The sequence below is a fragment of the Monodelphis domestica genome, chromosome 8 (genome assembly GCF_027887165.1).
Source record: "Monodelphis domestica isolate mMonDom1 chromosome 8, mMonDom1.pri, whole genome shotgun sequence".
Lineage (NCBI taxonomy): Eukaryota > Metazoa > Chordata > Mammalia > Didelphimorphia > Didelphidae > Monodelphis > Monodelphis domestica.
Genome location: NC_077234.1, coordinates 46,277,463 through 46,349,551, shown reverse-complemented (window position 1 = coordinate 46,349,551; position 72,089 = coordinate 46,277,463). Strand labels below are relative to the sequence as shown.

General features: G+C 37.2%; 1 protein-coding gene across 1 annotated transcript; it reads left to right on the top strand.

Moving 5' to 3' along the window:
* The first annotated feature begins 13,956 nt into the window (after positions 1-13,956).
* LOC100011527 (arylacetamide deacetylase-like) lies at positions 13,957-31,980 on the top strand. Its single transcript, XM_001363034.4, has 5 exons — positions 13,957-14,263; positions 16,750-16,972; positions 21,638-21,707; positions 25,756-25,927; positions 31,372-31,980. Exons 1-5 carry the CDS (start codon positions 14,126-14,128, stop codon positions 31,978-31,980), a joined length of 1,212 nt encoding a protein of 403 aa, XP_001363071.2. The 5' UTR covers positions 13,957-14,125.
* The last annotated feature ends 40,109 nt before the right edge of the window (positions 31,981-72,089 follow it).

The following is a 72,089-nucleotide window of genomic DNA, read 5'->3' as shown; positions in this document are numbered from 1 at the left end:
TGATAATAGCATCTACTTCCCCAGAGTTGTCTCTCAAGATGATATGAGTTGATCAAATCTCATATCAATCTCAAGATCAAATTAAATGATACTTAGCATTTAGCACAGTACCCGGCACATAGTAGGCACTTTAAAAATGTAGACTCAGGGTTGCTAATGGAGATCATGGATGCCACAGCAACAATGCCTAAAAGTTGATGTATAATAGAAGAGGAAGGAAAAACATGTAGGATGTTAAAAAAAAAAGCAATAAATTAATCTAACAAGACAAATTGCAAAGGGCATTTAATCATCTAATCTTTGTGAGCCACATCTGGGAGGTCAAATTCAGGATCATAAGACTATAATAGATTTTGAAGTATATGTGGTTTAAGAGAAATGAACATGTCATGAGTTTTTAAATTTTTTAACTTATTTTAATTTCTTTTTTCAAAATGAAAATCTGCTTTCTTTTCCCCCCACTATCCCCTGCCCTTTGGCCTCTCCCATTGGGAAAGCAAGAAAAACAAAACTATGATTACAAATATATAATGCTTGATCCAGAACAATTTGGAGGGACTTATGAGAAAGAACACTATCCACATTCAGAGGAAGAACTGTGGGAGCAGAAACACAGAAGAAAAACAACTGCTTGATCACATGGGTCGATGGGGTTATGACTGGGGATGTAGACTCTAAGTCATTACCCTAGTGCAAATATTAATAATATGGAAATAGGTCTTGATCAATAATACATGTAAAACCCAGTGAAATTGCACTTCAGCTACGGGAGAGGGTGCAGGGAAGGGAAGGGAAAGAACATGAATCTTGTAACCATGGGAAAATATTCTAAATTAACTAATTAAATAAAATTTTCAAAAAAAATTAAAAAACAAATATATATTGCTGCTATATTCATGTCCAAGTAATATGCACATACATGTCTCTGGTAATCCAGACTCCGAGTTGCTCATCTTTCTATCAGGAAATAGATAGCATATTTAATCATGATTCCTCTGAGACTGATTGGTCATTGGATCAATCATTTCTTAAGTCTTTCAAGAGTTATATTTACATTATTGTTACTAAAGAAGTTGTTCCTCTGGATCTGCTCACTTTACTCTGCATCAGTTCATATGCAAGTCTTCGTAGGTACCCCTGAAACTATCCCCTTGACCATTTCTTAAAGTCCATCATATTCATGTATCATAATTTTTTTCAATAATTTCCTAATTAATGGGCTTCCCCTCCATTTCCAATTCTTTGCTTACCACAAGAAGAGCTGCTATAAAATGTTTCTTGGACCCTTTTCCTCTTTCTTTGATTTCTTTGGTGGAGAAAAACAGCCAGTGTTATTGCTGGGTCAAAGTTTATGCAGAATTTTACAACTCTTTGGACATAGCTTTTTGGGACTGGATCCAAACTGTTTTCTAGACGAGCAGGACTAGTGGAGCAGGTTCAGGGTGGCAGTATTGCAATCTCCCTTTTGATTTGGAATTCTTTCCCTGGTTATTCCTCTGTAGGCTTCAAATGAGGTCAGAGCCATATAGCTATTATTTGTTCTTGAACTTGCTCAGCACACAACCAATGGCCCACAGCTGCTCCTCCCCCTGCAATGCTACCCCCAGGCTCAGGTCCTCTCCTCTCTCCACCCTGAATCTATAACTTGGAACTAGGTAGTGAATGCCAAAGCAATTATACACTTGCATGAGGTCAGGCACTGCCTTGCCTCTCAAACCATACATAGTTCCTAGGACCTCTTACTGGCTTGATACTCAGCCTCTATACTCTGCTGGCTCTTCTATTCTGGAATGCTCCATTACTGCTAGTTAGATCTCATCCCCAGCATCTACAGACCTCACAGTCTGCCTCCCTATGCTGATCTTGGTTGGAAATATGATTCCTGGTGATTTTTTCCCCTTAATTTGCCCAAGGTTGCAATGAGGTCTTTTAATTTTCAACATTTCAATTACATGTAAGGAATCCACTTACATTGTTCAAATGTTACATCTGAGCTTTGCCAAGTGGCATCTTGACAAAGTATAATCAGTGTAGTCCTATGTAATCATTGTTCTTTTTATATTTATCGAGCTTTTGTCCAAATCTAAACATTTTATTAACAAACTTTCTGTTTATTGAGTTTGAAAAGCTTGGAGAAGAAGGACTAAAACGTTCTTATATAGAAAGAATCCAGGAATATATGTTTTTTTTAATTATATTTCATGATCATTCAAAGATTTTGGCTTTACATTTTAAAAACGAGGCCAAAATATCCTGTTTTTGCTTTGTTTTTCCTTTGGGACTACATGAATTATTTTAAGGGAATAGGGGTGAAGGTGGAGGAAATCAGCTAATGAAAAGTACACTTCTAGCCAAAAACCCTGTAATTGCATGACATAAGTGTAAGTGAATCTGCTACATATGGCCTGGATTTCCTTGAATTTTCATGTGATTTTAAAAGGAGAATGATGAGTAGAATAATATACTTTTAAGTTTCAATTTTCCTATTAGAAACAATACTTTCAAAATGATAACCAAAGCCCTGTTTGGACTTATATTTTTAACAGCTATGTCAGAAGGGGAAATTGTTCAGATTTCATCCATCAACAAAGCCAGCACCTCCTGAGCACCTCTGTTTTGTATGGTTCCGTGATAGATGCTTATTTAAGTAGTGGTGTATATGTGTGGTTTTGGTTTGGGTTTTTTTAATTTTTCTTTCTAGGAAAAATATTTCTGGAAATCTAGTACTATCTCTTCAGTCTTAACTAAGCTCTCTGAGTTTGAGGATAAGGGTGGGAGAGGAAGGGAGGAATTGTGAATAAACATGCATCATAATAATATAGCGCAAGGTTTGTTTTTTGGTTTAACACTATTGTTTTGCTTTGTTTTGTTTGGGGTTAAGTAAATAAGTCAGATGGAAGAACCAGTAGAGTTCTTAGGAACTCATGAATTTGAGGAAGGAGGAGCCAGCCAATGTAGGAAGCCTCTTTTTTATCAATGGTAAACTTACCAAGTAAGGAGATGGAAGGGTCTGGAAAGTCCTAGGTCAAATCAGCAGCTAAAATAGGATAAGGCTAATGAAGTACTTACTCCATTAGAATGTTGGCAGTAATCATCATACAGCCTCTCCTGCTTGCTTGAAGAAATATGCCTTTCTAGATTTCTTTTGACCTAGTTTCCAGGTCAACTCTTTGTGATTTTAGATGTCTTCCATTTTCTTCCACTTTTTCATTCTTTTTATTTTGTTGTATCATTTCTTACTATCTCATGGAGCTACTAATTTTTGTTTGTTCCAATCTTGTTTTTAGAGAGAAGATTACTTGAGTGAGGCTTACTAAAATAACCAACTTTTACTTCTAATTTATTCATTCTCCTCTCAATTCTTTTGGCACCAATGATCTAGTCCACCTTCTTCTGTCTACAGATAAGAAAATTGAGATTACAAGATATAACATGACTTATTGAGGCTATAGAGAAGAAGTATAAGAGGAGGGTCTTAGAACTGGGTATTCTTGGCTTCAGGCAACTAGGTGACACAGTGGATAGACTACTGCCTGGGCTTAGAGTTAGGAAGACTAATCTTCAAGAGTTTCCAACCTGGCCTCAAGTTTATACTACCTGTGTGACCCTGGGCAAATCATTAACCCTGTTTGCTTCACTTTCCTCATCTGCAAAATGAGATGGAAAAGGAAATAGAAAATTGCTCCAGTATTTTTGCCAAGAAAACTTCAAAATGGAATGACAAAAAGTTAGCATACTAATTTTTCTTGATTCCCAAAATGACTGATCTAATGAATCTTACTTTGTAATTATATCTTGGCCAAATTTTTCTCATAGGAACCCCCTTACCAATTCTTCCCATCAAAGGAGAGATAAAATATAACAAACTACACTAAGATACCTTAAAACAGATAGTCTCATCCACTACTGTAAAAAACTATCTGCAGTCTTTGAATAGAAGACATTTGGAACTTTTTTTGGGACAACTTCAAACCTATATTCTTAGATCAAACCAACTTCTTAAACAATTGTTCAAATGTCAGGTCTGGTCCTTGAGTGGACAATGTTTTCCCACCATGAAAACAAATCCTGCCAGTTGCATAGCAAGTGTTCCCCAGAAGACTTCTTTCTTCTTCCTTTCTGATTACCCTTTCCTCTGCCTGTCCTTTTCCCATGAAAGGTACTACTTGTCTATGCCAGATTGCCAAAGATTGATCATGTATGCTAAGCAGAATCCAAAAGTTATAAAAACCAAATCTGTGCCCTCAGCACTTAAGCAGCAACCAGCATTTTTCCTTAGCACACTGATACAGCATTTCCTTTTTAGTTTTAGCTTTGGTAATTCAAGTTATTTGACCTTTGGTCAGCAGATCTCAGTGGTGGACAAGATTCTTCCTGGGCAACCCAGGAACTCAGGCTGAGAAATTCCCTCAGAGTCTACTTTTGTCATTATTGCAGTTATCCACTCTTATGTTTCTCTATCATTTAGAGTCTAGAGGCCCTCGAAATATCATTGAACTACATTCAATCTTTACAGCCTAATTTCAAGTTGCTTCCTTTTTATCCACTGTATTTCAGTCAAACTGATATACTCTCCTCCTACCTCTGTCTATTTGCCTTAAGTGAACTGCTTTTTCATCTATTATTTCAAGACTGAGACACTGCTTTAGGAAACTGGGGGGTGTGGGGGATACTCCATTTGGAGCCAGAATAGCTGGCTTTTCCCACTACCATAACCTTGGAGAAGCCATCTCTCATCTGTAGAACAAAAGTGTTGAAATTATTTCATTTTTCATGTTCCTCTCCAGCTCTAAATCTATGATACCACTATTGCTAGGACTGCCCCCCACATGTAGCATGGGATTGTCATTGGGTATCTTGAAGCAGGACAAAATAGATAGCTCTATCCTCTTCTCCTAAACTTCTCCAAGGGGAGGCTTTAATTTCTGCCAGGAGGGGAAGCAGGAGATTAAGATGAAACACTTGGCCACTCTTCTGGCCTCTATCTGCTCCCTTAAATAATTGTTAGTCTGGGGGATGTGATTTTTCAGGTTCAACCTAATTTATGATCTCTGGATTGTTAGTGGAAGAAGCCAAGACCCAAAGTTTGACTGTTGAAGACTTGACTCCTTTTCCCACCAAATGCCAGTTCCATGATGAATATACAATTATTCATAATCCACAATTATGAATATACAATTGGCAATTAGCCAAGAAATTCTTTTTTTTTTTCAAATAGCAAAACAGAAATCAGATAAAGTATATATAGGAGAATATACACTAGACAGTACAAAGTGAAAGCACTCTCCCATTAGTAGCAAAGTAACTCTGTTCAACCAAGAAAGAGGGTCCTGGATTGCACCAAAGAGGAACATGTACAGAATTGCTAGTATAGCAAACTGGGATAAGAATATGACATAGTCTGCCTCTTCCTCTCATGTCAGCTTCTTCCCAGCATCTATTTCTTCAGCAACCTAAAATCAAATTGCCCTTTTTCATCTTCTCTCTCAAAACCAGAAGCCATAAGTACCCAAAGCCCAAAGAGTCTCAAGAGCCCTGTGCTCTCTTCCAGCCTCATCACCTCCACCTCACCCCTCACTGAGGCTTAGGGCATTGATCTCCACCAAAAGGTGAGTTCCATTCTAATGAGTTTTAGGGCTAGTATTAAGCTATAATACTCACAACTGATAGGGTTCTCTCATCAAATTTCCAACTTAAAGAGTATGTTATAGAACAGGATAAAGAAAAAAAAACCCTTAGATCCCCAGGGTGAAATACCACCATACTACTGTGGACATCGTAGGTGATTCATCAAAGTATATTGAATCAAGTTTGTGGAACATTTTGTGTTTTGGTGAATTAAAATTCTCATGTTAGGCATTTTGTTTCAATTCTATTAATGACTATTTTTTATTAAGTACCTACTGTGTAATTCAAATCTGTTACCCTAAAAACTATGATTCCCAACAAAACCATGATTCCCAGCACCCTACTCACTTCTTGTCGTTAGGTAATGACATAGACAGGATATAAATTGGGTGGGCTTCCGTGTCTCACTTTTTTCCTTCCTGTCACAGCTTTGGTTGAGCAGGGATTTTGAGCAGGTAGAAAACTTAGTCATGTGGTTCTATTTTGTCAGATAATGATCTTGATAAAAAATAATCCTTGAAGTAGTGCACATTTAATTTAAATCTTACACTACCGTGCGCAAAGCATGGAATTACAAAAATGCTAAAAAGTCCTTGTTGTCAAGGACCTGAAAGTCTAAAAGAGAGTCCAGGATGTGTGTACCAATAAGTATGATAGAAATCTTGTGCCAGAAGTTAATTTCTGTGAATATGAATCAAAGCTCAGATTTTCTAAGTTGAATCTGGCTTGGGAATATTTTCATTGGCACAATTAAAAATGTCAGTATATCAAGTCTTTTTCAGCATTCGCTTTCTCAGGCTCCCCATTGGCCTCACCTAAAGTCCTGACCACATATGGCAGCATGTTTGGAGGAGGTTTGGACATTTGGGTAAGATTCCACACTGCTTATTTGGATTGGAGTCTAAAACCAATATTAATAGTTGCCACAACTTTTCTCCCAGAAGACAAAACTTCTGCTCAATTTTAATTTAAGTACTTGAAGTGGTCTTTTAAAGGAAACATCCTTCACAGGCTCTCAGTGTGGGAAGGGGATGTCAGAAGACAGCTAAATTAATCCATAACTGAACAGAAAGTTCCTCTTAACAAACCTGACAAGTGAGCACCCATTTAGAGATTTCTAGCAAAGGGGAAATTCTGACCACCCTCGGCAGCCCCTGCAACTTTTATATGACTTTAGTTGCTGGGAAATGTTTTCTTGTAAACAAGTCAAATTCTATCTCTTTACCATTTGTGCTCAGTGTTACTAGTTCTACCCACTGAGACAAGGCAGAATAAGATGAATCCTGCTTGGACCCTCTAACTAGAGATGAAAGGAGTTGGAGGACCAAATGTGGTCAGTCAACAAGTGTTTTAAAAAATTTAAACACCTAAATTTCTGCCTTAGAATTCATACTAGGTATCTTTTCTATGGCAGAAGAGGGACAAGAACTAGGCAATTGGGGGTTACAAAGCTAGAGTCACAAGGTTAAGAACTGTGAGTCCAAATTTGAACCCAGGACCTCCTGACTTCAGGCCTGCCACTCTATTCACTGTGTTACCTAGCTGCCCCTTGAACAATTATTTGTTAAGTATTTACTATGTGCCAGGTATTGTGCTAAGTGCTAAGGATACAGATGAAAACAAAATAAAAAAAAATGTAGTCCCTGCTCTCAAGGAGCTTACATTCGAATACAGGAAGACGACATATTTACAACTAGGTATATACAAGAGATATGCCATATAAATGGGAGATGATTTCTTAGGTGAGGAACTAGCAGAAAGGAAGAGGAAAGGATCTTACTGAAGATGGATGTGAACTGAGGCTTAAAGGAAGCCAGGAAGCAGAGGTCAGTAAAGGGCATCCCAGGTATGGAGAGAGTCAAGGGAAAAGCATGTACTCTGTGTTCCAATCAAACTAGCTTGGATTGCTTCCTAAAATCTGTGTTTCATCACCTGGCTAAGCACAATCTGTCCCCATGCCTGGAATATAATCTCCCTTATCTCTGCCTTGGAAACCTTGACTTATCTGGCAGTCCAGCTTTAAGGGTTACCACTTCCTGGAAGATTTCCCTGAAGGAATCATAACTCTGAACCTGGAAGGACTTCAGAAGCCATTAAGCCCAACTCCTTCATTTTACAGATAGGGAAACTGAGGTGTAGAAAGGGGACATGACTTGCCAGGGTCACATGGACAGTAAGAGTCTGAGATGGGATTTGAACTCCTGTCTTCCTGACTCCAAGTGCCAGTTCACATATACTAGATGTTTGTTGAATTGAATTCCATGTAACTTCCTTTCAGGAAGTTAAAGATATTTATTGCATTCTCCCTATATTCTCCCAGTTCCCTACCTAGTTATGTCAATTACTCCCAACATGATATGACCTCTATTCTCCTTTGTCATCCTGGTCCAACTACACTGTACTACTTTCTTCACATTTTCTTATGGATAACTCTTTACTGTATTCAAGGATAACCTGGAGGGTTTGTGATAGCAGTTCAGGATAAATTCACTGCCAAGATAATTCTTATGGAGTTTGGACATATGGATCAATGCAAATTGAGCAAGGAATTTATTCAAACCCTTCATTGCAGATTACAAAAATTGGGTACCTATCAAAGATCCAGTAAGACTAGAACTGTATCTCACTGACTTCCATTAGCTAAGATATGGCAATTCCCTGTTCTACACATCTAAACCCAACATGTCTCTGAGAATCCAACAAAGGATCTTAAAATTTTTAGAATATTTTCAGTAGATGTCAAGTCAATAAACAATAAAGTGCATATTCTATGCCAAGCAGAGTGTCAAGTTCTAGGGATACATATAAGGGGAAATTATATTTCCTGCTCTCAAGGAGTTTGCAGCCTAATGTGGGAAACAACATGCAAACAATTATGTAAAAGCAAGGTCTATACAGAATAAATTGGAGATAACCACCAAGAAGAAGGCACTGTTATTTAAGGGAGATGATGAAAGTTTTCTCATTGAAGGTGGAATTTTAACTGAGACTTGAAGGTAGCCAAGACGTGGAGCTGAGAAAGGAAAAAATCCCAGGCATAGAGGACAGCCAGTGAAAATACCAAGAAGTGAAGAGATGGGGTGTTATAGGTGGAACAGCAAGGAAACCAGTTTCATTAGAGTGTAGAGTATGCTCAGGAGAGTATGGTCTGAAAAGATTCCAAAGAGAAGGGGCTGCATTAGAAAGAATTTTAAGAACCAAATTTAGGATTTTATGTTTGATCCTGGATGTGACTAAAATTTGTTTAATAGGGAGGGGGCTGTGATGTGATTAGACTAGATGTGCTTTAAGAAGATGTAATTGAATGGAACCTAGTTCAGAGTATGGAGGGACTTGAGGAAGGGAGACTGTATCTGCATTAGACATAATCAATCAAGTATTTTTAAACCCTTTCCTTCTATCTTTGATTTGATACTAAGTATTGGTTCCAAGGCAGAAGAGTGACAAGTGCAAGGCAACTGGGGTTAAGGGATTTGCTCAGGGTCACATAGGTAGGAAGTGTCTGAGGCCAGACTTAAACCCAGGATCTCCTGGATCCATGCCTGGCTCTCTGTTGACTGAGACACCTAGCTGCCCCCCCCCCAACAAGTATTTCTTAAACACCTACCATGTAACAAGCAATCTAATAGGTAGTAGGATACAGGCATCCTTAATGAAGAAAAGTACACCTTGATCCAGGTAAGCCTGAAAAATGGGTCCCCTTAAAGCATTTGTAGAATTCAAATTCAAATTTCCATTGGGTTGGGACCAAGTACCATATTTTGCTCAATTATAACTTTTAATAGTGTAAATTCAAATACTTATCCAATTTTTCCAGGACTGTTTCTACCTAAATTCCATTGAAAAATATAAAAAAAGGATAATAATAAAAAGCATTTATAAATATAAAAATATTTTCTTTTTATATTTATATTATCATTCCCATTTTACTGATGAAGAAACTGATATTCAGAAACATGGAGTGGCTAGATCCTACAACTACAACTAGTAAGTGGCAAAGCCAGATTTCAAACCTGAATCCATCTGGTCCAGCAGGTGGTCTACTCCACTACCCTCAAAGCATCTTTTTTGCAGTGCTTTCTGCTTAACACATGTTGGGTAAGAATACCAAGTAAATCAAACTGAGCTCTTACCTATGAGGTCCCTGCAATATAATAGCTTTGTGTCCATCTTATAAATTATTTCATTACATATCTTTACAACATTTTCCCAGTCTTTCTAACAGAGCTTTATTAGTAGTCAGTAACATAAGCTTGCAAAGACAGAAGTAATATAAAGAAACTACAAAGCAGGGATCCTCTTGTGAGCCTGAGAGAGCATCTCCACCCATCTAACTGTACTTCACCCTTTTGTTTGTGAAGCTAAATCTTTGGGTAAATAGTATCCAGTCATATACTACAAACTCCTTAATTGGCACATAACTGTAAAATATTCAGTTTGGTTTTATTTTCCTTTTATGTGTTTATTTCAATAGATGGCTTATTTAATACAGGCCATTTGTTTCCATTTTTGCCAGTCCTAATTCAATAATTAGCAACAGATGAAAAAGGAAATCCATTGTTTTATTTTATATCAAACAAGTCCCATTACAGTCACATTACACACACTAGCTTCAGACCAGCACTTTGGACTGGGAGGCACCTTCTAAAGCATCTCCATTAGTACATTATGCACTACCCCAAGGAACTAAGTCAGAGCATTTAGAGGGAATTCTTTATGAGAAGAATAAATATCCTCAGAAAACAAGTTAAAAAAATAGAGCTAAGTCTAATATGCTGGTATTCAAAATACTCTAATTTCTGACTCAACTGATAATACCCACCGTATTCAGATGAAATTGACAACTTTTTTCTATAAAATATAGTTTTTCTGGTGAGAGGAAAGGCAGGGATATGCGCATAAGAAATCCCTTTCTTGGATAGTTGATGTAAGTCAGTGTTCTGACATTGATAAATTTAGTAGGAATAATCTATTTTTTTAAAAACATCTTTTTATTGTTGTCTTTTGTTGCTGTTTATTTTTTTACATTACCACAATTTCCTCTGGCCTTCTCCTTCCCAGAGAGTCATCTGGTAAAACAAATAATATTTTTAAAAAACCCTCCCTTCTGTCTTAGAATCAATACTAAGAATCAATTCTAAGGCATAAGAGTAGTAAGAGGTAGGCAATGGGGGTTAAGTGATTTATACAGAATCACAAAAATTGTGTTTTTAAGAAAGAAAAAGAAGAGTAAGAGGATAAAAAACCAAGATCATTAGGAAGTCTATTGTAATACTCTAGGTGAAAAAGGCCACCAGAGTGGTGGCAATGTCAGTAAAGGGGAGGGAACATATAAGAGATATTATCAAAGGCAAAATTGACAAGACTCAGCTACAGACTGAATGGGTGCAGAGAGTAAGGAGTCAAGGATGATACAACCTTGGATGACTGGGAAGATGACAGTGCTGGTACATAGAAAGCACTGAATAAATGCATATTGACTTACTGACTAAATGGCAGGACAAGAATAAATTCTAAGTAAGCTGAAAATCAAAGGACTTTTTTTCTAACCTCATTAAAGAAATTTTACAAAAATGTGAATCAATCAATCAATCAATAAACACTTATTAACTACCTACTATGTACCAGTAATTGTGCTAATCAGTGGGAATACAAAAAGATGTAAAAAAAATTGGTCTTTACCTCCAAGAGCTCACAGTCTCATGAAGAAGACAACAAGCAAACACATTTTTCAAAAAATATAATATAAGCAATTTATATTTTATAATATAATATATGGGTATAATGTAATATATAATATAAATAGGAAATAACTAACAGAGAGAAGGCACCATAACTAAAAGGGGTTAAGAAAGGCTTCCTGTAAAAGATGAGGTTTTAGTTAAGACTTAAAGAAAATCAGTAGGCAGAGATGAGGAGGGAAAGCATTTCGGAGATGGGGGACAAAGCTGAGTAGTACTTGTATAGAATTTTTGTACAGATACATAGAATTACTTGTCCTGTGAAATTATTTGTGAACCAGCTTTTAAAAGAATTGCTTGTTCAGCCCTCCCACCAAAATATCAGATAATTTGGGTGCCTAGAATTCTTCATAATGGAATTCTTTGTACACATTGAAGTACCTTAGTGGGTGATATCTATTCTTAGATAAGCTGACCATTGGTTTTTATCTTATTTCTCTCCATCTCTCACTGAGTTAAGCAAAGGACTAGTGGATGCTAGAAAAATAGCTGTAGTAGAGTAGAAAGAATACTGGACTTGAAGACAGTAAACCTGGGGTTGAATCCTAATTTTATTTATTAACCTGGAGACCATGAAATTAACACCAAACTTCTCTAAGACTCAGTTTTCCTCAGCTGTAAAATGGAGATAATAATAATAAAGCTATCTATTTCACTAGGTTGTTGTGGGAGAAAGTTCTATGTAAATCATAATGTTACTTACTTGCTTTTTTCTTCAATCAACACTCACTTGTTAGGTATCCTTAGGATACTGGGGAAACAAAAGCAACAGTAACAGTGTAAGCATACTTTGTAAGCTAAAAAGCACTAGATAATTTTGCAGTTGACATATTCAGGAAATATAGTACTTCTTGAACTCATTTTCTCCAAGGATTGACCACAGGTACTTTAAGAACTCAGGTCAGGCAGGTGGCAAAATGGATAAAGCACCAAGTCTAGTCAGGAAGCCTCATCTGCCTGAATTCAAATCCGGCTCATACACTCACTAGAGGTGTGATCCTGGGCAGATCACTCGGCCCTTTTGTTTCAGTTCCTCATCTGTAAAATGAGCTGAAGGGAATGGCAAACCACTCCAGTGTCTTTGCTATGAAACCCCTAAATGGAGACACAAAGAATCAGAAATAACTGAACAGCAACTCTGAGAACTCAGAGTACTAGCTGGAATAATACTCTAGTCCACACCCACAGGTTAGGCAATTGTTCATCTCAGTGAAGCATGGCATAACCTAAATAAGTATTGTCCAGTTGTAATTGGTTTATATGACCTTCCCCATTTGGATCCCACATGTTACTTTATTTCAATCTCTTGCATAAATTCATGATGTATTACTTTGTACTTATTACATGTATGGTGGTGTGGCAAGAGGAAAAAGTAAACAATATACACACTGTGTGTCCCATTGCTTATTCCATCAATGGAAGGAGAAACAGACCCCTAGACCTTTAGGTGGACCCCCATAGGAAATCTGAGAGTCTGTGGAGAAGAGGATCAGTCAATGAGCAGTTATTAAGCTCCAACTCTGGTCCAGGTATTGTACCAAGAAAAGTGAAAGACATCCTTTGCCCTCAAGGAGCTTACAATCTAATGGGAGAGGGCTCCTTGAGTATTATAAGATGAAAGGACTCAGAGGAGGTGTAACCTGTGTTAGAAGAAGTATTTACATTAGTGAGGTCATGGAAAAAGAAGATGCTTTTGTTTCTATCACATCCCTCTTCATCCCCTAAATCCTGGATAAGAAGTCAAGATGACTTGAGTTCAAATCTTCACCCTGTATAACCCTGGATAAGTCATTGTATTTTCTTAATCTTAGTTCCTTCTTTAAAATGGAATTAATAATAATACCCCCTTCAGAGGTTTGAAGGAATTGGTGAATGAAATAATATTTGCAAAGTCTTTTGCAAAGTTTTTAAATGTTGTATAAATATAAACTGCTGCTCCTAATATCTCCAGGACCACCAGAAGCATCAGAAGAGGATGTATGCTAGACAAAGGCCTGACCCATATCTTTATTAAACTTTTTCATTGAGTTGATTTTAGTTTCCCTAACACCAAAAAGTTAGTTGCTCTGCAAACTGCCAAAACCTATTAGATGTTTACTGAGTTCAACTAAATTGAATTATACCTGATAGTCTCCTCTACTTCATTCCCCACATCTCTCACCATACCCATCATTATGTCTTCAAACTCACATGCCTGTGGGGAACTCAGACAGACAGACAGAGACAAAGATAGAAGAAAACACCCAAGACAGTAAGACAAGACAGAGCAGCTGTATAGGCATCATCAGAAACAAGATAGAGAAATAGAAATCTGGGTCAAACTGCCCAAAGTGAGACATCAGTTAAGAGGTATCAGTGAAATGAATTATCCTGGTTGTATTCATGCTAATAGTGTCTTCCATTAACTAAGAATTGTTTATCTGTTTTGTTCCAAGGTTCTATTTTTGTACTTCAAACTTGAAGTCGACAATACCTTGGACAGTACCTGGCATACTACAGGACTTTAATAAATAATTGTGAATTGAATAAGATAAGGAAGAACCATCTCTTTTGTCTTTGAGTGTTGACTTTTTTGGCAGGAAAGAAGAACCAGTGATTAATCTTCTAACTAAAAAAAAAAAAATTTTCCATTACAGGTAGTCATACTATTTGAAGGTGATCCAAATTCAAAACTTTCACCCTGTTGCTTATGTTCAGAACAAAAAGACAATGAACTTGCCTCAACCAGTTTCAGGAAGGAGTTCAGCTGAGACAACATGGGCTACAAAGCTCTGGGCACTGTGGTTGCTTTTCTTCTCCTAGCTTATTATGTATATTCACCGGTCCCAGAGAATATGGAAGAACCATGGAAAATCATATTCTTTAATTCATGCTGCAAAATCTTTGTAAAACTGGTAAGAGAAACATTCTCATTTGGAATATTTATGTATTTGTGGATTTCCAAAGATACATGCTTTCTTTTTATTACTGGCACTTGAAATAGGAATTAATTTTAATTTTTTGTTAAATCAATGAAATGATATTAATCATTTGCTTTCATGTAGTACTGCACGGAGTGATACAGTACTTGCCTAATAGACACATAGATGAGAAGTCAGACTGCTGAAATATAGAAGAATTTTGATGGTGGTGGTTATTGTTGTCAAATGTAAAAGATTCCTCTCCTCTAACCCCCATATATTTTATAATTCTTTCAGACTCGCTTTAATGTTTTCAATAACTGAAGTAACAATGACTCTCTCCATATCCCTATTTATATTTTATTTCTATCAAATGTAAAAGTTTACTCCTGTTCCTGTATTTATTTAGTGTTTGTTTAATTTTTATCTATTTAAATTCCCCTTATTACCCTATAAAAGAATTTCCTATAGAAAACACTGATTTGACATAGGAAAAGGGAGCTGACCCAAGATGTTTTAGTCTAAGGGATAAGAGTTCAAGTTGGCCCCATCCTACAGGAACTTGTGCAAATAGGCACCTAATGCTTTTTCAAGGTGAGATTACATGGAAAAGAAAGATCAAAAAGTAACTGAAGCTGCTGTGGGAGATCAAAGAACCAGTGCTAGGATCATAGATTTAAAACTAAAAGGGATCTTAAAGGCCACCGAGTTCAACTTTCTAATTTAATGATGAGGCAAGAGGGGGCAAACAGAGATCAAAGATCCAGGAAGACTAGACATTTTGTCTCACCTAAGATTCTATCATAAATCAGAGGCCACCTTGATAAAAACCAGGTGACCGCAGTCTTCACTCTCTCTTTGGGGTTTACTTACAAATCTCTCTCCATTCCAGTCAGTTTACCTTCCATTTAAGTACCAACAATTTTCCTAATATCCAGGTCTGATGTCATACACTGCCCCTTTCACTCAATTAACTCCAGTGGCTCCCTATCACTTCTAGGATGAAATAGAAAATCCTCTTTTTGGCATCCATAGCCTTTTATAGATAACCTCTCCCTAAGCTTTCCAGTCTTCTCAAATCTTATTCCCAACTCTACCCTCCCAACTTACTCTTTGATCCAGGGATGATGGCCTCTCAGCTCTTCCAAGAACAAGTCACTGCATCCCTCTGCTCAGGGCATTTTCTTTGGCTAACCCCAATATATGGCATTCTTTCCCTTCTCTTCTCTTCCTTCTGGCCTCCCTGGCTTTCTTTAAGTTCCAACTAAAATCCCACCTTTTTTTCTTTAATAAAATTCTTACCTTCTGCCTTAAAATCAATACTATGTATTGGATTGATTCTAAGGCAGAAGAATGGTAAGGACTAGGCAATGGGGGGTAAGTGACTTGCCCAAGGTCATACAGCTAAGAAGTGTCTGAGGTCACATTTGAACCTAAGACCTCCAGTCTCTGGACCTGGCTCTCAATCCACTGAGCTATCCAGCTGCCTCTAAAATCTTACCTTTTAGAGGAAGCCTTTACCAATACCTCTTCATTCTACTGCCTTCCCTCTGTTATTTCCTATGCATCCTGTATATAGCTTGATTATATGTATTTGTTTGAATATTATCTCTTCCAATATACTGTCATTAATTAATAAATATTAAGCTCCTACTATGTACATGATGCCTGAACATAGAAGGTGCTTAATGTTTATTGATTAATTGATTGATTGTTCCTTTGATCTCCCTGCTTCAAGACTCTAATCCACAAAAGTGATTTTCCCAAAATGCAAGTTTGATCATATTACCCCACATGTATTAAAATCTGATGGCTCTGATTAACTACAGAATCAAATAGGAAATCCTCTCACCTTTAAAGTCCTTCACAATTGGGTCATTATATAGAGGTGGAAAAATAGATATCTGAGAAAGAACTCTTATTTTTGTCTGTTTCTCCGGTGCTTAGCGCAACACCTCACACATAGTGCTTTGCAAAATTCTCATTGAATTACACTGAAATAAATCCGAGTCTATAACCACTGTGGTCCTTTGACATCTTTTTTTTTTTGAGAGGGGACAGTGATTCTCCAGTCATGATGTTTTCCAATCTTTTGCCCTTTAATATTTCTTAAAGATTGATCCCTGTCTTTGAAATTGTCTAAATGGAATTCATAAAATAGCATGTATGCAAATCCCCCAGGATGAAAAGGCCTGAGAGTATTGCAACCTGCATCTGTGAAGGGAGTAGTTGTATAATAATGGTCCAGTTCTTAAACTGAATTCTTCCCAGACCTGGGTGGGAGAAAGTTTTGAAATGAGAGTGAAAATCTCCTTGTTCTTATATTTCTCAATTACTTAGTAATCAAATTGGGGAGTTAGAGAAATGGAAGAATTAGTTCATGATGCCAAATTAATTTGGGTAGGAGACTTATCCTAGGTCTACATATGTCATGGTCTTACCTAAAATATTAATTCCTCTAACTTTTTGCACTCTAATAGGGTCTTCTTGTTGAAAAGCTAGGGCTGATGCACCATGGTGAATTTTTTTTAATGACAACAAATCTGCTGTATACAGCAGCAATTTCAGATGAAAATCTTACAGTGACTGATACAACATTTGTGGGTATTCCCGTACGTTTATATGTGCCAACAAAGAAGGTGAATGGGCTAAAGAGAGCTGTGATTTATATCCATGGTGGTGCTATTTCCTTTGGAAGCCCTGGTAAGTATACAATCTCCTTGGGATTATGTCTTTGGCAAGACTTATATAAATTTCTATTTTGAAATTCCTTGATCTCTGCAGAGAGAAGTCCTATAAAGAAGAGCCTGATATTTATCTGTGCCTTAAATCATTCCTTTGGAGCAAAGGTGTTTTTTTTTTTTAATTCAACTTTTTATTTGTTATTGTATTGATCTCTTTTATTTAACCACATTTATCTCTAAATATGGGGCTTTCTTTACAACCAAGCTAGAAAAACAAAAACACAAACATTTGCAAAACTAACCATCCCTCTAAAGACTTCTGTTAACAATATATTCATCATTCTATGCCTAAAGCTCCCCACCACTGAAATGGTGAATAATGAATCAATGAAAATAAGCTTTTACCATATGCTAGCTCCTGTAGGAAGAAAGTGAACATTCTCAATCCTTTTTTTTTTTCTTAAACCCTGACTTTCTGTCTTAGAAGAGATATTGATTTTAAGAGAAGAATAGTAAGGGCTAATCAATGGGGGTTAAGTGTCTTAGTCACAAGATTCAGAAGTGGGGGTGGGGGCAGCTGGGTAGCTCAGTGGATTAAGAGTCAGGCCTAGAGACAGGAGGTCCTAGGTTCAAATCTGACCTCAGACACTTCCCAGCTGTGTGACCCTGGGCAAGTCACTTGACCCCCATTGCCTAGCCCTTACCACCACTCTTCTGCCTTGGAGCCAATACAGTATTGACTCCAAGATGGAAGGTAAGGGTAAAAAAAAAAAAGACGTGTCTGGGGTCATGTTTGAACCCAGGACCTCCCATCTCCAGGCCTGGCTCTCTATCCACTAAGCCACTTAATTGTCCCTCTTGACCCTTTTCCAGCTGAAATATTGTCATAATAATTATACAGCCTCATAATAGGTATTGCTTCTACTGCTGCAGTATTTCTTCTGTTCCTCCTTTTCCTCTTCTCTTCCTCCTGCTTTTTCTTTCCCTTATCCATCTTTTCTTCCTTCTCTTTTTCCTCCTCCTTTTTGCATTTATTCCTAGTTCTTAACATTGAAGTTCAGCTTAATATAAGTCAACAAACATTTATTAAACATTTGTTAAGTGCTTACTGTTGAATGTCAGGAAACAAGTGAAACTGGGGAGGTGTGCGTTCACCCTACACCCCCACACACAAAACCAAGAAGCCATGGAGCAGACCTGTGGCAGTTGGAGTTAACTTTGCCCCAAGACAGATTGGACTGGGACCCACACACATGTGGACCCTTTGAATCAAGAAGACCTAAAAACAAGTTTAGGATTTGGGCAGGGAGAGCTCCTAGATATCAGGGAAATTCAGTGCCAAATTCCTTTAAGCAGCTGTCCATGCTTTTTTTTTCCTCAACCTTTCTCTTACCTTAGGAATGACTTTATGCTGGTATTTTTCGATTTTTAAAAATTAAATAAGTTGTGTGTCTAGCTGAGTGCTTGGGTACTAAGTAATGCACCTTAGCTGATGTGAAGTCTCAGTCAGACACCCACAATTTCAGGGGCCATTGTATTAGGAAATTAGGATACAAAGATTAAAACAAGACTCTCCTTGATGAGCTTGGTTGATAATCAGTTTATTCTGGTTGAATTTAGGTAATAATAACTTTAAGTAACAAAAGAGTAATTTTAATTTGTCTTCTTTAAAAGACTGAAAAACTGGTATCTTATGGAGTTGATATATTATTATATTGGCAGTCGAGTCCTACATTCTCTTCTCATTGCTACTACTATGTGATGAGAAACAATATACTCGACTTTTCTGTCTTTTTTCCCCTCGTCTGTAAAATAGGAATTATACTAGGTAGACATTTTGGTACCTTAAGCTATCTGATTTCATCCAAAATTTAATTTCTGTCAGGTACCAGTAGAGTACAATATCAGTGCTCCTAAACGGGAAGAAATAATACCTACTCTTAGTATCCTTAACTCGCCCAAGAAGCTAACGTCAGTGAATTCCAAACACACCCCAAATCCATTTAAATCTTTATGCTACACAAAGTCCATGCTTTCATTAACTGAAACAATTACAAATGCCATAGGAAGAAATGGATCCTCTCCAATTTTTAGTGTGTTTCTGATTGAATCGAGGCACATTTCGGAGAGCAGAAGAGATGATTTCAATAGCATCCATCAATTCCAAACATACTCTCAAACAAGTCTGTGAGCCAAGTTTTAGTCAGCTATAATCTTTGGCCACCAATCTGGACTAATTGTTGATCTAATATGTCTATCATTCATACACCAGTCAGTAAGTCAACAAATATTTACTGAACCCTTACCAGGTGCTAAGGACTGAGCTAAGAATAGGAAATACAAAGAAATGATAAACACAGACCCTGGCTTCAAGGAGCTTGGATTTTAATGGGGAGGACAACATTTAAAAAACTATAAATATATGAGACATATTTGGTGTTGCTAGGGATAAGGGCTAGTGGGGTGGGGAACTCCTACAGAAAGTAGGATTAGGGGGGCAGCTGGGTAGCTCAGTGGATTGAGAGCCAGGCCTAGAGACAGGAGGTCCTAGGTTCAAATCTGACCTCAGACACTTCCCAGCTATGTGACCCTGGGCAAGTCACTTGACCCCCATTGCCTAGCCCTTACCACTCTTCTGCCTTGGAGCCAATACACAGTATTGACTCCAAGATGGAAGATAAGGTTAAAAAAAAAAAGGAAGTAGGATTAGAACTGAGTATTTGAGAGAGTAAGAGCCAGAAGTAAAGAAGTAAAACTAGGTGGCTTGATGGATAGACATCCAGACCTGGAGATGTGATGTCCTGGATTCAAATGTGGTCTCAGACACTTCCTAGCTGTGTGACAAGCTACTTAATCCCAACTGCTTCGCACTTACTGCTCTTCTACCTTGGAACTGATAGTATTGCTTCTAAGACAGAAGGTAAGATTTTTTTTTTATTGGAGGAAGTGAATTTGAGGCAAAGAAGGCATCCAGAACAAAGGAATAGAATCAGAAGACAGAATATCATATGTGTGCAGGTATGACATGGGGGCCAAATTTGGATCATAACTCAATTGTTATATAATATCTCAGAGCTTCTTCTCATTCATTTCAAAGACTACAAAATAAAAGCATTATGACATTGTCAAGAATAGGTATCTGGCACTGTGATTAGGGGAGAGATCATTTGGATATGATATTCTGCCCTCTGATTCTGTACAGGGCCAATGTAGCTGGATCCCAAAGCCAATTCAGGTCATGTCAACAAATATTTATTAAATACTGACTATGTGCCAGGCACTGGGTTAAACATTGGAAATAAAAAAACATGAAAGACAGTCCTTACCCTCAAGACACTTATATCCTAGTGCAAGTGAGATAGCAAAGAGGGAGAAGAAAGAATGATAGAACTTTGGGAAACATTCAAATGGATTTAATCTGGGTATAGTTCCATCAAAAGGGAATAAGGCGAAATAGCTAGTTGGCTCTAAGAGTGGGGAGGGAAGAGGGAAGGGAAAGAAAATGAATCATGTAAACTTGGAAAAATATTTTATAAAGAAAATTTTAAAGGAATGAGGAATAGTCATATACATAAGAGTCAAAGCAGTAAAGAATAGTAATTTCAAAAATTAGTAAGAAATAATATCTAAAAGGAAAAACACATCAACAAATAGAGACCTGGGAAATGCTTTATCATCCCAGAGGCCAGAAAAGTCCAGATTACTTACCTTGGATCAGAATCCGAGTTCTGATATACACTAAAGGGAAAAAGAATTAGCCAACAGACATCTTAAGATGGAGTCTAATAATTTTATTAGCATTTTTAATTATCAGAGATAGCAATCTGTAATTCTGTCCTATGGTTGCAGAGATATTTTCATGCCATTATTCCTTATACAATTGCTATAGCCCTTCTCTACTTTCCCATGGAAGAAATTCCCTTCCTACTATTCTGACTTTTTCTCCAGTATGTCAGTTTCATGGCCGGACACTGCTTGACTGATGTCCTTGCAGCTAAAACTACCTCTCTGAAACACTTTTCTCCATCTGTACTCCTACTGCCAATATCCTGGTTGCTAGATCTCTTTTTCCAACGTGTGACAGTCACAAATACAATTATAATTTTTAACCATACTTTTCCCTTAAAAGAATTGGAAAGCTTTAGATTCTTGTACCCAGGATGACAACCTACCTGGATGGAATCTTGGATATTAAATTTCTAGGGCATTTACAGAGGTTTCAGAAAAATCTAAAATTCCAACCAACTTTCCAAGATATCTGAGGAAAAAAATGGTGGCAAATGACACACCACTGGATGCTGTCAAAATGATTGACATCAAAAAAAATTTAAAGGATTTTTAAGTACTTTGTTCCAAGCATTGTGCTAAGCTCTTCTATTGAGCATAACATCCTCTAAGCTACCCACTGATGAAAGGTCTGGAAGTTGGGGTGTGAGATGAGCCAGGAAGTGGTCCACACAAAACTTTGGCAAATCCCAATGGCCTCTCCCCTAATTCCAGTGCCAGGCTCCTATTCTGGAGAATTTGTCATAATGCTTTCATTTTGTAGTCTTTGATTCAAATGAGAAAAAGCTCTGGGCTAATGTATAACAATTGAGTTACAATCCACATTTGGTCCTCATGTCACAACTGTACATTCTATCTTTGTTGGCCAATGTCATTAATTTGATACCTTTCCTTTTAGCAATGCTGCCTTATGATGTGCTGGCAAGAAATTTAGCAGGCAGACTGGATGCAGTCGTTGCATCATCTGAGTAAGAGAAAAAAATTTCTTTTAAAATGCTGGGGTTTGTTTTGTTTTGGCCAAGGGGGCAGAGAGGAACTCATTCTTTACCTATGTACCAAATTATAGCCATGCCCCATTATTTTCACTAAGGTTTCTTTTGTGCTTCAAAAGCTATTATGCATCTTCCAGGGAAAATTATTTATGCTACCATTTTCCTTCTGTGAAATGGGACATAGAGGGATAATTGTTAGCATGTAACCCTCCACTATGAATATGCTTATCATTTCCAAGATATGGGAACCTCCCAATTCAAAGGAACGCAGAGCTGGAAGAGACTTTAGAATCTCTTTAGCCTAGAGCAGCTAATTGGCTTAGTGGATATAGAATGCCAAGCCTGAAGAGGGGAGATCTTGGGTTCAAATTTGACCTCAGATACTTCCTAGCTGTGTGACCCTGACACTTGAAACCAAGTACTGAGCATTGATTCTAAGGCAGAAGTTGAGGGGTGTATGTGTGTATATATGTGTGTGTGTGTGTGTTTTAAAAGAAGTTATCTAGTTCAACTCATCCCCCTCATTTTAGATTTGGGAAACCTGAAATCCAAAGAGACTAAGTGATTTGGCAAGATCAGACAGATAATAAGTGACAGAGACAGGATTTGAACTAGAATGGGTGAATCCAAACCCAGTGGCATTACCACATTATCTTCGATTCTGGGAAACTCCAAGAGCTTATAAGCATTAGCCATTTTGGTGAGTAAACAATAAAAAGGGGGAAAAAACTTAGCTAATTCCTGGTGTAAGGACCCCTTCTAGAGAAAAATGGAATTTTATGGGGTCTTCAACACCAGACAAGAAAGGGATCTTGTGGAATAAGAGGGGTGGCCCAAGAGGCCCTACAGCCATGACCAGAGTAGCTCAGAATCTTTGATAAATCTTGCAACTATCCAACTCATCCCAAGTTTCTTCCAATATCATAAGTAAATTTTTCTTGGTTTCTTCCTCTGTCGTGGTGGCTCTGGCATGGTTTTGTATCAGTTAAAATTAATATCCAATTTGTCACAAAGGTCCTTCCTTATTATCCTGAACTGCCAAATTAGACCTTGAGAGCAACAAGTTGGGTTACTGAGAATGGATGATTTGCCTGTTGTCTGTGGCTTTTCATTAGAATATAATTCATGTGTGTTTTAATACTTAGAACCCCAACCCTAACTACCCCTTATAACAATTCCTATCAAAAAGAGAAAGAGTAAAGCTGCCACTATTTAAGCATTATAAGATGGAAAGAGCTCCATTTCATCACTAAATTTCTAAATATTTCACTAAAACAAAATCTAAAGTTGCCTTTGAATCTTTGAACATTTTCCCCATGGATGAAGGTGTCTAGAGAAGAAAGATCTTAGAGATCTTGTAGTCCAACCCTTTCACTTTATAGATGAGGAACCTGAGACTCAGAGAGGTCACCCTGGTCACATGTGGCAGGGCCTCGAACAGATAATTGAAGATTTGCTCTGTCCTGGCCCTATGAATACATCTCTTTGAGGGTGACAATAATCATTGAGGAAGCAGGAAGAATCCTGCTCCAAGTGCTGTCCAAAGAATCATCAGGATGCAGCAGCCAGATGGCACAGTGGATGGAGTATGGGACCTGGAGTAAGACTCGACCTCCTGAGTTCAAATCTGCTCTCATAGTACTAGTTCTGTGATTGGGGACAAGTCACTTAACCCTGTTTGCCTCAGTTCTTCTCTAAGACAAGCTGGAGAAGGAAATGGCCAACCACTCCAGTACCTTTGCCAAGAAAACCCCAAATGGGGTCAACAAAGTCGGACACAACTGAACCAACTGAACAACCACAAAAGAATCTTATAAGATTCCAATTTTTCTGTGTTTTCAACCTCCCATTTATGCTCTAAATGTGTGTTATATGTATGTTGTTTGCATGTTGTCTCTCCCCATTCAACTGTGAGTACCTTGAAGGCAGGGATCCTTTTTGCCTCTCTTTTTAGCCCTAGAGCTTGGCACAGTGCTTGGCACATAATTAAAGATTAATAAATACTTTTGATTAACTTACTGACTTCCTATCCAAAGGCTTTTCTATAGTGACTTTAGGACTTCTTGTTTCCAGATTCAGACTTCAGGCTCCTAGATGAAAGGATTATTTAGGAAATAATAGCCATTTGCTATTTCCACCACACATTTTGTTTAAAAGAGTAAACAAATTTTCACGTTTATGGTGGAAAATATCTCAGAATAAAATAATTTTAGGTGCCCAAGACATTTTAAAAGTAGAAGCTTAAAGGGATATGGCAAGAGCCAATGGAAATACTATCAACTAATCCTTAAGGAGCTACAGATGGGTCCTGATGATCTCTTACTTCTTTGAAAAGCATATGAAGAGGGGACAGCTAGGTGATTCAGTGGATTGAAAGTCAAGTCTAGAGAGAGGAGGTCCTGAGTAAGAGTTAAAAAAAAAGCATATAAAGAGAGACCTTGAAGAGCTAGGAGTCCAGGAAGGAGGAGCTGGGCATTGAAAGAGGATTCAAGGCATTTAATATATGTTAGAGAAAGTATTATTGGCTTTTCTAGCCATTATAGACAATTGCCTTAAAGGAATGAGGCAAATCATTTAAGCCATTAAATTTAATCCTACTATGCAGTAATTTAATTCAAGAGTTTCATTATTAATGATATTTATCACTACTATTCCTACTTTTTGTAATAAATGATCCTCTGCAAACCTGAGAATGCTATAAAATGTTGGCCATTATTATTTATTTTAAAGTTCTTACTTTCCATCTTAGAATCAATGCTGTGTATTGGTCACAAGGTTGGTAAGAACTAGGTTAATTTACTTGCCACAGGTCACACAGCTAGAAAATATCTGAGGCCAGATTTGAACCCAGGATCTCCCATCTCCACATATGGCTTTCAATCCACTGGGCCATCTAACTACTCCCATTAGTCATTATTTTTGGGGGGTTTTTTAATTTTTATTCATTTAATTAATTAATTTAGAATATTTTTCCATGGTTACATGACTTACATTCTTTCCCTCCCTTCTTCCTTCCCCACCTTCCATATCCAATGCACAATTCCACTGGGTTTTACATGTGTCCCTGATCAAGGCCTATTTCCATATTATTGATAAGAGTCTACATCTCCAATAATAGCCCCATTGACCCATGTGATCAATGCAGTTGTTTTTCTTCTGTGTTTCTACTCCCATAGTTATTGATGTGGATAGCATTAGTCACTACTATTGACCTAAGATTTGGGAGATTTTCTGGTCTAAAGTCTTTAGAAATCTGCCTGAGGCACAGAGTAAATGACTTTCCCAAATTATGAACCAGTATGTGTCAAAGATTAGATCTTCCCCTACATTTTCCTTAAGTTGTGGTCAACTTTCTAGCCATTATATAGTTGGTGGCCTCTAAGACATGTTGTCATTATGTGTATAATGTATGTAATTTAATTTATACCTATTTGAGTAAGAAGCAATTTGGGAGGAATCTACCTATAAGAAGACATATTTGATTGTGGAATTGTGACTTGAAGAAACTTTTAAAATGGAATTTATATGCTATTTCTTCCCTGCAGACAAACATAATAATAAAAACTGATAGGTTTTTAAGGTTTGCAAAGCATTTTGCCAATGTTATTTCATTTCACAAAAGCCCTGGGAGTTAGGCCCTTTTAACATAGTCATTTTATAGGCAAGAAAACTGAGGCAGACCAATGTTAAGAGATTTGTCTAGGACTAAATAGCTAGGAAGTATCTGAAGCTAGATTTGAACTCAAGTCTTCCTAATTTCAGGTGCCCTGCTTTATCCACTGCACCCCGAGGTGCCTCACAAGTGCCATTTTGCTGATTTAGAAGTATTTAGGTCCCCAGGCTCAGCTTTCTATAGGGTTCTTCCCCGACACACTTTCCATTTTAAAATGGAAGCCAGTGGAAAATAGTTTAACATGAATTTCACCATGGGACACTGGTATTCCCCCAACTGATGATCTTTTATGAAGAGATGCTTACATAATCAAAATGACAATCATGTAATCAATGTTTTGTTATCTTATAGCTACAGACTTACACCTAAATATCGCTATCCAGCTCAGTTGGAAGATATCCTCAGCATGACCAAGTTCTTTCTACAGGATGAAATTCTGGCAAAATATGGTGTCGATCCCAGCAGAGTATGCATTTCAGGAGACAGCGTCGGGGCAACCGCAGCAGCAATAGTAACTCAAATTGTAAGATGTTTTGAATTTTTAACTATTCCAGTTAGAATCACTTTTTTATGTTCTGTATTTTAAATGATAATGATATAGTAGAAAGAATGCTGGTCTTTGGAATCAGAAGACTTGGATTCAAACTTCAATTCTTTTACATTTGTGTGGCTCTCTTTGGAAAAATCAGTGGATTTCTGGGTCTCATTGTCCACGTCTGCAAAACAAGAGAAGATTGGAATAGATCAGTGGACTTCAAAATGTAGTTCTAGAACCCCTGCAGATCTCTGAGACTTTTTTCAGGGACTCTATAAGGCCCAAACTATTTTTATAATAATAATTTTCTTATTTCTAATATGGCAAGTATTAATAAATGACATGCACTTATGCAAAAATTCTTTAGATGTTGATGGTTCTTCAATAATTTTTAAGAGTATAAAGAAGTTCTAGGATAAAAGAAAAAGTTTGAGAACTGCTGAACTAGGTGAATATTCAATTTCTTCACATCTAAAATCTTAAATTCCCAAATTTCCCTCTCATGTTGATTCTTTTTTTTACCCTAGCACAGTCTACAAATGTTTCTATTATTTCCCATTTTCTTAAATTTGCCCCCCTTTACTCATAAGCCATGTATATGAAAATTAACTGAATCACTCATTATATATGGAGCTCTGAAAGTCTCCAAAAAGTCATCAGTCTCTTTGGTGCTCTTGAAACTATCTTTCTTCATACTCACATTTCTCTAACTATTAATTAATATAAGATCTGTCTCTGTCTCTTAACATGAAACTGTTCCCAATCAAAGAAGACATAGTTGACAATGAAGTCTGAGTTCTCAAATGTGTACTTGAAATCTAGAAATCATTTTCTCTCCTAAAATGTCCAAATCCCAGCTGAAGGAAGGGTGTCTTCATAGTTTATATTCCAACAAAGGATTTATGTCTACTGGCATTAGGCACCAGAACATCAGTATCTTGCATCCTTTGATAATTAAAATCTCTTCCTTTTCACAAAAAGATGTTTTCTTCTCTTTTGGGAATAGGTTCTAAATGTATGAATGCTCTAAAAGAAGATGGTATTTCTTACATTCTGATGCTGTCAGGGCTTCAGCTGTAATAAAAAAGTCCATCACCTAGTATCTTGTGAAACTTATATCACGACAGATTTTTCCTTCTTTCTTTCTTCCATCTGTCCTTCCTCCCTTCCTTTCTTTTTCTTTCTTCTTTTTTCTCTTTTTCTTTCTCTTCCTATCTCTTTTTTCTTTTTCCTTTCTTTTCTTTTTCTTTCTATCTTTCTTCCTTTTTCTTTCTCTATTTTTCTTTATTTTTTCTTTCTTTTTTATCATGAAACTTCATTAATGATCCCTTCATTCTTAAGTTTCTGTCTTCTCTAACTCAGTTTAGCTTACAGGCTGTAAATAGTCATTGATATACCTCTGTTTAGCTGAGTGAGGTTGACCCTCACCCTCCTGAATAATGATACTTGCCTTTCATTCTCTTTGTCTCCCAAAGGTTTCCAGATGTTTTTTCTAAAAAGTGCATTTCTTGGAAAAGAACAATTTCAACCACAAGTTAAATGAGGTTTTTAAACAAATCTCAAATTTAATTTAATGATCATAGACTAATTATATTTAATGAGTTACAATGGTTTGAATTAAATTTCAAAAGTTTACTTTTTAAGTTTATTTAATTTTTAAAAGAAGAAATGTACATACTAAATATTAGATTTAGTCTAGTCTTTTTGCATTCTTTAAGAAGACATTCTCAATACTGGCATTACCATCTCCCTGCAATTCTTTGGGTCTGCTTTTGAGAGTGTTTTAAGTCAAAATGAACTTTTTCTCTCTTAGAAGTAGGAAAACATTCTGAACAGACAGTTGAGAAGTGCCTGATGCGTTGACTGATGAATAAATGTATATTATAATATTTACAGGTGATGGGGTGATCCTGAAGTCAAAAATAAACCCAAGATGCAAGTTTTAATCTACTCAATTTTACAAATGCTTCATACAGACTTGGCATCCTAAAGGGAAAATGAACATGGTCTAATATTCTTAAAGATGCTGTTATTGAAATTAATAGTTGATTACAATTGACTAATCTTTTGAGCAGGCCTTGGCAGCCTTCCAAATTTAGCCATCTCAAATTGTCAAGTGGAGTATTCTGCTTCCTGAGAGGTTTAAAAATATATATGTCTATACCAAACCAATTTATGGAAGTTCCAAGATAGTAGAAAGGTTTCCAGAAATTGTGGATCATAGAGCAGCCCCCTCATAGACAGATGATTCAACAATGGACCAACTACCATTAATTTACATCCTCACCTATGAACAAGATATCCTAAGAGATGATGGGCTTATTTATGTTTCTTGCCTACGCAGCAATGGCGCCCAAGTTGTCCATGACCATGTTGAAGCTGCATTCCATGGATCTCTCTTCTTTAATAAGACTCCCTTTACTTACATGTTAGTTTTAATGTAGTAAATCTATATCTTAGTGGGCTAAATGAGAATTTATAAAGAACATGTGTATATATGCAATCTGCTCATTATGAATGATTTGTTTTAAGACTTCATTTGTAAACAGTTTAAAACTCAGAACATTCTTTCTAATGGAAACAGTATTGTACAATGGGGATTTGGAGGTAGGTGGATGTGTAAGTTTCTCTATCCAGTTCAGAAAAGCCCAATCAATGGTTAGTGCTCCTTGCTCTATAGAAACTAATAAGTGCATGCAATTGAGCTTTTCTAGGGAAAAGTGTATAAATGGAGATTTTGAACCTTTGACATCATTCCCCAGAAGCCCGTAGTATTTCCCCAAATTCCCTATTATCTTGCCAACATGGAGGAGCAGGAGAGATTATAGGGAATTTGGGGAAATACTACGGGCTTCTGGGGAATGAAGTCAAAGTTCAAAATCTCCATTTACAAAAAAAGAATTAAAAATTTCCCAGCAGGGTTTGTAAGAATATGTTTCATTTCAGTGCTGTGCTATTTAGCCTTGCTTTCCTACCTGGTACTCCAGGTACCAGCCAGGAGACAGCTCATATCTTGAGATCCTAGACTTCAGAGCCAGACCTAATTTCTCTACTCCTTGGCCATCCTCATACCATGCTACTGGCAGGGATGAAAAAGAGGAAAGTTTAACATTATTTGCTCCTATTTCTCCCCCAGGAACTGCCTCATTCCTTGCTTTCATCTCTCCTGGGCTGGCAACCCTAAGCCTCATAAGCAATGAGTGTTCCACAGGGACCTGTATCTGCCTGGGAACAGAGAATATCTGCTAAAGGCTTCCTCCTTTAAGTCATTGGAGAAGCCACGAGATCAGAGAACTGGGACTACAGCAGCTGCCTGGCCTCTCTTGCCATGCACCAATGGCGCTTAATCATAGATCTCTATGCTGAAGCAAAACAAATCCTAAAAGCCAGCTTCCACTTTCCTTTTGGAAATACCCTCTCAACTAACAACTCCCTCTCTCCCTTTCTCACAAACGTACTGGCAGATACAGACTGAATCTTGGGATGGAGTGGAGTGACGCCTCCATTGGGAATCCATTGCCCTGGATGTGACTGTCCGTCCTGCAATGAGTACATCCATGAGCTTCATTGACATTTCACCTCTTCAGATCTGCTTCTTTATCTAGAGAATGAGGGGTTGGACTAAGTGACCTCTAAGGCACGGATTCTTATCCACTGTGTGTTCATGGAACCCTTTGGGCAGCCTGATGAAGCACATGAAGCTCTTCTCAGAATCAGGTTTTCAAAGGCAGAAAACAAAATGTAAAGAATTACAAGGAAGCCAATTAGAGTGAACCACAGTTAGCAATTTTTTGAAGTTCATGGAGCCCATGTTCAGAACCCATGTATTAATATACTTAGGGTTGAACTAGTCTGACCACAAAGCCTTACGAGCAATTTCTTCTACGACAAATCCAATAATGGTCATCCAGGCTCTCTGCCTTTAGGCTTCCTTCTGGTGATAGAGATCTGGTGACCAGGACAGGATGCCCATTCCACTTTGGAATAGTTTAGAGAGCTTTTCCTGGCAAAACTGGCCAGGTGTTATATGAAATGGACGATGGGTAGCATCACCCAATTTGCTTTGCTAAGTGTTTGGGAAGAATGCTTTGTACTGATTCTGTTAAGTCTTTCTTAGACTTAGTGCCACCACTTCTCCTTTGATCAGAAACTCCCTCCTTTGAGGCTGTGTCCCCATTTGGTATTCTTCAAAGCTCAGGGCCCTGGGTGGATGTCCTAAATCATTGTGTAACAACTAGAGAAAGGCTAGTGTACCTGAGGTCTGCTTTATACTTCTAGCAGTGTATTCCATTCACTCAGTGGATGTTCAAGGACTCCTTAGTACACCAGACCTCAGAGAGTCTTGAAATTTCAGAATTGGAAGAGACTTCCAAGGTCATTGAGATAAGATTATATTTGAAAGGTATATGGCATCTTCCTCACACACCCATAACAATATGAGTTCCTGAAGGGCAAGAACCAGGTTTGTTTGGGACTTTTTAAAAAATATTCTTTGGATCCCCAGCATTAACACCGTGCCTAGCTAATAGTGACTTTTTGATATATTGTTGTAGTTTCATAGCTAGTATTTTATTTAGAATTTTTGCATCCATATTCATTAATAAAATTAGTCTATAATTTGTTTTCTCTATTTTTGTTCTTCCTGATTTAGGCATCAGAACCATATCTGTTTTATGAAAGGAGTTTGCTAAAATACCTTTACCTATTATTTAAAATTTATTTATTTAATATCAGAATGAGTTGATCTTTTCATGTCTAATAGAATTCATTTGTGAATCCATCTGGTCCTGATGCCTTTTTTTAGGAAATTAATTTATAACCTGTTCAATTTCTTTTCCTAAAATAGTTATTAAGATATTTTATTTCCTCTTCTGGTAGTCTAGAGGGTTTGTTTTCTTTAAGTAAAGTAAGAAATCCATTCTAATCTTTTGGGTTTCACTAGATCACTGGAGTTTGTTGCCTCCAAACAGCCATGATCCTGGTCTTTCTGAGAGAGGTTGCCAATAACCCTCCTGAGTAGTGATTTCTGCCTTTCACTCTCCTCTTCTCCCAGAGGCTTCCAGATAATTTCTTTTCTAAAAATTTCCTTTCACAGAAAAGAATAATTTCTGCCACAAGTTTAAACAAGGTTCTTAAATAAATCTCAAATTGTATTGCACTGGTTTAAAATAAATTTTAAAGCTTTTACATTTAATTTTAAATATATATATATAATGACTATTGAAGTTAGTCTAGTCTTTTTGCATTCTTTAAGAAGACATTCTCAGTACTGACATTACCATCTCCCTGCATTTCCTTAGGCCTGGTTTTGAGGATGTGTTAAGTCAAAATGAACTCTTTCTCTCTTAGAAGTAGAAAAACATTCTGAATAGGAAGTTGCAAAATGCTTGATTCATTGACTGATTGATTAATGTATATTCTAATATTTACAGATAATGGCTGATCCTGAAGTCAAAAATAAACTCAAGATGCAAGCTTTAATTTACCCATTTTTACAAATGTTTCATACAGACTCGCCATCCTATAGGGAAAATGAACATGGTCTTTTTTTAACAAAGCCACTGTTAATGAAACTGATGACTGAAGGCTTTGCCACTGATGAATCTCTTGAGCAGGCCTTTGCAGCCAACCAACACATACCTGCCAAATTTAGCCATCTCTTCAAGTTTGTCAACTGGAGTGCCCTGCTTCCTGAGAAGTTTAAAAAAAATCATCTTTATACCAACCCAACTTATGGAAATTCCAAAATGCTAGAAAGGTTTCCAAATATTGTGGATCACAGAGTCTCGCCTTTATTGGCAAATGATTCAATATTGAGCCAACTACCATTAACTTACATCCTCACCTGTGAGCATGATATCTTAAGAGATGATGGTCTCATGTATGCTGCTCGCCTGCGCAACAATGGAGTCCAAGTTGTCCATGACCACGTTGAGGATGGATTCCATGCAAGTATCTTCTTCATTACGGCTCCTTTTGATTTACGTGTTAGCTTTAAGATAGTAAATCTATACCTTAATGGGATAAATGAGAATCTGTAAAGAATTTGCAAACATGCAATCTGCTCATTAGGAATGATTTCCTTTAAGAATTCATTTGCAAATCATTTGAAACTCAGAAAGAACATGCCATCCAATGGAAAGGGTTGGGGAGAGGAGGGTGAGTTTCTCAGTCCAAACTAGAGAAGTCCATCTGATAGATAGTATTAGAAACCTTATGGAAACTAATTTGAGTATAAGTATGCATTTCTGGGGGAAAGCATTCAAAATTCCAAAGTGTGGTTGTAAGGAACACATCTCCCAGTACTTTCTTGTCTCAGCTTCCTTCTCCTAACTTAAGAAGTCCTGCCCTGGGATGGCGGCTTCAGACCCAGACCTAATTTCACTACTCCCTGGCCAATTTCATGCCATGCTATTAGCTGAGATGCAAAAGGGAAAATTTTAACATCACCTGCTCCTATCCCTCCTGTGGGGTTGACTCATTCCTTGCTTCTACCTCTCCTTTGCTCCATAAACAGTGAGTGGCCATGGTACCTTCCAGGAAACAGAAAACATTTGCTAAATGTTCACTCCAACTATTCCTGGGACAAGTCATAATATCAGAGAGCAGCTGCCTGGCCTCTCTTGCCTTGCACCAAGGATGCTCATCCCAAATCTTTATTTTGAAATAAAACAATCCTAAAAGCCAACTTCCACATTCACTTTGGAAATTTTCATCTTATCTAATAACTCCTCTGTCCCTTCCTCACCAACACATTGATAGATATAAATTAAATCCTAGAAAATAAAGGTCAGAACACACCATGATCAATGGATTGGATCAACTCGATTGGACATCCATTGCCCTGGATGTGCATGTCAATCCTACACTGAGTACCTCTGTGAGTTGGTCAGTATTTTACTTCTCCAGATTTCAGGTTTTTTTCACCTATAAATGAGAGTTTAGACTAGATTATCTGTAAGGCAAGAATTCTTAACTTCTTTGTGTTCATAATCCTCTTTGGGCAGTCTGAGGAAGTCCATGAACCCATTCCCAGAATCAGATTTTCAAATGTAGAAAACAAATGCAAAGGATTACAAGGAAGCCAATTATAATGATCTGTAGTTACCATTTTTTTTTGAAGTTCATAGAGCCCACATCCAAAATATGTATGCCAATGTCCTCATAGTTGAACCAGTCCAATAACTCACCAAACTAGGAATGTCCTCTACAGCATATCCAATAATGGTCATCCAGTCTCTGCATTAAGACTTCTGATAATATATATAACCCAGATTGAATTGCTTGTCAACAAGAAAGAAAAAGGGATGGAGACAATATGGATCATATAACTTCAGAAAATGTATATAGAAATTTGTCATTAAAAAAATCCAAATTAAAAAAAAAGATTTCTGATGATAAGAGCAGCTAGATAGCAAAATGAATAAAGTACCAGACCTGGAGTCAGGATGATCTGGGTTCAAATCTAACCTCAGACACTTCCTAACTGGATGACCTTAGCAAGTCACTTAATCCTGTTTACTTATCTTTTGCCCTTCTATGTTAGAGTTGCTACCTAGGCAAAAAGTGAGAGGTTTTTTTTAAGGATAGTGATAGAGGGGGCAGCTGGATAGCTCAGTGGACTGAGATCCAGACCTAGAGATGGGAGGTCCTGGGTTCAAATCTGGCCTCAGACACTTCCCAGCTGTGTGACCCTGGGCAAGTCACTTGACCCCATTGCCTAGTCCTTACCAGTCATCTGCCTTGGAGCCAATACACAGTATTGACTCCAAGATGGAAGGTAAGGGTTTAAAAAAAAGATAGTGATAGAGACCTAGTTCTCAGGAGAAGATACTCATTCAACTTTGGAAGAGTTCTACTTGTTGGAGAGCTTTTTCTGACAAAATTGTCCAGGTGTTATGTGAAATGAATGAAGGTTAGCTGGCATCAAACAATTTACCTGGCTAAATGTTTGGAGAGATAAGATGAAAGGATGTTCCATCCCAAAATAATGTAGAAGGATAGTAGGAAAGATCCATTTCTTTGGGACAAGACGAGAGAGCAATCCAGCCCACTTGGCACTCAGGGGAACCAGCAGTGGCAGAAGCAGTCTAGGACCTTCTGCACCTGAAGTGGGGCAGGGAATGTAATCCAGCTCTATCCAGCACAGGTGGCATCTGGACAACAAGTTGCCAGTCTCTCCATGGCAAGGCAGCCAGGTCATCCTCTCAAAGAACACACTGCAGGATCCAAAGGCAGTCAGGCCATCTCCAAGCGCACACGAAGACAACTAACTACACAAGTTTGAGGCCGTACTCCCTCGACCTTAGAAATCGAAGTCAACTGCAACATAGAGTGATGATCACAAAAAAGACTGGAAAAAATGAGCAAACAAACAAACAAACAAAAAACAAAGAAAGAAAAACACCAACGTTAGAAAGTTACTATAGTAACAGGGAAGATCAAAATACAGACTCAGAAGAATACAGCCATGTGAAAATAGAAACATTTGAAGCCTTGAAGGAAAGTGTATGTTTCCTAATTAACAGAATCTCTTCTGTCTATCCCCTTCTCTCCTCCTCAGACAGCCACTATCTTAGTTGACTCAGCATCTTTTTCTGGAACTATTATAATAGCATCCTTAGGGGACACAAACAGTAAGTGAGAGTGACTTGAATGAGGATACAGCAAGGGAGACACAGAAGGAATGGTCAAAGAGATAGGAGAAGAATCAAGAGAGTGGTGTCTCAAAAGCCTAAAGAAAGGCTCGGAAGTGGAAGTATTAATTATAGGTGATCTTTTCAAGGAGTTTTGTCACAAAGGGTAGAAGAGATGTAAGATGATAATTAGTGGAAATGGAGGATCAAGTAAGGGCTTTTTGAGGATGGAAAAAATAAATATATATGTACATATATGTTTATACATATACTCATAACTAGTTATATATAGATATACACAAAAGAGATACATGATAATTTAGGGAGAGGGGCTAATAACTGGTGGGCATCTTGAAAGATTTCATGTAGATGTGTAGTACTTGAACTGAGTCTTGAAGAAAAGGAGGGTTCTTGAAAGATAGGAGCAAGGAAAAAAGTATAGTCCAAGCCAAAGGATCGGTCAGTTCAAAAGTAGAGACTGGGCATAGAGAGTTGTTCATAAGGAATAGTAAAATCAGTTCAGTTGGACTCTTAAGTAGTGTGTAGCTTATCACTAGCCTCGCTGTCTTCTTAAACACTTATAATCTGGCTTCTAACTTCACCCTTCTGCCAAAATCATTGTCTTCAGAATTACCAATGATCTCCAAATTGCAAAATCCTCTGCTCAGTCTTTAACACTGACTATCACCCTCTTGTCCTCCATATTTTCTTTAGGACTTTGGGACACTACTGTCTCTCGATTCTCCTTTCTCTCTGACCACTTCTTCTGTGTCTTCCTTGCTGTATTCAAGTCTCACTCACCATTAGTGTCCCCCAGGGCTCTGTTTTTGGCTCTCTTCTCTTTTCCATGTATGCTTTTTCATGTGGTGATCTCATCAACTTCTATAGATTTAATTATTATGTCTAGCCTGATGTTTCTAAAATCTACCTATCCTACCCTAATCTCTGTGTTGTGTAATAAATTATAATAAATATGCTTATCCAACAGAAACACATTTTCACATTAGCTATGTTCAAAAATCTGTCTTAGTCTTTTGTTTTCTCTCCCTCCAACTCCTCTCTAAGAAAGCAGGTGATATTATATAGGTTATACATGTATTATCATACAATATACATTTCTCTGTATGTCATGTTGTGAAACAAGAGACACAATGCTTATAGTAGAGAAAAACTCAGGAAGGAAAACGGTGTATATCTCAATCTGCATTTGGACTTCATCTCTTACTTTGATGGCAATGAATATCCTTTTCCTCTTGGAGTCTCTTGGAGTTGTCCTGGATTCTTGCCTTATTGAAAATAGCTAAGGCATTCACAGTTGATCATCATACATTATTGTTGTTAGTGTGTACAATGTTCTCCCGGTTCTATTTATTCCACTTAGTATCACTTCATATAAGTCTTTCCAGGGTTTTTTTGTGATCATCTTGTTAGTCATTTCTTATGGCATAAAAATATTCCATTACAATTATATTCCACAACTTGTTCAGTTATTCCCCACCATTAGGATATCCCTTCAGTTTCTAGTTCTTTGCCACCACAAAAAAGAGGTGCTATAAATATTTTAGAACTTAAAGAGTTTTTTCCCTTTTCTTTATCACCTTAGGAAACAAACCTAATAGTATTATTATTGGATCAAAAAGTATATACAGTTTTATAACTTTTTGAGTATAAGTCCAGATTCTCCAGAATTGTTGGATCATTTCACAGTTCTATCAACAATGTATTAGTGTTGCTATTTTTCCACATCTCCTCCAACATTTGTCATTTTTCCCTTTTATCCCTTTAAACAATATGATATGTGTGAGATGATATAACAAGAGTTGCTTTGGTTTGCATATTAAATGATGAATATTAATTTATATAAATATAAATAAATAATGATTTACAGCAATTTTCACATAGTTATATATGGCTTTGATTTTTCATCCAAAAATTGTCTGTTTATATCTTTTGACTATTTATCAAATGGGAGATGGTTCATATATTTGGCAACATTCCCTATATATTTTAGATATCAAACTTCTTTACAAGAAACTGTCCACAAAAATGTTTTTCCCAATTTACTGCTTTCCTTCTAATCTTGTCTACATTGGTTTTATTTTTAGAAAAACTCTCAAATTTAATGTGTTCAAAATCATCTATTTTACCCTTCACAATGTTTCCTATCTTTTGTTCATTCATAAACTCTCCTATCCATAAATCTGATGGGTAATATGTTTCCTGTTTTATGATTTGTTCTTAATCCACTCATCCTTTAAAATTAAGTTATTTAATCTCCAATTCATTTTTATACTATGATTCTTTATCAAAATAATTTTATTGCAATGATCTGAAAAGGATGCACTTAATATTTCTCTTTTTCTGCATTTAATTATAAAATTTCATGTCAATATTTGGTCAATTTTTGTAAAATTACCATCTGCTGTAGAGAAAAAGGTATATTTCTTTCTCTCCCTGTCCATTTCTCTACAGATATCTATTATATCTAGCTTATCCAAAATTGGAGGCTTGAGATGAATCCCCTGGGTTCAGGATGGGTACCCTTTGCAAGAATTCAAGACTCCAAAACTTAACTTAAAAATAAAAAGAGAAATTTATTCATCTGGAATTCATGTTGAATTTGGCTGGGAGGACAGCATAAATGGAAAATTGCCTCCTCGAGGACATCACTTCTTGGGTCTTTATACCCTTTACAATAGGTGATACATGACTTTAAGAGTATATGCACTCAGGCATGGGGGGGGGGTCATCGGACTGGAGTCAGCCTAAATACATAGGGGGTGATCCTCATAGTTTAGGGGACAAATAGATGTCTTAAATACAGCCCATTGGTACCAAATCAAGGCCTGGAGATGTATCTCTGTGTTCTTCTTGAAACCTAGGGGACAATCCAAGGAGGATAATTCTCTCAAGGGTCTTTCTTATCATTAGTCTTTGAAGTCCAGGCTGATCCTTTCTTTGGCCTTAACAAAAATGCAAGGAAGTAAAGGAATCTTCCTGCTTATGGTTTGACCTGAAACACTTTTATAATTTGGGGAACAAGGTAAACCTAGGGTCCCACATCACTTAACTTCTTTCTTATTTATTTTTTTATTGGATTTATCCAATTCTGAGAAGGGAAGATTTAAGTTCCCCACAATTATAATTTTATTATCTATTTTCACTTGTAATCCCTTCAGCTTTTCTTATAAAAATTTGGATACTATAACATTTGGTGCAAATTATTTAGTATTGATAATGCTTCGTTTTCTTTGGTACCTTTTAATATAATGTAGTGTCCCTGTTTATCTCTTTTAATTAGATCTATTTCAGCTTTAATCTGGTCCGAGATCATTATTGCTATGCTTGCTTTTTTGTTTTTGTCAACCAAAGCATAATAAATATATTCTACCCCATCCTTCTATTTTTACTCTGTGTGTGTCTTTCATTTTTTTAAACCCTTACCTTCCATCCTAGAATAAATACTGCATATTGGTTCCAAGGCAGAAGAGCTTTAAGGGCTAGGTCAAGGGGACTAAGTGATTTGCCCGGGGTCACACATGTAGGAAATGTCTGAGGTCATATTTGAACCTAGGACTTCCTATCTCTGAGCTTGGCTCTCTATTCACTGAGCCACCCAGCTGTCCCCTGTCTTTCATTTTTAAATGTTTATTGTAATTGACATATTAATGGGTTCTGGTTGTTAATCCATTCTGCTATCCATTTCCATCTTATGGGTGAATTCATTCCATTTATATGTATTTACCTCCATTCTCTTTTTCTTCACTATTTTTCCTCCTTTGACTCCCTTTTTTTCTTACTATTTCTCAGGGATACAATTTTCCTCTAACCACTACCTCTCTAATTCCCACTACTTCTTCAGTTCTGCCTTTATTTTCCTTCCCTACCCTTCTAAGAATACATCCCTTTTCTCTTACTCTCCTAGTTGTTAATCTATTTACCCTTATCTGAGTCCCTCCTTTATTCCTCTCCTTTATTTCTCTCTTATTCTGTTATTTGTCACAGTAAATGACCTCTATAATTCCTTCCCTTTTCTTATCCCCTTATCCTCATTTTTCTTGATTTATATGCCCTTCTAAGATTCCCTCTTTTAATCTTTATTCCTCACCCTCTTATCTCCTTATAAGTGAAGAAAAATTTCGCCCTTCTATATGTATGAATTATTCCCTTTTACCCAGATCCAACAAGAATTAGGTCCTAGTATTACTATTCCTCCATCCCCTCCTTCTCTTCATTGTAACATTATTTCATTCATGTCTTTTTGTATGAGATCATTATTTCAATTTATCCCTCTCCATCCAACTTTATTTTTGCTTTTTAACTCATTCTATTATATTCAATTTGACCTTGAAACTTTTATGTATAAACACTCCTTTCAAACCACTCAATTAATGATATGATTTTTAAGGTTTAAACATACTATTTTCCCATGAAAATCAAACATTTTGACCTTATTAAATCCTTTGTAATTGGTTTTTTGTTATCTTTTTCTATTTCTTCTCATTGCTTTTCATAATGAGTTACATTCTTTTGTTTAAATACCCCCCACATTTTTCTTTATCAGAATAAGGGATTTCAGAGATTCAGGGACTTGACTGTAATGTCCTATGTCTCTCTAAGCATAAAACTCCACAGATCCTCCATTTCTAGCCTAACCTACAGAATACATTTGACACATTGCTTGACGACAGTACTCTAATGAGATATTTCAGCTCCAAGAACAACTAATCACTGCCTTATGACAAATAGCATCACCTGTGCCCTCAAAATGACTTCTTTGAAAATTTTTACATGAAATTATATAAGTAGAAATGAAATTAATGATAATATACAAAGTACTTAAAATTTAATGTTCTATTGATTAAACTTTCAAAGAGATACCTTACAAAATTGAACAAAACAATTAAAAATTAATTTTGTGGAACAAAAGTCAAGAACATGAAGAGAAATAATGGGAGGGAAAGAGGAATTAAGAGAGCAGAGCACTTCTAGACTTCAAATTTATTACTAAGAAGCAGTCTTCAAAACCATTTGGTATTGATAAAGAAATAGCAAAGTTGTAAATCAAAGTATATCAAACCGACTAGAAAAAGGGAAATCAGAAATAATGATACAAAAAACCCTTTTGAGTGGTTTGTTTTATGTTAAAGAACTGAAAATAAAGCAGGTAGCCATTTATTTAGAAATAGTCAAACATGATAAAAATCTTACTATGCTCTAAGAAACAATAGCTATATTGGCTACACAGAGGCATGGCAAGACTCACATGGAGGCCAAAGGCAAGGCTGAAGAGTAAGGATTTCAATATTGCCTCAGCTCAACCAAAACCTCTTGCACAATGACCCATAAAAATACATCAAACTGAATTCTGGTGAGAAAAATCAAAGAAAAGTTATGATTAGTCATTTTTCCTGCTCCAGAAAATTTAAGGAGATAGAGAGGTCTACAAATACTGGGGTGAGGTGCTCAGGAGTGGACCCCAGCAGTAAGTACAAGCAGCACAGGCAATGGACTGTAGTGACAGCAGTGACAGGAAATAACCTATCACTCAGGGATGATTAAGGAACTCAACATCTGGTCAGAAAGTGATCCCATTGTACTAGCACAAGTGCCATTTGACAATTCTATCAACCATTACCCAGTTCCAGATCTTAGTTTTAGGGTGGAGAGGAATGGGGTAAGGGTTTAAAATAAAGAAAAAGTCACATGGAACAAGGGGAGTAAGTGTAATACGTAAGGTGCAAGGAACAAATTCCAGAAGGAAAGCTGTGGCTCTGAAACCAAGAGCAGAAGTGGACCTCAGTTCCAACCTTTAGGTTCCACATAAACCTGCAGTAGAATAAACCAGGATAGAAGGCCAAAACCAAGATGGAGTCAATAGTTCAGTATTCTTAGCCTGCAGACCCTTTTAGCGGCTAATTATGACTGAGTGCAGAAGCAGTCTGTGAAAACCTACTCACAAACAAGCTGGAACAGAAATTTTCAGAATGTAGAACAAGTGATCATTGTACAGACCTGTCCATGGAATATACCACATAGGGAGCACCAAAAACATATGGGCAAAAAAACATTCAAAAGAAGGAAATAAAAGACAAAAGCAAAGATCAAATATCACTCCTAAGGTAAGCAGACCACAACAATGAATGACATAAAGTCAAAAGTCAAGAAGTAATGTCGGTAAAAAAACTTGACCATAAAAAGTTAATATGGTGACAGGGAAGCTCAAAAAACAAACATAGAGAAAGACATTGAGTTGAAAATAAGCTTCATAAGGCATCAAAGGAAAAATGTAGATTTGATACAAGCCCAACAAGAACTTCTAGAAGGAATATAAAGAGATTTTTTTAAAGAAAAATATGATTTTAAAAATCAAATAAGAGTAGTATACAAAATCGGGGGGATAGGAGATATATAAGAAAATTATGAAAAGAAAGTTAACAGCTTGGTTAAAAGATGTACAAAAACTACTGATGAAAATAACTTCTTAAAAATCAAAATTGATATAGAGAACCCAGATGAAAGTGTTGCATGAAGATGAAGCACCACAACCCAACTCTCCCAACATTCTCCTCCAAAGAACTTTAAATTAATGCCTCAAATAAAATTCTGGATTGGCGCAGCCAACAAAAAGTTGAGAGGAGACATTTTTCTGGCCCCAGAAACTTAGAAGGCCAGAAGGAGAGGTCTCTGACACTGGATTTTGGAATGGCCCAGAGTAGGGAGCAACTCCAGAAAAGGGACTTAGTGGACAGTGCCAACAAAAAAGCAGCAGCAGTAATTTAGACCCAGAGACAGTAAGAGGATAGGACAAGTGGTCAGAAAGAGATTACAGGGGACCCCAATGCTAGCACTGGATGCAAGGCCAGGTGCTATTTGTCAATGCCTATACAAACTTCTGGGTCACAGATCCATGGTGGAGAGGAACACTAACAAAATTTTTAAATAAAATATTAGCAAGGAGATTATAGCAATATATTTCAAAGATTATACATTATTACCAGGCTGAATTTATGCTTGGAATGAAGAACTAGTACATTATTTGAAAAATTACGGTAGAGAGTCAAGATGGTGGCTTAGAAGCCGTAAAAGTTGAGTCCTCTGTGAAAACCCTTCCATGCTAATCAAAAACAAAGCACTTCAAGGGGGACACAAAACCAAATACAACAACAAATAGAGCTGAGGGACCCTCCTGCTTGATTCAACTTAAAAGGTACTCGGAGAAGGTGGAATTATTGGGTTTAAGGAAAAGAAAGAAGGAAGGTCCTGGGTCACTTTCCCCATCTACTGTGCTGAGACATGGGCAGTTGCTGGAGTCTCAGGATGAGGGCTCCACCCCTAAGGGAGTGCCTTACTACCACAGCTTCTTGAGGCTCAGGGCTCTGACCACAGCTGGCAGGGAGGCAGCTGAGGAGAGGGGGCAGAGAGGAGGGCAGCCTGGTCAGAGCCTTCAGGCACCATTCCTCCATTTTGGACCTCTGCCTCTGGAGTTTTTGGCCTCAGGGCACATCCACCTCTACAGATCAGCTCCACCAACTAAATCCAGTCTAGCAGTAGTAAAGATCAGAAGCCTTCAGAGGGCAGGGAAGTTCAATCTAAAATACCCCTTTCCCACCTACTGAGCTGAGATCCAATGTAAGAATCAAGCTGACTGAGATCCCAGGGCAAAGGCAGCAACCACAACAGAGTACCTTGGTACTACCACAGGAAGCTCCGGGCTCTGACCAGGCAACTGGGGGAAGGGGGACAGCTGGAAGAAAGGAAGAGAGGAGGATGACAGTAAATACCTTCAGCCTCTACACCTTCACCTTCACCTTCAGCTTCTTGCCTGCAATTTGAAAAGATCTGGTCTCAGGGCTCATTAATACAATAGGTCAGCTCCATCAGCCTAATCAGTTAATCAGCAGGGTAGAGAAGTCCCTTCAGGACAGAATAGCTCAAACCCACAGATCCAGCAAATAAACAGAGAAGCAAGAATACAATGAAGAAGGAAAATATTTGAGTAAACAACAGAAAAAGAAAAAATAAATTACAACCAACAACTTCTATCCATGTAATGAACAAAGAACAAATGAAACAGAGGAGGACCAAGGAATACCAATCAAAAACCCAGAAACTTCAGCAAATTGGTGACAAGCTTTAGAAGAACAAAAAACACAATTAAAAAAAAAAAACAGTGAAGAGAGGACAATTGGGAAAAGAACTGAAAAAGCAAAACAGGTCATCTGGAAACAGAGGCAGATGAATTAAAATGAGAAAATAGTGTCTTCAAAGCCAGAATTGACCAGCATGAAAATAAGTCAAAGAAAGTGAAAGATGAACTACAAAGAAAAGTACACCAAAAGGAAAAGGATGATCACAAAGGTCAGTCTTGAAAAATTAGGACCCAACAACTAGAAGCAAATGACTTCACAAGTTAGCAAAAGTCTATAAAACAAAATCAAAAGAATAAAAAAATGAGGAAATTATGAAACACTTCATTGATAAAACAACAGACCTGGAAAATAAATCCAGAAGAGACAATTTAAGAATTATTAGACTATGGAAAAGCATGACAAAAGAAAAGGGCTGGACATCATTTTACAGGAAATTATCCAAGGAAACTGCCCCAACATTCCTGAAAAAGACGGAAAAGTGGAGATTGAAAGAAACCACAGATCACCTCTTGCACTAAATCCCCAATTCACAACACCGATGAATGTTATAGCCAAGTTCAAGAATTTCCAGACCAAGAAAAAGATACTACAATCTTCTAAAAAGAAACCATTCAGATATCATGGCAACACAGTTAGGATAAGACAGGAATTGACTGCATTCACATTGAAGGACTGGATGGCATGGGATATGATATTACAGAAAACAAGGGAACTGGGTCTACAACCAAGAATCAATTATCCAGCAAAACTGACTATATTCTTACAGGGGAAAGTATGGGCATTTAATAAAATAGAAGACTTCCAAACATTCCTAAAGAAAAGACTTGACTTAGAAAATTTGATGTCTAAACACAGAACTCAAGAGAATCACCAAAAGATAATCAAGAAAGGAAAAAATATATATTTTTAAAGGGACCCAATAATTTCAAGTGATTTGTTTTCCTATAATAAAAAATGATATTAGTAATTCTTAAAAACTATCATTTTTTTGGTTGATGTTATTTTTTCCCTCTTTTATATTCTTTAATAAAGGGGCTGGTTTAATGGTTTAGAGGTGAAGGAATGGATGAGGACCAGGAAATATAGTGAGATACTAAAGTTATGTAAAATATTTTTGCTATATTGTTTCTGATAAATAAACCACATTTTTTTAAATATCTAAACAACAGAAAGTTCATGTTTCAGTGAGTAATTGATCAGACAACCACGAGAGAAAGTAAGGGGAAAGACAGTGTAGTCTGCAATATTGTCTGAAACACTACTGCCACCTTGTGGTATACTTCCCAGATGACATCTACATGGTTCTGGCATATTTATCTAGGACATGAACATTTAATTGCTCTGCTCCTGCAAATGTTGGCTTTTTTTTATCTTTGGATAATAAACAAACAATAAATACTGGCAGCTCTCCTGTTCTCTATATCTTTCAATCAGTGAAGTGGATGAGAAGATATAATCTACTGTAGCAAATTTGTATCTCTAAAATTTGTATCTTGTAATCTTTTCACCAAACACATTGTTGACGCAAAGAGAGCAAAGGTTTGCAGCTGAAAGAGACCTCACAAGTCATCTTTTCCAGCCTTCTTATTTTACAAACAATGAAACTACGGCTTACAGGGCTAACATTGCTTGTTCAAGACAGCCAATAAGAGGTCCAAGTCTGGAACTGAACCCAGGTCCCAGTCTCCATGCCCAACACTTCTCCCACTGAACCAAGGTTCCTCCTCATCCATTGTCATCAAGATTTTATGAACATGAGAAAAGACAAGGACCCTTTCTCAGCACTTACAGTGTTATGGATTCCCAGAAACAAGCAGCACTAGTGTGCACTACTGAGCTGGGTAATAGAACTCAGGTTACCCTCATCCTGGGTAACCCTGACATACACTAGGGATCCACTAATTCCATACAGGGAATGGAAGATGCCACTCTCCAAGACCCCAACACTACTGTGAATTTCTTTGAGGCAGCAGAGTACACCAGATCCCAGTAGTTATCATCCCAGAACACTCCATCTCCTTTCCCATGATTATTATGACTAACTTAGGACATCAGCTAGCCAATTAGATCAAAGCTAAGAAAGCAACAATGACCATAGCTAATGCCAAGAGGGAGTCAATGGCATCACACCTCCCCATGATAACTGCTAACACAGGATAAGTGTAGACAAGGGACAGAATACCCAGTGCCTCTTATAAAGGATTTCTCTGGGGACAGCTGGGTAGTTCAGTGGATTGAAAGCCAGACCCAGAGACAGGAGGTCCCAGGTTCAAATCTGGCCTCAGACGCTTCCTAGCTGTGTGACCCTAGGCAAGTCACTTAACCCCCATTGCCTAGCCCTTACCACTCTTCTGCCTTGGAACCAATACCCAGTACCAATTCCAAGATGGAAGTTAAGGGTTTAAAAAAATAATAAAAAAATAAAATAGAAAAGAAGGTAAGTAAAACACTTATTTTTTTTAAAAAAACTTTAAATAAATAAAAAATAAAGGATTTCTCTTCTGAAGATATGACAGTTTGCATAGTCTTAATTTCATTATGCTAGACTGGCCAGTCCAGAAAGCAGATAAGAAAGAATGGAGGTTAACTATGGACTCTAGGAATTTGACTTCCCTAATTAAAGCCCTATTACCCAATATGAGATGACACAAGACATTGAGTCCACTGGCTACTCTTGGTTTGTAGTCCTTGACTTAGCTAATATATTTTACCCCGTACCCATATCCTCAGACTCCCGACCCCCATTTGCTTTTACATTTAATACTTGAACAGTAATGCCATAGTCCATGGACTGTGCCACAACATCTTGGAGGACTTCCCAGGACCCAAAGGACTCCACAATTGGTACTTTGTGAAGGACATCGTGGTCAAAGACTCCACCTGCAACCCTATCCAAGCTTACCCCATGGCTTTGGTCAGATATCTGATCAGTCATGTTTAGGTTTGAGAAATTCTAAAATGCAAACTAAGAAGAAAACAACAAAATTAATACTGCTGCATCCAAAGCCTCAAAGAAAAATATGAATTGGCCTTAATCCCAAAAAGAAATACTAGAGGAATTTTTAAAGGATTTTAAAAAAATCAAATAATAAAGATAGAAGAAAAATGACAGTGATGCAGAAAAATCATGGGGAAAAAAGTAGACAGCTTGGTAAAGGGGGCACAAAAAACACTGAAGAATATAATACCTTGCGAAACAGAATAGGTCAACTAATATGAAGCACAAAAAACAATTGAAGAAAAGAACTGTTAATCTGACTTGCAAACCTATCTCAATAGAAGCATAAAAAGGTAAACAGGAAAGAGAAGTCATAAGGAATTCAATAAGGTTAAATTGTTTATATTCCTATATGGGAAGGTGCTATATGTTAACTCCTAAATACTTTATCATTATTATGGAAGTTAAAAGGAATACACATAGACAGAAGGCATTGATATGAGTTGACTATGAGGGGATGATATCTGTGGGTTTTTAAATTAATAATCAATAACTAAATATTATATTTTATAAAGTTTTATTAATAATAACTAAATCAAAAGAACTACCAAAAGAGTGGTTGCTATAAACCGTGACCTTGAAAATATGGGTTCAAGACTTTGAATTGCCAAAAGCATAAAGATAATTTTTAGTGTATTGATTTTATATTAAAAATAAAGTGGTCACCATGGGAAAAGTTCCCAAATATGAAATACCCAAGTCAGCTGGTTTTTATGGAGATTTTAATTAATACAAATGAAGGAATTAAAGAAAGGGAGAGGGGCAGAGTAAGAGGAAATAATAGGAAGGCTAGGGCCTAGGTCAATGGCTTAAGCCTTTCTTTTAAGAGAGAAAACTAAGTCAGTCTTTAATCACTCACCACAAGATTGTCCGAAGCAAAACTCTAGTTTTCAGAAAGACCCTCGAGTTCAGCTCCTGAGCTCAACTGATCTGAACTCCTTTGAACTGGTTCAGACAGCTCCTTTAAAGAGAAATTTCTCTTGTGTCACCTCCCCTAAATTTTCACATCTACCAATCACAGTAGACGCTTTTCCTAGGACAGTCCATTCTTAGTTTTTAGTTCTCACCTTCTCTGGGTAGATTATATCTTCTGAGTACTTTCACACATAAATCTTTGTTAAGCTTGCCCCTTGCAAGTTGCCTGAACTTTTAGTGATTAATTTGACCTTCATTGGTACTTAGCACCCTTTTGTATTAGATCTAAAAATAGACCTAGCTTAAGGCTTTTGCCTCACTATAAGAATGGGTTAAGTACTTTTTCATTGTTCAGTAAGGAGTTTACAATTTTATCTTCCCCTAAAGTAGGCCTAAGTATGGGTGGAGTAATGTTAGAGTTCCCAATACATCCCTGACCAAGTACCTCCATTGTTTAAATGGGGAATAACCTTAACAATAACCTTAAGATAATTTTCCAAGGTAGAGTCTGAGAAATTTTAAGATTCACAATCCCCCCTGATGATCATTGGGAGACTAGTCTCCCCATTGATCATTAAACCTAATCATCTTGTAGTCCTAAACACACTTCTAACTACAGATGTATATACAACAGTCAATTTTCTAAGAGGAAATTAGAGTAGTGAGGGAGGAATAGAAAGAAAAGAAAGCAAAACCAATGTTTTGCTAGGCACATTGACAGAAAGCCAAAGTAGGGGAAGTCCTTTTTGGCATAAATGTGTACATTTACAATAAATGTTCAATCAAACTTCAGTTCAATCAACCACAACCAAAGTTCATTCTTGATCTTCTTGACGTAGTGTAGGCTTTCTGGGAGAATTTAGCCACTAAAGTACTGTTGATGGAATTGTGAACTCATCCAACCATTCCAGAGAGCAAATTGGAATTATGGCTAAAGGGTTATAAGACTATACATACCCTAGCAACACCATTCCTACATCTGTATGATAAAAGAGATTTTTTAAAAAAAGGAAAAGGAACCCTATGTTCAAAAATGTCCATACTAGTTCATTGGTGGTGGCAAAGAACTGGAAATTGAAGGGATGCTCATCAGTTGGGGGAAAACTGAACAAGTTGTGATTTTTTTTTTAATATAAAACCCTTACCTTCTTAGTATCGATTCTAAGATAGGAACGTGACAAGGGTGGAGACAATCAGGGTTAAGTGACTTGCCTAGGGCCACACAGCTAAGATATTTCAGAGGTCAGATATGAAACCAGATCCTCCTGACTTCAGACCCAGCTCTCTATCTACTGTGCTACTTAGATGCCCTTATGCTATATGATTGTGAGAGAATAGTGTTGTGCTATAAATGATGACGTACAGGATGTTTTCAGAAAAAAACCTAGAAAGCAAAGTGAAGGGAGGAGAACAAGAAAAACATTATACACAGTAATAGCAGTCTTATAAGGATGAAAAGCTATGAATGCCTTAGCTATCCTTAGCAATACAATGATCCAACACAATGTCAAGGGATTTCTGATGAAAAAATGCTATCCACCTCCAAAGAAAGAACTGATGGAATCTGAATGCAGATTGAAGAATACTTTTTTCTCTTCTTTTTCATGGTTTTTTGTCTGTTTCCATTCACAACATTACTAATATGGAAATGTTTTATATGAATACATATGTGTATACTATATCAAATTTTCTTGCCCTCTCAATAAAAAGAGAGAGAAAGTAGATAAGGAGAGAATTTAAAACTCAAGCATTTTTAACCAGTATTGAAATTATTTTTACATGTAATTGGAAAATTATATTTTAATACAAAAAAAGCTAGGCCTATTAATAATGTTCATTTAATATATTCATTTTTCTTTTTAAAAATCAAGTTTTTAAAATAGGATTTAATTTAAAATATTTTACTTAGTTAAAGATAATTACTTTGCAATCATTAAGTCAAGTTTGAGATTTGTTTCAAAACCTTATTTAAACTTGAGGTTGAAAGCATTCTCTTCTGGGAAAGAGACTTTTAAAAAATCCCTTACTTTCTCTATTAGAATCTGTTAAATATCAACTCCAAGGCAGAAGAGTGGTAAGAGCTAGGCAATTACAGTTAAGTGACTTCCCCACAGCTAAGAAATATCTCAGGCCATATTTGAACCAAGGACCTCTCATTTCCAGGCTTGGCTCTCTATCCTCTCAGCCACCCAACTTCCCTGGGAAGGGAATTTTTTTAAAGCATCTGGAAGTCTCTTGGAGAAGTATGTTGAAGGCAGGATTATCATTCAGAAAGGTGATGGACAACCACACTCAGGCAGATAAAGATAGACCAATGGCATGTCTGTCTACAACCCATAAGGAAGAGCTAGGAAAGTCAGAAATCTAAGAATGGAAGCCAGAAACCTAAAGATATCAAACAAAAACAAATAAGCTAAAAGGGAAGGGAAAAAACCCTTCTCATGTTAGGTGACCTCAATAGTAACAAAGAACTTTGGAAGTAGGGAAGGTTTAGGAGGAAAAATAATGAGTTACATTTTGAAATTTTTGAGTTTAAGATATCTATTGAATATCAAGTATGAAATGTTCAAAAGGGATGGGGGAGGGGTGGAGCTGGGTGACTCAGTGGATTGAGAGCCAGGCCTATAGAAGGGAGATCCTGGTTTCAAATCTGTCCTCAGATACTTCTTAGCTGTGTGACCCTAGGAACATTACTTATCCCTTACCACAGAACCAATACATAGTATTGATTCTAAGATGGAAAGTGAGGGTTTTAAAAAATATTGGAGGTAAGAGACAGGGGGTCAGCAGAGATGACAGAATAGGTTGATGTGAGAATCATCAATAGAGAAATAAATGATCATTAAATGTATAGAAGCCAATGAGATGACAGCTCACAGTGAATGAACTCAATTTTTCTATAAACAGGAGAAAAGATCTCTGAGAGAGTGGGGAAGTAGAGACATAATAAAGGATTGAGGAGGGATGAAAAGGTTTGGAAGAACCATCGTGTAGAGCAGGACAGTGAATAAAGGGAGATATAGGAAGATCGTCTACCTGGAAGATATGTTGAGATTGTGTGACATAAATTTGTAATATACTCAGTTAAAACAGTTCCATGATTTTTTTTTCCATCAGAGGCACATGTATGGGAGGAGAAGCAATGAATGATGGGAGTGACTCAAGGTTAACAGTTAGGTGGCCCTAACTGATGATAAGATGAGAGAACTAAGGATTCAAGAGAGGAAGACAGTGGAGAACTGAATTAATTCACTTAAAGGTCAAGATGAGGAGAAGAAAAGAGAGTGGGGAGTGTAGAGAAGAGGACCTAGGAGAGAATTGGGGGGTCAGAGGATTACAGGTCACAGTAGGGTAATGTTTTGTGAGGGGAAGAAGAAGGGATGAAAAATCAATGGATTATGGTCAGGTAAAGCAATTTTGTAATTCTTAAACATAGAGATAGTAAGTTAGTGGGTAACAGAAATATCAAGGGTATGACCATTGTTGTGTCTGATCGAGGTGGGGTAGAGGAGTAGTTCAAGGGAAGTGAGTGAGTTGAGGAGATGAATGATTATGGTATTTCAGGGAGAATCAATATGCATATTAAGGAACCCAGAACGAGACTAGGTATTAGAGAGGAGAGGAAAAATTATGAGCTGATACCAAAATCACTAAGGAAGGAAAAGAAGTGACATGGGGGTCTGGAGACAACAGTTACCCACATTTTGATTACGTGATAGATATGAACAGCATGAGCTTCAAAGAAAGAGGTTATTGAGCAATGGGAAAAAAGGAGAGAAACTGGCAATGAGGAGTATGGAGTATTCCATCTCCACACATCCACCAAAGAGCCTAGGAGGCTGAGTGAAGGTTCAGTCAATACTGGAAAGGGTGGCCAGAGAGGTTCTATCCTCAGGGAGAAGTGTGGCAGGGGACTTCTAGTGTTTTCAAATTCTATTTAGATGAGGAATATGATGATGTGATAACTAGACACACCACAACAAAACAAAATCCTAAGGTGATGTTAAGAGAGTCATCTCATCCAAGAATTAGGAAATGATAGTGCCACACCTTCAGTTATGGATACATGGTGTAAGAAGGTCATAGATAAGCTACAGAGTCCAGAAAAGGGCAAGTAAAATGGTGAAGAGCCATGAATCACATGAAAAGTGGTTGAGAGAACGACAGAGCAATGGAGAGAAGAGAAAAGTTGGAATAGTGTTGAGGAGAGTGACATGATGGCTCTCTTCTGGAACCTAAAGGGCCCGTATGAAGAATAAGGTTAAATTTGATCTAGTTGGTCTTAGAGGCCAGAACCAGGAGCACTCGATGGAAGTTACAATTGAAGTCAATCAAAGTCGATTTAGGATTTTCATGGAAAATGTCCTAACAATTGGAATTGTTAATAAGTGGGAAGAAATGCTTTGGGACACAGTCAACATGAGATTTTAAGCAGAGCCTTCTTGTATGTTTTAATGTCAGTTTCCTTTATTTTGTGAATTGGATTGAAGGGCTGCTCTTACAACTTTGAACTTCTATTATTCTATGAGATTGCTATCTAATGAACCCAAGAGAAAAGAAGGAAGAGTCATATTAAAATGTCACATGGTTTCTGAGAGCCAGAATGTGGAGGTCCTTTACATAAAAGCAAAATGGTGTAAGCCAGAGATGGAAATAGAAAGGGGGAAGATGGGTTCCAAATACAGAAGAGTATTTCTCTCTCAGATTTCTGAGGAGGTAGAAAGGACGGATAGCCAGTTGCTCTAGGATAAATGATGTCTAGCATAGATGAGTAAGGAAGAGACATGAGACGATTAAAAAAAAAAAATACCTGCCTAAATGTAGATTCCCCTGGTCATGACTGACAGCTGGAAAAATACATTTGAAAAGACTCTGGAAGGTTGCTAAGGGAATTTCCAAGAATATGATTTCATAAGAAAGGAGCAAGCAGTTCTAGATTCAAGTATAGCTGGTTCAGGATGTGTAAATGGTTTTTAAAGTAAATCTGAAGGGGCAGCTAGATAGCTCAGTAGATTGTGAACCAGGCCTAGAGACGGGAGGTCCTACGTTCAAATCTGGCCTCAGACACTTCCCAGCTGTGTGACCCTGGGCAAGTCTGCCCACTGCCTAGCCCTTACCACTCTTCTGCCTTGGAACCAATACACAGTGTTGATTCCAAGATGGAAGGTAAGGGTTTAAATATAAATATATATATATATACATATATATATATATATATACATACATATACAGATACTTGTATATGTATGTATATATGAATGAATGAATAAATAAATAAAGTCAAGCTTAAAATCTAAGAAGTCACAGTTTCTGAAAAAAAAATTCACCTTTTATTGTATTTCTCCTTTTCTTGCTGTTTCTGTGTAATGATTTGTACTAAATTCATAAGGAAATAGAGAGTTAGAAGGTAGTATACTCTCAGGAAGTAAAGAGAAGGGCAGTGATAGAAATATTATTTTTGTATGGTACTTTGAGGTTTATAAAGCATTTTCCTCAGAATAGCCACCAGGTATACCTTGCTCCCCACTGTCACTCTTTCACTCAGTCACCCTTTTTGAGATGAGTCTCAATCAAAAATGTTTGTGGTTGCCATAGCATGCTGACCTTCATATCATTCTCCTAGCTTTCTCAAAAAGAACCACCATATTCTTCTACTCCCCAGTCCTGCCTCACCTCATAGTAGGAGAGTTTGGCATTCATAGAGATGGTCCTTCAAATTCTCTAACCTCTTAGAGTTCCATGATATTGTTATAACTAACAAATAGCTGTTATGGCAATAAATATTTATAGCCAAATTGTTATAGGTAAGTATTATTTGTGAAGGTTGATAAAAGCTACGTAGATCAGTTGGGTACACCACTGAAATTATTTATTCTTTGAGGAGAGGTAGGGAAAGGAAACAGGAGATAGGAAGTAGGACAGTGAGTCTCTAAATCCTTATCCTATGTCTAAATTCTTAATCCTATACTAAGATCTCTAAAAAACCTATATCTAAGAGTCTTCTTGCCTGAATAATCAGGCCTAAACCAAAGATATTCTCTCTAACTAATATTAATTTCACTATCTTAATTAATCAATGAACCTTACATTGATAATGAATTCCTTAAATTAAATATGAAATCAAACTGTTAGAAGTAACTGTCAGTTGAACTCACACACACACACACACACACACACACACACACACACAGAGTTCTACAGCTGCTCTCAAAGTGCTGTGGAGAAAAGGCCTCAGAGTTCGACCTTTCTCCCTCAAAGTACCGAGAGGAAAAACCCCTCAGTAACTAGACTCTTTCTCTATAGATTTTTATATTTCAAACTCTCAAAGGAACTGTCAAATCTTCTTTACTGAGAAAGCACCCAGATCCCTGCTTGGTAGGAAGACAGGGAAAATTGGAGTCCAGTCTCATAACTGCCTGTCCTTATAACCACTGCTCTTATTAGAAACTTGGGCATTCCCTCTAGGATCAGAATCCATTAGCTATCTTTTTGTCTCTCCCTACACTTCACCTTTCCTACAGCTTCCTCACTCTCTTTGGCATCTCCAATCCTTAGTACTTTCTCAGACCATTACCCTACTCTGACTTACTGCCCTCCCTCCCCAACCTCAACCCACTAGTGATGAAGCTCAACACTTTGGCTCTTCCCTCTCTTTGAACCAATGAATGCATGGTCACGTGGGCAAGCAAGGGCCTGAGATGGCACTGCCCTCTGTCTTTTCTTTCATTCCTTTCATTTCACAAGGGCCTTATGAAATTTCCAAAGCTCCAAAGAGCAAACCACCAGAAATCTAAAAGTAGAGTTTCCACACAGACAGTTCTGATGAGGCACCAACAGAGCCACAAAGTGAGACTTAATTGACCTTTTGGGGACTCTGTGTACCAAGGGAATGGACCGGTCCAGTGGCTATCCCACAGTGAACATGGTAGGGCTAGAGGTTTTGAACAAGTGCTTTCACTTGAAGCTCCCTCTCTTCATAGACCCAGGTGCTATTTGCAAGAGTGTTCCCCTGTTTAGGAGGCATTTTTACATTTCTTGCTTGCTGGATGTTTTCAGTAAATAACCCTTCATAAAAGTTAACTGAGGGACTTCCAGGTAAGCATGGTGGCAGATTAGACGCGATTCGCTTCCCCTCCTCCAACTCAACGATATAGATGAACCCAAAAGACCCCCAAATATCCATCCTCATAAGAACAGAGGGACTCCATAGTAGGGTGCAGCATTGAAGGTACGTGGGATTCGGGCATTTCCACACTATAAGGGAATGAAAAATCTCCCACCCAAACTTGAGCTGATCTACCCTCCCCCACCACACCTACAGAGACAGAGTTAAAGTCAGCTCGCAGCAGAATCAATGTGTCAGGGAGGGGCACTCCTGGAGTGAGCAACAGGCAGCTCTAGACTTGGAAGATGACTAGGACCACCAAGGACTTACTCCTGAGAGCAGTAACACCGGAAACCCCACCAGGGGGGCAGAGGAGTTCAGATCTTGGGCACTCAGAACCAGCACACCATAATCAACGAGTGTGCAACGAGCACCCCTGAAGTGAGCCAGGGGCACCTATAGGTCTTAGGAGTTGATTATGACCACCAAAGACTTACCCAAGAGCAGTAACACTTGAAACACCAGCAGGCTGCAGAGCTCAGACCTTGGGCACCCCCGGGAAGGTAGCGCAGCTGTGGAGAATTGAGAGCTTGCCTGAGGCAAAAGTCTTGATCATTAGATCCATACACAGAGAGCCTGCCCTCCTCACTGAGATTTCTGACTGGAAAGGGAATGAAAAACCATTGAGATGGCAAACAGTGCCCAGGAACAACTTCCAAACACCAAGAAAAGCAAGAAGAAGGGGTTGGCTTTGGATAGTTTTTACAGAGGAAAAATAAAGACTGCAGAGGAAATAGCAGAAGAGGAAACCCAAATAAATGCTCCAAAACCTTCCAAAAGAAATGGAAATTGTCCACAAGCTCTTGAAAATTTTAAATTGGAGGTTATCAAAATGATGGAAGCCTTCTGGCATGAAAAATGGGAAATAATGCAAAGAGAATACAACAATCTGAGAGACAAGAACTCCCAATTGGAGAAACAGCTGGAAGCCTGAAAAAGCAGGATAAACCAAACTGAAAAGGAAAATCAGTCTATAAAGACCAGAATTGGGCAACTGGAAGACAATGATATTGCAAAACAGCAAGAATTAATAAAGCAAAGTAAAAAAAAACTGAGAAATTAGAAGAAAACATAAAATATCTCACTGAAGGTGACAGATCAGGAAAACAGAGGAAGGAGAGACAATCTGATAATCATTGGTATACCTGAAAAGCCAGAAATAAACAGAAATCTTGACATCATAATACAATATATCATCCAAGAAAACTGCTCTGAGGTTCTAGAACAAGGGGGGCAAAATAGACATTGAAAGAGTTCATAGAACACCCTCTACACTAAATCCCCAAAAGACAACTCCCAGGAACATAATTGCTAAATTCCAAAGCTTTCAAGCTAAGGAGAAAATCCTATAAGAAGCCAAAATGAGACAATTCAAATACCAAGGAGCACCAATCAGGAATCCACAAGACCTGGCAGCTTCCACACTGAAGGACCACAAGGTCTGGAACACAATATTCAGAAAGGTAAGAGAACTAGGTCTCCAACCAAGAATCACCTATCCATCAAAACTGACTATATACTTCCAGGGGAAAGTATGGGCATTCAACAAAATAGAAGATTTCCAAGTATTTGTAAAGAAAAGACCAGAACTCAGAGGAAAAACACAAAGAACAAGAGAAACATGAAAAGGTAAATATGAAAGAAAGGGAAAAGGAGAAATATGTTTTTTTTTCTTTTTTCAAACTCTCTTCTATCAGGGCTACAATTAGATCAAATTATACATATTAACATATGGGGAAAGTTATTTGTAAAGTTCAAAAATTGTATTCATAATTATAGTAATTAGAAGAATCACTTGGAAAGATTGGATCATTAAGGGCTAGAAGATAATATGTACCAAAAAAAGGAAAAGAGAAAGGGTGGAGGGGGGAATCTATGATGGTACCAAGAGATACTTGAAGAAACAGAAATAAAATTAATAAAATATTATTTTTCACACAAAGATACACATGGGAAGGGGAGGGTACAAATACTCTTATAAGAAGGAGAGGAAGAGAGTGCTAATAGGTAATACTTAAACTTAAGTCTCAGTGAAATCAACTCTGACAGGGAAGAGCATCTAGATCCATTGGGATCCTGAATTCTATCTTATCCTACAGGGTAAGGGAGTAGGGTAAACTAAGGGGGGTAGGGGGAGGGAGTACAAAAAGGGAGAGTAGTAGGAGAGGGAGGAGGGAACTTAACAGACTTAAAAAAAAACAATAGGGAGGGAACAAAAAGGGAGGGACCAGAAAGGGAAGCATGTCAAGGGAGGGAATTAAGGGGATTGATTAAAAGTAAACCACTGGTTTAAAAGGTCATAGCAAAAGAATAAAGGACAGAACTAAGAGAGGGTATCAAAAAGCTAGGGAATTCACAAGTGACAATCATAACTTTCAATGTAAATGGGATGAACTCACCCATAAAACATAGACAAATAGGACAGTGGATTAGAATCCAAAATCCTACAATATGTTGTCTGCAAGAAACACACTTGAGGCAGGTAGATATTCACAAGCTCAGAATTAAAGGTTGGAGCAAGACCTATTGGGCCTCAACTGATAGAAAGAAGGCAGGAATTACAATTATGATATCTGACAAAGCCAACGTAAAAATAGACCTGATTAAAAGGAATAGGGAAGGTAAATACATCCTGATAAAAGGGAGTATAGACAATGAGGAAATATCACTAATCAACATGAATACACCAAATGGTATAGCACCCAAATTTCCAATGGACAAAAAAGAAGAATTGAATGAGGAAATAGATAGTAAAACTATACTAGGGGGAGACCTGAACCAACCACTATCAAATTTAGATAAATCAAATAAAAAAAATAAAAAAGAGGTAAAAGAGGTGAATGAAATCTTAGAAAAATTAGAGTTAATAGATATATGGAGAAAAATAAATAGGGACAAAAAGGAATATACCTTTTCAGTAGCACATGGTACATTCACAAGGATTGACCATATACTAGATCATAAAAACATGGCATACAAATGCAGAAAATCAGAAATAATAAATGAAACCTTTTCAGATCATAAGGCAATAAAAATAATGATCAGGAAGGGTACTTGGAGAGCCAAGTCAAAAATTATTTGGAAATTAAATAATATGATCCTCCACAATAGGTTAGTTAGAGAACAAATCATAGCAACAATTCATAATTTCATTGAAGACAATGACAATGGTGAAACAGCCTTTCAAACCCTATGGGATGCATCAAAAGCAGTACTCAGAGGAAAATTCATATCCCTGAGTGTATATATTAACAAATTAGGGAGGGCAGAGGTTAATGAATTAAACATGCAAATCAAAAAAACTTGAAAGCAAACAAATTAAAAAGCCCCAGAAGAAAACCAAATTAGAGATCTTAAAAATTAAGGGAGAAACCAATAAAATCGAAAGTGACAGAACCATTGAACTAATAAAAAAAGACTAGAAGCTGGTATTTTGAAAAAACAAACAAAATAGACAAAGTACTGGTCAATCTTATTTAAAAAAGGAAAGAAGAAAACCAAATTAACCGTATCATAGATGAAAAGGGAAACCCCACCTCCAATGAAGAGGAAATTAAGGCAATCATTAAAAACTATTTTGCCCAACTACATGGCAATAAATATGCCAATCTAGGTGATATAGATGAATATTTACAAGAATATAAACTGCCTAGATTAACAGAAGAAGAAATAGAATTCTTAAACAACCCCATATTGGAAAAAGAAATTGAACAGGCTATCAAAGAACTCCCTAAGAAAAAATCCCCAGGGCCTGATGGATTCACAAGTGAATTCAATCTGTAATTGTTAAAATTAGTTTCTCTGCTAAAAGTATGATATTTTATGAGCTTTATTAAAGATTAAGAAATAAAGGAAATACAAAATAAAAAAGCACGTGCAACCTACGTCTTGCCTGTCTTGTAGAGAGCCACAGAAGCCTAGAAGCGGAAGCCTAGGGAGGGATAGCCAGTAGGTGGTACAGTCAGTTTAAATGCCCGTTTTTTTCTCAGCCCAGGTGAGGACTCTGGTGAGATTTTAGGGAATTCTGGGAACTACCAAGGACTTCTGGGAATTGAAGTCTGGGGTTCAAATCTCCATTTTACAAATCAAACATTCAAAGAACAGCTAATACCAATATTATACAAACTATTTGTCATAATAAGTAAAGAGGGGGTTCAACCAAATTCGTTTTATGACACAAGTATGGTACTGATTCCAAAACCAGGCAGGTCAAAAATGGAGAAAGAACACTACAGACCAATCTCCTGAATGAAAATAGATGCAAAAATCTTAAACAGGATACTAGCAAAAAGACTCCAGCAAGTGATCAGGAGAGTTATTCACTATGATCAGGTAGGATTTATACCAGGAATGCAAGGATGGTTCAATACTAGGAAAACTATCCACATAATTGACCATATCAACAAGCAAACCAACAAAAACCACATAATTATCTCAATAGATGCAAAAAAAGCCTTTGACAAAATACAACACCCATTCCTATTGAAAACACTAGAAAGTATAGGAATAGAAGGGTCTTTCCTAAAAATAATAAACAGTATCTATATAAAACCATCAGCCAACATCATATGCAATGGAGATAAACTAGATACATTCCCAATAAGATCAGGAGTGAAACAAGGATGCCCATTATCACCTCTATTATTTAACATTGTTCTAGAAACACTAGCAGTAGCAATTGGAGAAGAAAAAGAAATTGAAGGTATTAAAATTGGCAATGAGGAGACCAAGCTATCACTCTTTGCAGATGATATGATGGTCTACTTAAAAAATCCTAGAGAATCAACTAAAAAGCTAGTGGAAATAATCAAAAACTTTAGCAAAGTTGCAGGATAAAAAATAAATCCACATAAGTCATCAGCATTTATATGTATCTCCAACACATCACAGCAGCAGGAATTAGCAAGAGAAATCCCACTCAAAATCACCTTAGACAATATAAAATACTTATGAATCTATCTCCCGAGACAAACACAGGAACTATATGAACACAACTACAAAACATTTTCCACACAACCAAAACTAGATCTAAGCAATTGGAAAAACATTAACTGCTCATGGGTAGGATGAGCTAACATAAAAAAATGACCATCCTACCCAAAATTATCTATTTATTTAGTGCCATACCTATCAAACTTCCAAAAAAATTCTTTACTGAATTAGAAAAAACAATAACAAAGTTCATTTTGAAGAACATAAGGTCAAGGATACCCAGGGAAATAATGGGGAAAAAAATATAAAGGAAAGTGGTCTTGCAGTCCCAGATCTCAAACTATACTATAAAGCAGTGGTCATCAAAACAATTTGGTACTGGCTAAGACACAGAAAGGAGGATCAAAGGAATAGACTTTGGGTAAATGACCTCAGCAAAATAGTCTATGACAAACCCAAAGACCCCAGCTTTTGGGGCAAAAATCCACTATTTGATAAAAACTGCTGGGAAAATTGGAGGACAGTGTGGGAGAGATTAGGTTTGGATCAATACCTCATACCCTACACCAAGATAAACTCAGAATGGGTGAGTGAATTGAACATAAAGAAGGAAACTATAAGTAAACTAGGTGAACACAGAATAATATACATGTCAGATCTCTGAGAAGGGAAAATTTTTAAAACCAAGCAAGACTTAGAAAGAGCCACAAAATGTAAAATCAATAATTATGACTACATCAAATTAAAAAGTTTTTGTACAAACAAACCAATGTATCCAAAATCAGAAGGGAAATAACAAACTCGGAAACAATTTCATAACAAAAACCTCTGACAAAGGTTTAATTACTCAAATTTACAAAGAACTAAACCAATTGTATAAAAAATCAAGCCATTCCAATTTTCCCAGCAGTTTTTATCAAATAGTGATAAATGGGCAAGGGACATGGATAGGCAGTTCTCAGATAAAGAAATCAAAACTATTAATAAGCACATGAAGAAGTGTTCTAAATCTCTTATAATCAGAGAGATGCAAATCAAAACAACTCTGAGGTATCACCTCACACCTAGCAGATTGGCTAACATGACAGCTATGGAAGGTAATGAAAGCTGGAGCGGATATGGTAAAATTGGGACATTAATTCATTGCTGGTGGAGTTGTGAATTGATCCAACCATTCTGGAGGGCAGTTTAGAACTATGCCCAAAGGGCGCTAAAAGACTGTGTGCCCTTTGATCTAGCCATAGCACTGCTGGGTTTGTATTCCAAAGAAATAATAAGGAAAAAGACTTGTACAAGAATATTCAGAATATTCATAGCTATGCTGTATGTGGTGGCAAAAAATTGGAAAATGAGTGAATGTCCTTCAATTGGGAATAAAATAGGAATAAAAAAGTGGAGGAATTCCATGGGGACTGGAACAACTTCCAGAAAGTGATGCAGAGTGAAAGGAGCAGAATCAGGAGAACATTGTACACAGAGATGGATACACTGTGGTACAATTGAATGTAATGGACTTCTGAACCATTAGTGGTAATGCAGTGATCCTGAACAACTTGGAGGAATCTATGAGAAAAACCACCATCCACATTCAAAGGAAAAACTGTGCAAGTGAAAACACCAAAGGAAAACAATTGCTCAATGACATGGGTCAAGGTGGATATGATTGGGGGTATAGACTCTAAACAAACATCCTAGTGCAAATACCAACAACATGGAAATGGGTTCTGATCAAGAACACATGCAATACCCAGTGGAATTGCATGTCAGCTATGGGAGGGGAGAGAGGAGGAGAGGGAGGAATAGAAAATAATTTTTGTAAACAAGGAATAATGTTTGAAATTGACCAAAATTTTTTTAAAAATTAAAATTTTTAAAATTTTTAAAAATTTAACTGATAAAAATTGATTGGATAAAGAGAATTTTGCCAATTGATATTAGAGGGGAACAAAACAAAATTGTATTTGAAGGGATATATTCAAAAGACATCTGTCCATATGGGATGGCTCTCAGGGAAGGAAATTGGGTGGGAAGGGGGGGAGAGAGATACATGAAATACTATGGTAATATAAGAAATGGAAAATATCAATATAGATATTTTTTATTTGAATTATTTTATTTAGTCAATTTAGAACATTATTCCTTGGTAAAAATAATCACATTATTTCCCTCCCTCCCCTCCACCCACACCTCCCACATACAACACGCAATTTCATTGGATATTACTTGTGTCCTTGATCAGAACCTATTTACATGTTGTTGTTTGCACTAGGATGTTCATTTAGAGTCTACATCCTCAGCCATATCCCCTCGATCCATATATTCAAACAGTTGTTTTCCTTCAGTGTTTTTACTCCCACAGTGTTTCCTCTGGATGTGGATAGTGGTTTTTCTCGTAGATTCCTCCAAGTTGTTCAGGATTACTGCATTGCCACTAATGGAGAAGTCCATTACATTCGATTGTACCACAGTGTATCAGTCTCTGTGTACAATGTTCTCCTGGTTCTGCTCCTCTTGCTCTGCATCACTTCCTGGAAGTCATTCCAGTTCACATGGAGTCCTTCCAGTTCATTATTCCTTTTAGCACAATAGTATTCCATCACCAACATATACCACAATTTGTTCAGCCATTCCCCAATTGAAGAACATCGCCTCATTTTCCAATTGTTTGCCGCCACAAAGAGCGCAGCTATGAATATTCTTGCACAAGTTTTTTCCTTATGATCTCTTTGGGGTACAAACCCAGCAGTGCTATGGCTAGATCAAAGGGCAGAAAGTCTTTTATTGCCCTTTAGGCATAGTTCCAAATTGCCCTCCAGAATGGTTGGATCAATTCACAACTCCACCAGCAATGCATTAATGTCTCCACTTTGCCACATCCCCTCCAGCATTCATTATTTTCCTTTGCTGCCAATAAATATTACATTTTAAAATTCTTAAAACAAAAATATCTAACCCCTGCCTCTCAATGGTATCACTATAACCTTACAGAGGAAAGATATAGGGGGAAGCTGGGTGGCTCAGTGGATTGAGAGTCATACCCAGAGACAGGAGGTCCTGAGTTCAAATCTAACCTCAGATACTTCCTAGCTGTGGCAAGTCACTTGACCCCCATTACCTAGCCCTTATCACTCTTCTCCCTTAGAACCAATACATAGTGTTGATTCCAAGACATAAGGTAAGGGTTTAAGAGAGAGAGAGAGAGAGAAAGAGAGAGAGAGAGAGAGAGAGAGAGAGAGAGAGAGAGAGAGAGAGAGAGAGAGAGAGAGAGAAAGATATAGCCAGACACACTTGGGGAACCTAATCTACATGTGAATTAGGAGACAAAGGTGATCTTCACTAGTGAACCCTGCAAGGAAGATCAACAAGCAGTTCATTAACTGATGTATCCCTTTTGTTTCTGGGTGAGTCTTTTTTCCTCTCATAGTTACAATTTTTCACCTTTCACCTCCACTTATAAGTAGAATGTCAATATGGAATTTTTCACTTCCATTTATAGGTAGAAGGTCAATATGGATTTAGTTCAATTCCTTGAACAACATATTTATTTGTCAAGAAGTGAACAAAAGGGCAGACAATGTGTGTCATATTTAAATTGAACTTGACTGACAATCTGTGAAGTTTGTGATTTCAAATACACTCTATTTATTTCCCCTCATTAATATTAATTGTCTCATCTATCTACATAAAAGATACTCATTGGTCAAATGGCTCAACCTGGGCATGTGAAATATTTAAATTACAAGGACAAAGTATACCAAAGTTAAAACTCTCAACCTCACATAGTTCATCAGGATAGAGAAAAATCAGTAGGTTGTTTTGACTGGAAAGACTGGGATAATAACATGATGGGGCCCAAAGCTCTGTGCCTTATGATTTTTTGTGCTCTGATGGCTTGGCATATGCATGCAACTTTCTCAGCAGACTATGAAGAACCCTGGAGAGTATTGTTCATTCATTTTCTGGAGAGATTTTTTCAAATTATGATAAAATAAGCATTTTCTTCCATGTGTATTTCTACTGATTACTGATTTCAACTCAGTGTGTATATCTATTAGTTTTCATTTCTAAATTGTAGATTATTTCCCCTTACTTCAACTAATCATATAATACTTGGTAGTTGTCATTTTTACATAGCAGAAGGAAGCACAGTTACTTATTAGGAGTCAACAGCTGCATGTAGGGATATGGATGATGAATATTATATGGTGAAAGGTAAGGGACTAAAGATAAGGGGAGGTGAGGACAGCTAGTTGGCTCAGTGATGACCAGAGGTCCTGGTTTCACATCTGACCTTCCATACTTTATAGCTGTGTGACCCTAGGCAAGCTACTCCTCTCCAATTGCCTAGACCTTACCACTCTTCTGCCTTAAAATTGATACTTGGGACAGATTCTAAAATAGATTTAAATGATTCCAAAATGGATAAAAAGGATTTAAAAAGAAAGAAGGAAATTTATTACATAATATTATATAAGTAGTAATGAAAGTATTTGATGTAATTTTAGAAATGCTTACAATAGCATCAAAACAAGAGAAAGAAATTAAAGATATAAACATAGGCAAAGAGGAGATATAACTATCCCTATTTCCAGTGGGTATAATTATTTGCTTATAAAATGATAAAGGATTAGTATTATTATTAATTATTTTAGTATTATTTATTAATTAATATTGATTGAACCAATTAATAGCTTTAGCAAAATTGTACACTACAAAATAAATCTATAAAAATCAATAACAATTGGAGGCAACTAAGTGACTCAATGTATAGAGAGTCCGGCCTGAAGATGGGAAGTTCTGGATTCAAAGGAGGACCTTAGACACTTCCTGGCTATGTGACCCTGGGCAAGTCACTTATCCCCATTGCCTAGCCCTTACCACTCTTCTGCCTTGGAACCAATACACAGCATTCATTCTAAAAAAGAAGGTAAGGGTTTTTTAAAAATCAATAGAATTCTGTATAATAATTGCAAAGCCTAAGCCACAATAATATAAATGTAAACACATTCAAATTATCTTCAAAATACATAAAATAATCAAGAATCAATCAACCAAAGTACAAAGGCTATTTACATAGATTCAATGACAAAACAATATATAAGAAAATAAGAAACAACTTAAATAATTAAAAGAATATTCAGTGCTCATGTCTGGGCCATGCCAATATGATAAAAATGATAGTACTACCAAAGTTCCTTTAAACTATTAAGGTGATACCTTATAGAATTCAATAACAAATTCACTATAAGGAACAAAAATCAAGAACATCATGAGAAATAATGGAATGGGGAGAAAGGTAGGGATTAAGGGGCTATAGCACTTCTAGTGCTAGAGTTTATTTTAAAATAGCAATGTTCGGGGGCAGCTGGGTAGCTCAATGAATTGAGAACCAGGCCCAGAGACTGGAGGTCCTGGGTTCAAATCTGATTTCAGACACTTCCTAGCTGTGTGACCCTGGGCAAGTCACTTGACCCCCATTGCCTAGCCCTTACCATCCTTCTGCCTTAGAACCAATATACAGTATTGATTCTAAGATGGAAGGTAAGGGTTTTATAAAAAATAAAAATAAATAAAATAGCAATGCCCAAAATCATTTGGTATTTATAAACATCTTGGAAAGTAGATTAATGAAACAGACTAGGAAAGGTAGCATCAGAAAAAAAAATGAAAAAACAAAATCATTTTTAATAACACATTTTGTGGTAACAAAGAACTAGAAGCAAAATAGATGCTCATTGATTGGGAAATGGTTGAAAAAAGATGTGGTACATAAACATTATGAAACTTTATTGTGCTATAAGAAATAGTGAATACGAAGGAGCATAACAAAAGTTAGAGGGAGACCAGAGGCAAGACTGCAGTGGGAAAGAATGCAATTATACCTTACCTCACCCAAAATCTCCTCCATAGTGACCTAGAAAACATGCCACGATGAATTTCTGTTGAGAAAGTGAAGAAAAAGTCACATTTAGTCATTTTTCCTGCCCCAAGAAGTTGAAGAAGATAGACAGAGTTCTACAGACTGCGATGGCAGCAGTGATGGGAAGCAGCATAGCATGCAGTGGTGGTTAAGGAACTAAACACCTGGGCAGAAAAGATCTTAGGGGAACATTATACTACCACAGGTACCATCTGGAAGTTCCGTCACCAATTACCCAATTCTAGCACACCTTTCCAGGGCAGAAAGGAGTGATCTGTAACAGTCACAAGGAACAAGGTTATTTGTCTGTTTAAAGTCCAAGGAACGAGTTCCAGAGTGAAAGCTGCATGGCTCTGATCCCTGGAATACAAGTGAGCCTCAGTTTTAATCCTTACATCCCACATGAGCCTACAGTGGACTACACCAAGGCAGGAGACAAAAACTAGGAGGGAGCCAGGAAATCAGTAACTCTGGACCTGCAGAACCTCTGGAAGAAATACAGAAATCTCTGGGCAATCATTCTGAGATGAAGGTTCAAACTTGAATAAATTAAAGCTGGAGGTCTCACCCTGCCCAGACTATGGCAAAGCCCCCCTTTAGATGTTCAACAGTGTGTTTTAGAGGTCTTTGATGGCTAATTACCCCCAAGTCATTGACAAGGCAGAAGGTACATCATGTAAAGAAACATGCTACAACATTGCTAACAGTTTTGTAATGTTTGATATGGAGAAATAAATTCCAGTATAAGGTTAAGAAGAGAAATTTTAATTAATTCTCTAGTTACTAATCCAAAACTATCATACTATCTCTGGGAGGAGTTAGGTCAAAGTAACATCTCGGTGTCATAATACCCTGGGAAGCATGCAGTTGCCATAAATCTTCACAGGATCAAACAACACCTGGGTATGCCAAGGATGTTTTCCTCTGATTTCATCAGGACAGCTATCTATGCACTCATCATTCCAAATGAGCCCAGCTCCTTCTGCATGAGGTTCAACTTCCCCACATAGTACAGAACTGAAGTTTTTATTCCTCCAACAAAAGCTCTTAATTTTGTTCATTGCTATGATATTCTAGTACCCCAAACGATATCCTTTCTAATACTATGGTTGACATTCTCTTATTATAACTGACATTTTAAACACAGTTCACTAACTGGGTCTAACTTTTTCCAAAAATCATAGCTGCAATTGTCTATCTAAAGGATTATATGGGATCACTTGATTTATGATCAATAATATAAAAGCTATTTTTAAAAAATAATTTTCCTTTCACCTCCCAGCAGGTTAATTGTATCTGAGTACAGAAACAGTCTATAAAACCTGATCCACAAACAAGCCCACAAAGCCAAACTAGGTGAGGTATTTACAGAGTACAGACTAGGTGGGCAGCAAACAAGCCTCTCCCAGGCTCATACCACATTGGAAGTACCAAAAAAAAAAAAAAAGACTCTCCTCCCAAGGCTGGAATGTGAATGCCACAGAAGGAAATACAGAACAAAAGCGAAATAAAGCACAGACTGCATCCCCCCCCAAACCCCCTAGAGCTAAGCAGACCCCAAAGATAACATAAAATCCAAAATCAAGAAATTGCCTGAAAAATTAATGAAAAATTAAAGGAATAAATACAGCCTAATTCTCCCAATATTCCCTTCCAAACATGAAGTTAATTCTTCCAATCCAATTTAGAAGTAATACATTCAATAAAGGTTGAGATATTTTTTCTAGCCCAAGAAATTTGGAAGGTCTCTGACACTAGGGGAGAAAATGATCTGGAATACACATGGCAGCAACACCAACAGTAAGCCATGGAGACAATAGAAGTAACAGCTCAGGAGCTTTCAACATAGAGACAGTGAAGAAATTGTGCAACTATTCAAAAAGTGTTAACAGGGAACCCCAGTGAAAGTACTGGTTGAAAGATTGGATAGTGTCTGATGATTCCATTGTTTATACCCACTTCTGAGTAACAGATCTATGGAGGAGAGGAACACTAGTGCTTGGGATCTCAAAGGAGCTGAGATCTGGAGAAGCAATAGTGCTACTGACTGCAGAGGATCAGGGGCCCTTCCTGGGTAAGGACAGGAGTGTAGACCAGGAGAACAGTGTTACAAACCTCCAGAACTACAGACATAGCTATATTACAAACACCATATGAATAGAGAAATATATTTTTCTCATTGAGGAAGTATGAGACTAAAAAGAAAAGAGGAGGGGGAGAGAATCAGAGCAAAGAAACATTAAGTGAGACAGTGATCAGAAACAAAACTAACTTTTCAGGAGAGATGGTAATAAAAACAAAAACCAAAAAAAGGATAAACAGAAGAAAAATTGAATGCAGGGAAATACACAATTAAATTTACAACTGTGAATGTGAATGGGATGGACTCAATCATAAAACAGAAATAGCAAAATGCATTAAAATCTAGAATACAACAATATGTTGTTTATGAGAAACACACTTGAAACAGAAAGTCATATAATAAAAATTAAAATCTGGAACAGAATCTACTTTGAGAAAGCTGAACTTAAAAGGCAAGTATAATAATCATGATCAAAGCAAAAGCAAAAATAAAACTAATTAAAAGAGATAATAAGGGAAATATAGACAATGAAGTTGTATCAATACTAAACATAAATGTACCAAATTATTAAAGGAAAATTAAATGAGTTATAGGAGGAAATAGACAGTAAAACTGTACTATTTAGGGATCCCAACTTTCCCCTCTAGAAACTAGATAAAACCAAGTTACGATGATAAATATAACTGTACAAAAATTATATTACATATGCCTCTGTAGAAAATTGAATAGGAATTGAAAGGAATATGTCTTTTCTCAGTTGCACACAGCACCTTCAAAAAATGACCAAGTATTAAGGCATAAAAACTTCAAAAACAAATTCAGAAAAGCAGGATTTTTAAGTGCATCCTTTTGGGACCATAATGCAATAAAAATTATATTTAATAAAGGACCTTGGAAACATAAACCAAAAATCACTTGGAAACTAATCTAATCCTAAATAATGAGCTGGTCAAAGAAAAAATCATAGAAGCAATAAATAATTTCATTAAAGAAAATGACAATGAGGAAAAAATATCAAAATTTATAAAGATGAAGCCAAAGCAGTACTAAGGGAAAATGTATAATCTCTAAAAAAAAAAAAAGTTAAATCATATTTTTAAAAAATAAAAAGAGGAGGCAGCTGGAAAGCTGAGTGGATTGAGAGCCAGGCCTAGAAATGAGAGGTCCTAGGTTGAAATCTGGCCTCCGACACTTCCCAGCTGTGTGACCCTGGACAAGTCACTTTACCCCCATTGCCTCACCCTTACCACTCTTCTGCCTTGGAAACAATACACAGTATTGATTCCAAGACAGAAGATGAGGCTTAAAAAAAATTGGCTATGTGGTAGAATGTTAGTAGATTCCTCAAGGAGCACTGCCCAACGCTACCAGTAAGTAAGCTCCTTGCAATTGTTTTTTCCAGTAGCTAATTTTAAGTCATTAAATGTCTTATAATCAAAGTAACCCTATTGAAGCATGTATACACTCTTTTTTACCAGAATCCATAGAAAGCAATTGCTTCCTTTCAACACATCCCTGTCTTGATGAGCAATCCTTTCTCTGTCCACAAGAAAAGCAATCCAAGCATTCCCATATTCAAACTAAGATACCCCCAAAAGGGGGAAAAATCAGGTAATAAGCTGTTTAAATATCTACCTTAGACTGCCTTCTAGAGGTCACATGGTTCTGTTGAACTACCTAAGCACAGTTTAATTTTTTTAAGAGTGGAGATAAAATAGAAGGTCATCTCTTTATTAAGTTCACACACTTATGCTATGTAAAGCTAATCTAAAGACTTCTCCCATTAAAGGAGCAAAGTCTTCAATAAAATGAACTTTGACTAATTTGATGTTTTAAAAAATCAAATCAAATTGCTGGTATCCAGGGCAGCTGGGTGGCTCAGTGGATTAAGAGGCAGGCCCAGAGATGAGAGGTCCTGGGTTTCAAATCTGACCTCAGACACTTCCTAGACGTGTGACCCTGGGCAAGTCACTTAACCCCCATTGCCTAGCCCTTACCACTCTTCTGCCTTAGAATCAATTCCCCTTTCTAAAGAGTTCTTTTTCTCCTTTATTGTACCTTTTCCCACACGGTCAATACAGCTTTTTAAGAAGGTACTGCTCTAAGCTTCAGGATCTTAGCAGAGCTGTTTGCAGAGCTAACTCCAGGATCTATACACTTTCAGGCCTTCCAAGATGGTATGATCTAAGGAGGGATGTATTTAATACTCTTGTTGCCTGTGTTCTGGTGTATGAGAGAACAGAAGCGCTCTTTTCCAATCTGGACCTGTGGCCTCTTGAACCACACTTGAACCAAGGACCTCCAAGTCCAGGCCTGATTCTTTTTCACTGAGCCACCTACCTGCCCCAAAACACTTTCTCATTTTTTTAACCTTCACGTTCTGTGTTAGTAAAAACTCTGAGACAGAAGGACAAGGCTAGGTAGGGGGTAAAGTGACTTACCCAGAGTCACACAGCTAGGAAGTATCTGAGGCCAGATAGGAACCCAGGACCCCGTATCTGTAGATCTGGGTCTCAATCCACTGAGCCCCGCAGTTGCTCATCAAAGGTTTTTAATAGGGAATACACTTTATGATTTTTTCACCCTTTAAATTTTGTTCTCATATTTCTTGGTGTCTCATAGAGTCACCAACATCTGTTTGGTTCAATCTAGCTTCCAAGAAGTCAGTTACTTGACTAAGATTTTCTTCCTCCCTTAATAATTTATTTATCCTTCTTACAATTCTTTCTTCATTTCTTTTCTACTTTTTATATTTCATATATATTGTCAACTTTAGCTCTTACTTCATTTCTTCTTAGAATTCCATTACAACTATTGCAAGTCTGTGAAAATGTCTGAAGTTCTTCCTTATAAAAGTTATCTTCCTATCAATTTGTAAGCATACTGGGGACAAAAATGTTTATTATCAATGTATTTTTATTTTTAATGATTTCTCAAGCCAAGCCAATACTCATTTCTCTTCAGCAGTTACTTTGTGAAGACAATTTTAGATGGGACTGAAAAAGAAGCCGGGGAAGGCAGGAGATAGAAATAAGAAGAAAAATTCCAGGCATAAAGACAGTCTGTAAAATAAAATTAAAACTCTCAGCATTGAGATATGAAGAGTCTTGTTGAAGGAATAAAAAAAAGCTTATTGTCATGGATTTGTAAAGGGGAGTGTGATAAAAGAAGGCCAGAAAGGGAAGAAGGAAGCATCATTAAAAGGAATTTTTTGAATACACAAGAAAACATTTTATCTTTGATCCTGCAGTTAATAGTGAATCATCTAAGGATATCAAAAAGGAGGGTAATGGGCTCAAATCTATGTTTTGGGAAGATCGGTTTGACAGAAGAGTGAAAGATAGACTGGAAGGTGAAGAGATTTGAAGCATGGAGCAGGCTATTGCAGTAATTCAAGAAATAGGGTCAAGGCTTGCAAAGGGTATATATAGAAGAGATATTATGAAGATGAACTCAGTCGCACTGGGTGATAGATTGGATGTGGAGAAAGAAAGTGAGGAGCTAACGATGACTTAAGGCTGTGAGCTGTAAGGAGGGGAGAACTTGGGAAGAAATAGAATGAATTCAATTGTGAACTTGTTGAGCTGAAGATGTGCACCAAGTGGGCTGAGCTATGAAGTGTCTTTGCCAATCTAACAATCAATATGAAATCATATCCAAAGAGTCAAAAAATTTTATATGACTTCTGACCTCGTGATGATACTAGTAAATATGTGTACTCCCTTCAAGGTCATGGACTAAGGGAAAAGATCTGTAATTCTAAGTGGTCTGGGGGTACTCACAATTTAGGTGACTTGGACCTGATCACACAACCAGTATTTCTTCATGTCAAGGTAGGTCTGGTCTTTCCCATTCCAGCTCTTTCCTTAATATGATCTATATAATTGTATATAAAATGGTATATTTTATGTATAACATATGTATCGCCTTTCTTTTTACTCTGTCAGGCTTCAGTTTTAGAAAACCTAGAGAGAGAGAAAGAGAGAGAAGAAAAGGAGAGAGGAAAAGAGGGAAAGAGGTCGAGAGGAAGGAAGGAAGGAAGGAAGGAAGGAAGGAAGGAAGGAAGGAAGGAAGGAAGGAAGGAAGGAAGGAAGGAAGGGAGGGAGGGAGGGAGAGAGGGAGGGAGGGAGGGATGAAGGAAGGAAGGAAGGAAGGAAAGAAGGAAGGAAGGAAGGAAGGAAGGAAGGAAGGAAGGAAGGAAGGAAGGAAGGAAGGAAGGAAGGAAGGAAGGAAGGAAGGAAGGAAGGGAGGGAGGGAGGGAGGGAGGGAGGGAGGGAGGAAGGAAGGAATATTCATTATGAAGATTAAATAATAATGATAGATAGTATTTGTGTAGTACTTAGAGGTTTGCAAAGCACATAGGCATTATTTGATTTGATGTTTGCAACTGTTTATTATTATCTATTTTCATCTCTATATTATAGCTGAACACTTTGAAAGAAGTTCTGTAACTTGCTCAGAGTAACACAGCTACCCTCAAACAGAGAAACTGAACCTATGTTTAAATTGTTATTCTTTTATTTTTTTAACCCTTACCTTCTGTCTTGGAATTAATTCTGTGTATACTGCCAAGGCAGAAGAATGGTACAGGCTAGGCAGTGGGAGTTAAGTAACTTGCCCAGGGTCACACAGCTGGGAAGTGTCTGAGGCCAGATTTGAATCAAGGACCTCCCATCTCTAGGTCTGACTCTCAATCCATTGAGCTACCCAACTGCCCATAAATTGTTATTTTTAAAGGACAATAAAAATGAAAGCCAGTTCTATTTGATTGTAAGAATTATTATGGATATTAGGATAATGCCTGAATTTACTAGTCTTCAGACCAAATGGCTAACGATTATTATTTGCACAAACCCTCTGCATGTATTGACTTATTTTAGAAGATGCATTATGACAGTGGTATTATAATTATGGATATAGGTCTCAGGAGAAGTCTTTATCTTATGACTATGCTCCATGTGGTTTACCCAGGAAAAAAACGCTTCAGAAATGGTTTCATTTTTGTCTTTGTTTCTCTAACTAGCCTGAGTTCTAGCACACAGTAGCTACTGGACAATGCTTATTAATTGATACAATCAATGAGTTTTTCTTTACTCTCCAGAGTCTGTAACAATAAAGTATACTTGATGTTGAAAATATGTTGTAAGGAATAGGCAAGATCCTCGCCCATAAGGACTTTCTAGCAAGTATCTGATTCAATTCCATTCAGTTCAATAAATCAATCCATAAAGACTGATTAAGCACTTACTGTGTGCCAGCACTCTACTAAACACTGGGCACACAAAGAGAGGCCAAAGACAGTCCCTGCCCTCAATGGGCTTACAGTCTAATGGGGAAATGACATGCCA

Excerpts from the sequence above, each read along its gene's own strand:
- LOC100011527 (XM_001363034.4), top strand. The coding sequence starts at position 14,126 with ATGGGCTACAAAGCTCTGGGCACTGTGGTTGCTTTTCTTCTCCTAGCT. Across the intron at positions 14,264-16,749 it reads GCAAAATCTTTGTAAAACTG|GGTCTTCTTGTTGAAAAGCT; the intron begins GTAAGAGAAACA and ends GCACTCTAATAG. Across the intron at positions 25,928-31,371 it reads CAGCAATAGTAACTCAAATT|ATAATGGCTGATCCTGAAGT; the intron begins GTAAGATGTTTT and ends TAATATTTACAG.